This window comes from Calliphora vicina, chromosome 2, assembly GCF_958450345.1.
Source record: "Calliphora vicina chromosome 2, idCalVici1.1, whole genome shotgun sequence".
Lineage (NCBI taxonomy): Eukaryota > Metazoa > Arthropoda > Insecta > Diptera > Calliphoridae > Calliphora > Calliphora vicina.
In genome coordinates this window covers 90,956,939-91,014,840 of record NC_088781.1, presented here as the reverse complement: position 1 = coordinate 91,014,840, position 57,902 = coordinate 90,956,939, and the positions used below count along the sequence as shown (strand labels likewise).

General features: G+C 32.3%; 2 protein-coding genes across 2 annotated transcripts; both read left to right on the top strand.

The window, feature by feature from the left end:
• The first annotated feature begins 5,712 nt into the window (after positions 1 to 5,712).
• Positions 5,713 to 8,367, top strand: LOC135950683 (uncharacterized). The gene has a single exon (XM_065500214.1). It carries the CDS (start codon positions 5,713 to 5,715, stop codon positions 8,365 to 8,367), a length of 2,655 nt encoding a protein of 884 aa, XP_065356286.1.
• A 13,973-nt stretch (positions 8,368 to 22,340) lies between these two features.
• Positions 22,341 to 31,711, top strand: LOC135950682 (uncharacterized). Its single transcript, XM_065500213.1, has 4 exons — positions 22,341 to 22,997; positions 23,063 to 23,640; positions 23,754 to 24,243; positions 28,298 to 31,711. Exons 1-4 carry the CDS (start codon positions 22,341 to 22,343, stop codon positions 31,709 to 31,711), a joined length of 5,139 nt encoding a protein of 1,712 aa, XP_065356285.1.
• Positions 31,712 to 57,902: the final 26,191 nt, after the last annotated feature.

Below are 57,902 nucleotides of genomic sequence, written 5' to 3'. Positions count from 1 at the left end.
TGTTTTATTGAAGGACCGGATTCTTTTCCAATCGAAGGGAGATTAAAAAGAGTTTTTAATTGAGCATTAACTAGAACTCGTTTATTCTCATAGCGGTCTACAAGATTTTGCCAAGCCATATCAAAACCTTCATTCGTTATCGGACAAGTACGAATTATATCACGGGCTTCACCTTCAGTTTTTTTCAACAAATAATACATCTGAATATTCCCTACCTGTGGGTTATTCTTATACAAGGCCGAAAACATATCTCTAAATGTAGGCCAAGTCGAATAGTCGCCAGAAAATGTTTCGGTATCACAAGGGGGAAGATGTATTGGGATAGTGGTAGATAAAGCCGCGCCTTTGTCTATTATTTTGTCAACAATACCTTCGATATATGATATACATTGGAAATATGTTGTATATCCTGACATATTTCCGGTCCTGACATATCCTGTCTAGGGCAAATTTAAAAAACCGGTTTCCGGTTTTACCGAAAAAGTGTGTTTTTGAAAAAACCGGTTTTGATTTTAATCTTTTAAAAAAACCGATTATCCGGTTTCGGTTTTTGTCTTCAAAAAAACCGGTTAACCGGTTTATATTAAATTTTTATTCAATATGAAAAATACGCCAATTTAAAATTTTGGAATTCTTAATGCAATTGTCTTATATATTTTTCGAAATATTTCAAAATGCTACAATTTTCTATAAAATGAATCAATATTTTTAAAAATGGTATCAAAGTTTTTCAAAAATATGTTGAAATGAGCTTTTGAAAATATATTTCATTAAAACCGGTTAACCGTCTTACAAAACCGGTTTTTCAAAAAACCGGAATGTTAAAGAAAACCGAAACCGGTCGAGTTCACAAAATTGAAAAAACCGGTTGACCGGTTTTCGGTTTTGGATACTCTAACTGGCATTGTTAATAGAAATATCCATCATCGCGTAGAACAAAGTTTCTATCATTTTCTTAAGGCAAATGGACAAAACAGATGGAAACATTTGTGTACATGTGATTTTTCATCTCCCTTGCACTTATGAATTCTATCGACTTTAAAACATATATTTGAGCTGCTCACTCTTTTGTTGTTTACTAGTCAGCGTTGATATAAATATTAGTCACTGTTGACCAGTAAAGCTTGATGGATATATCGGTCAAAATTGGCTAATCAAACTTGATGGATATACCGGTCACAGTTGACTCATCAAACTTGATGGATATACCGGTCACTGTTGACTAATCAAACTTGATGGATATACCGGTCACTGTTGACGGACATATCAGTTGAAATAAAACACGATTTATTTCAATTCAGGTATTTATATTAAATAATAAATAAAAAATTAAATAAATAAAAAAGGTGTTTCTATTAAAAAATTAAATAAATAAAAAGGTGTTTCTCTTATTTGAGGGCCTTATTTTCCCTCAAATATTTGCTTCACCCTATGGTGGGCGCGTTCCACCGCCTTCTTTACGCTTTTTTCAAACTCAAAAGCCCCTTGCTGTTGAAAAACTGTCGTGTGCACCCTGTAGATGTTGGAGAAGAGGTTGGCAACGCGACACATGATGATAGGTGTCAGAGTTGGTTTGACATAAGGAAAAAAGGAAACAGACTAGAAAGGAGTAAATAAAAATAAACAAACAAACAAAATACAGGCGCCAGGCAAAGTAGATTGCTGACAATCTATTTTGCCTGGAAAAGATGAAAGGATACCGAGGTGACGTATAAGATGTATGCCCTGGTATGAATCTCTTTGGCTGTGAATTGAATTGGTAAGTGGTTGATTGGCGCACCGTTGGAAATAAAAGAATGATGAAAAAGTTTGTGTAAATGTTTTATTAATAAAATACCAAAAAAAAAAAAAATTATTAATTGAAAGAAAAGAAAGTAATAAAAATATAAAAATTTAGGTATATAACTTAAATATAAAATTTGAAATTTAAATATAAAAAAAAAAAACTTAAAATTAAATGAAATTTCATAAATTAAACCTGAAACTAAATAAAAACTTTAAATTAAACATAAATAAACCAAAAAAAAAACTGAATCAAAAACCTAAATAAGAATAAAACTAAAGCTAATATAAAAAGTAAAAACTAAAGCTAAAACATAAAAAGCAAAAGCTAAAATATAAAAACTAAATTTAAATATAAAACCAAAATATAAAAACTAAATCTAAATAAATATTTAAACACAAAATCTAAAAATTAACTGAAATTAAAAGACTAAAATAAAATATATATACATATAAAGCTAAATAAATCAAAAACTAAATTAAAACAAAATTAAATCTACAACTAAATTAAAACAAAATTAAATCTACAACTAAATTAAAACAAAATTAAATCTAAAACTAAATTAAACAAAACTAAATCTAAAGCTAATTAAAGTTAAATATACAGAACTGATAAAAAAACTGAAAATAGAAAAATACCTGAAAAAGAAAAACAATATAAAACAAAAACCGCCATTTTCGCCAACCACATCTGCCATTTTCTCCATCCATCAACTTTATCATCCGTCATCATCCATCTATACTCACCAACTGCATATTCATCCATCATCCGACAGTCATCACCAAAACATCCACATAACTCCATCCACCAAATCCTCAATAGTAGCATCCGTCATCCACTGTCCATATCAGCAATAGCATCCTTCCAGCCTGGTTTTCCTCCTTCTAGTCTGGTCATCCTACATCATATCTGATTGTCATCACCATCATCATTAGCAGCGTTGTCAGCATCCTTCATCACCATCCAACAGGGCACATTCGGCACAGCACCATCATAGCATTTTCATCATTCACCATCATCAACATAAAGAAAAAATATAACCAGGTACTCTGTAAATATAAAGAAAATAAATTAAGTAAACATATATTTTATAAATATATATATATATACTTTTCTACCTTTTTGATAAAACGGTAAGATTAGATTTAACCTTTTTGATTTATGTAATTATTAATCCCTAAAAAGTATTTGCGAGGGACACATAGGGCCATAAAAAGTGAGCTCAGTTTTTAGGGTCCTTTAGTTTGTTTATGCCACAAATTGTGCGCAATAAATTAGAAAGAAAAAGAGTTAGATTCTAAAGAAAAAACCTGAAAAGAAAAGAAAGAAAAGGAAATATACATATATTAGAAATAATTTTTTTTTACATAAATAAATACTTACTTGAAATTATTACCTGTCTTAAACCTACTGAAAAGAAAATTAAACTTATATATATAATTTATTGAATTCATTATACCTTTTTTTATATTAGATTTAACGCAACTAAATAATTGAATTGAATTTAAATTAAATATTAGATTAAGATTAAAAATTGTCCATAAAGAAAATATATTTTATAATGTTTAAATGAAAAAAAATTATCAAGCTTTATCATTTAATATGATTGGCTAAGTTCAATATAAAGCGGCGATAAGTAGGGGAAATTTATAACCGGTAGGGAGATGCAGCCAAGACTTCGAGCCCCTAACAATTAAAAAAATACATACATAGCTGGTATGAATTTTGTGTTAGTGTGTGTCTATGGTCCAGGTTGCCGGCAAGAACCACCCCCATCCGGCGAGCTTCAGCCGAGCATACGCGGGCATACCAGCGCCGCTGGCAATCTGGCCACTCTTTGTTTTGTTTTCTCCTTATGTTTGTATTTCGTACAAACAAATTGACCAACAAAACATCTGAAATTTGAAGACAAGATTTATTAATATATATGTATAAATATATAAATTAATAATAATTATATTAAAAATATATACATACCACGAATAGTTTTGCTGATCAACGTCAGGATGTACTCGGTAGGATTGACTGGTTTTCTAAATAGTTAAATTCATTAAGATTTACATATGTAAATATTTGTACATTGTTTTTTACTTACCAATCATTTCTTGGGTATTGTTACGGAACCTCTGACTGCAATGTTCCTCATGAACAGCGGTTGATTTGTTTATCGTCAATTTTATTTGTTAACAGTTTTCTGTGAATGACTGTTTTTTGACACTTGTTTTGTAAGCCGCTCTTTTGTCCTCTTCTTTGAACATATTCTTACTTGTCTATTGCAAGAATTCGAACGCTCATAATTTTCTTATATTTTGTCGAAGAAGGAGGTACAAAACTGCGGTAAGTGTTTTTTATTATTTTATATGTATTCCTTTTAATTTATTTACTTTTTATAGAAATAAACGTTATTACAAACATAACTAAATTGTGTTTGTATTTGTTCAACGCAAACCTCCTGTCTTCAGTTGCAGTCAGCGACATTTTTATTTCGCATTTTTTTTGTTGCGAGCCAAGTGTGTGTGTGTGCTTTTTGTTTTTTTATATGTGCAATTAATATAAAACCGCCAGCCTGCAGCCACTGTGTAAATTAAGGTTAGGTTTTTTTAAAATTTTAAATTAAAAAGATGGCACCACCTGTACGCCGGAGCCCACTTAACCTAAGAAGCACAGCCAGTGCCGACACTGTTACATCTGATCCGCCTGATCATGAACAAAATGTCACAAGTGGCCACAGTGGAAGCACAGCAAACACACCTACAGCCACAAATCAACAAGTGATGCAGCCAGCATCAAACACAAATACAAGTGCTAATGCCGCCAGCACAGAAACGCCTAGAGGAAGCCTCATAGATAAAAATAAGTCATCTGCAAAAAAAGTCCTCACTGGGACTGTCACCAAGACATCAGACGCCACATGTAAGTCAGCTTCAACAAACATGCAGCCATCGACATCGAAGGACGACACCATCCTACAAGAGATGCAAAAGCAAATGGCTTACTTGAAACGCCAGCTCCATGAGACACAAACACAACTTCAGGAGAGCAGACGCCAATGCCAACAAATGGAAGTTGACTCATCACAAACGGTAAGTGACCATAACCTCAATTCCTCTGAAATGCCATATAGTTCCGCCATTGACTTTACTACAACAACAATCGAGTCCCGCTATATACCAGCTTCATATACATCGACAACATCAACCGCCATGACACCTAAGCAGCCGCTGCTTACTTCTGTCGCCCGCCGTCGACGCAAGCAGCGACTACTTCGTTTAATACATATGTACCGCTTGTTACAAATAATTTTACGCCGACATCTTTTAATAATATATACACCAGCCAACAACAACAACCTGTACTCAGCCATTTAAGTCCATACGGAACGCAGTATGTGATGCCGCGCAAATTACAAGATTTGCCAGAGTTTAGTGGTGAACCCGAAGATTGGCCATTGTTTTATACAGCCTATATCCAGTCAACAACTACATATGGATATACAAATTTTGAAAACAACCAGCGATTACAAAAATGTTTGAAAGGTGAAGCCATGGATATAGTCAAGTCGTTACTTATCCACCCTGATAACGTCAGTGCTGTTGTAGATCAACTGAAATTTCGTTTTGGAAGACCAGAACAGCTTATACATAGCCAATTGAGAAAGGTAAAAGAGCTGCCGTTCATAAATGAAAACAATCTAGTTAAATTAGTGCCGTTTTCAACAAAAGTGAAAAATTTATCAGTGTTTCTCAAATCTGTTAATGGCCAACAACATATAGCAAACCCTACACTTCTAGAAGAATTGATTTTAAAGCTCCCCATGAGTAAAAGGTTAGAGTGGGCCAAAATAGCAATAAATATTATTCCGTATCCTACGATTGAACATTTTAGTGATTGGTTAAGCGAAGTGGCAAATTTAATATGCTTGATACAAGATGTTAACAACAATGAACCAAAGCGGAGAGTGCTACATGCAACAGAGAGAGTCCAACAGTGCCCTGTATGTAAAGAAAATCACAAAATATATGATTGTCATTAAATTCCTAAATTTTAAAGTGGATGAACGTTGGGCTATGGTGAAAAAGCTTCACGCTTGTTTTTCGTGTTTAAATATAGGACATTCAACTCGAGAGTGCCGTAACAAGAAAATATGTTCTGTAGAAGGATGCCAACGTAAACATAATAAATTGTTGCATAAGCGCACACCTATTGCACCTGTTCCCGTACAACCGAACACTAGTAATACGAGTGAACCTAATCATAATGTCCTAAACTGCTCCAACGATAATAAAAAGTTGCTTTTTCGTGTACTACCAGTTACATTATATGGTGAAAAATGCAGCATTGATATTTATGCTTTATTTGACGATGGGTCCTCTATAACTATGTTAGATAAAGAAATTGCCGACTGCGTTGGTGTACGTGGAAAAAGTAATGATTTGAACATTCAGTGGTTTGGTGGTAGATCAGCACGAGAGCCGTCAATGACCTTCAATCTGAAGGTAAGTGGTGCTGGGAAGAATAAGAGTCACCTTCTTAAAAACGTGTATGCAGTTTCAAATTTGAATTTACCAATGCAAAGCCTGAGTGAGGATGAAATTAAAGTGAGTCTAAAACATTTATCGAATAATTCTATAAAGCCATATACAAACGTAGTGCCAAAGCTGTTAATTGGTCTTGACCATGCCCACCTAGTGTTGCCATCGAGCATAAAAATAGACAATTTATCTGGACCATTTGCGTGCAACACAGAATTAGGTTGGGTCGTATTTGGGCCATGTAAATCACTGTCGCCTGCACCACATTCGTGTCTTTTTGTACATGCTGAAAAAGAGCAAGAGATCTACAAGATGGTTGAAAATTATTTCAATATTGAAAACATAGGCGTACGAGCTGCTCCTCCAATTGAAAGCGATGATGATGTCAGAGCAAAAAGAATTCTTCATGAATCAACAAAGCGTATTGGTAATCGTTTTCAAACAGGCCTATTATGGAAAAATGATAAAATAGAGTTGCCAGATAGTTACCAATTAGCACTTAGCCGTCTTGAAGGTATTGAAAAGAAAATGCGACGTGATTTAAACTTTTCTGCAGCCTACAGTGAAGTAATAAATGGATACATAGAAAAAGGTTATGTTCGTAAAGTGCCGCCTGAAGATATCTGCCTGATATCAGAAAAGAAGTGGTATTTACCACATTTTGGAGTAATAAACCTTAATAAAGAAAACAAAAAAATAAGATTGGTTTTTGATGCTGCAGCAAAAGTAAATGGAACGTGTTTAAACGATAATTTGCTAAAAGGTCCTCAATATATTTCGTCATTGACCGCCATTTTATATAATTTTCGAAGCGGAAAAGTTGCCGTCTGTGCAGATATTCGTGAAATGTTTCACCAAGTCATCATACAGCCGAGTGATCGAATATCTCAACGTTTCCTATGGAGAAATGGTGATCAAAGCAAAAAACCAAATGAATATGAAATGTTGGTTATGATTTTTGGAGCCGCATGCTCACCTTGTTCGGCCATACACGTAATGAAGACTAACGCTAAAGAACACAATGATTGTAATCCCAGAGCAATAGAAGCCATATTAGAGCATCACTACATGGATGATTTTGTAGATAGTTTTGACTCAATCGAAGAGGCCATCGAAATTTCGAAGCAAGTTCGAGAAATTCATAAAAATGGAGGTTTCGAACTCAGAGGCTTTATTTCAAACTCGAACAGGGTCTCCCTGGCCCTAGATGGAGCTTCAGCATCCAAAACTATTCCATCCATTAACAACACGGAAAAGGTATTGGGCCTTTACTGGGATCCAGTCTTAGATGCATTTATGTTTAACTTGAAATTTAATAAAGTCGATCAAGATGTCATATCTGGAAAGAAAAAGCCTACAAAACGTCAAGTATTAAGCGTTATTATGTCAACGTTTGATCCTCTAGGATTTTTAGGCTATTTTATTGTCGGGGGAAAATTGGTACTACGCAGCATATGGAAACGTGATGTCAGGTGGGATGAGCCGATACCTGACGATATCAACATTGCCTGGGAACGATGGAGGTCACAACTGAAAAATATCTCTAATTTTCGTTTGCCACGATTTTATTACCCCCCTGGTAAGATTAAACAAATCCAATTACACATATTCGTGGATTCTAGTGAAGAAGCATTTGCCGCTGTAGCTTATTGGAGATTTGTTGCCATGGATGGAACTATTGAAGTAAGTTTTATCTGCTCGAAGACCAAATGCGCGCCCTTAAAAAAGATTTCGATTCCCCGCCTAGAATTACAAGCCGCAGTTCTTGGAACAAGAATAAAACAAAATGTGATTAATGAGCATAAAATTGTACCAGAAACGACAGTATTATGGAGTGATTCGACAACAGTATTGAAATGGATATCGAGTAGCCATAGAAATTATAAGTCGTATGTAGCCCATAGAATAGCAGAAATACTAGCGTCAACTAATATTGATAACTGGAAATGGGTCGCCACTAGAGACAACGTAGCCGATGATGCCACTAGAAGTTATAATAATATAATAATCATCCCGATGGAAAAACGGTCCAAAGTTCCTGGCACAAAATGAAAACGAATGGCCATGTTATACCATCGAATTGCCTCCCCCTGAGGAACAAGACGAAGAAGAAATTCGTCCCAAAATTGCACTTTTAGTCATAAAAGATAATTTTATAAATTTCGACAGATTTTCATCATTTACCCGACTGAAGAGGTCGACGGCGTAGATTCTTCGATTTGTAAACCGGTGTCGAAAAAATTGTAATGATTTACAGGATTATGGGCTCACCTCACGTGAACTAGAATCAGCTGAAAAGGTGTTATGTATACAAGTCCAACGACAATCATTTCCAGTTGAATTTGATTATATCAAAAATGGACAGCCAGTCCAAAAAACAAGTAGTTTGGCACATTTAACGCCTTATGCCGACGATGATGGTATTTTAAGAGTGTATGGACGAATCGATGCAGCTAGTTTTTTGCCTTACAGTTCTCGGAGGCCTATTATATTGCCTAAGGACCACAAGTTTACAAGACTCGTGATTTTATATCACCACTGTCTCATGAAACACCAAAATCACGAGGCCACTATCTGTCAAATACGTAACAAGTACTGGATTCCTCAATTAAGGACACTGCTTCGGTCAGTTGTTTCCAGCTGCCAGATTTGTAGAACAAAAAATGCAAATTCGGTTGCACCGCTTATGGGGCAACTGCCACTCGATCGTCTTGAGCCACATGCTGAGCCCTTTAAGTACACAGGATTGGACTACTTCGGGCCGATAAACGTATCGATAGGTAGGAGGACAGAGAAGAGGTGGGTGGCACTATTTACTTGCCTCACTATAAGGGCCATCCATTTGGAATTAGCTCACGACTTATCAACAGACTCCTGTATAATTGCAATGCGCAATTTTATGAATCGTCGAGGTGTTCCAGCACGAATCCGTTCTGACAATGGGAAGAATTTCGTTGGCGCTGATGAAGAAGCAAAGCGGTTTAGAGAAGTGTTTGATGTGAAACAGATTCAGAACGAGTTGTCTACAAAAGGTGTTGAATGGATATTTAATTGTCCAGCTAATCCCTAAGAAGGTGGTATTTGGGAGAGGATGGTACAATGTGTCAAGAAAGTATTACGCCATACTATGAAAGATGTATCTATGAAAGAACACGTCCTACAATCTCTCCTGATTGAGGCCGAGAACATAGTTAATTCACGACCATTGACGCACCTGCCTATAAGTCCTCATGAGGAGGAACCACTTACTCCTAATCATTTTATAATTGGAAGAGGAAATGTTGCGGCGACACCTTCTGTAAATGAACCTGATGTGAAATTCTTCTCCCTGAAGAAACAGTGGCGAGTTGCCAGAAGTTTGCGGGATCGATTTTGGAAGCGGTGGATTGCTGAATATTTGCCTACGTTGACTAGAAGAGTCAAATGGTGTGAGCGTACTGCTCCCATTAATGTTGGTGACGTTGTGTTTATCTGCGACCCTAATATCCCACGAAGTCAATGGCGGAGAGGTTTGGTCACTTGCATTCATCTCGGTGCTGACGGTATTATAAGAAGAGCTGATGTAAAGACTGCATCAGGAAGCCTACAACGGCCTGTATCCAAGCTAGCCGTGCTGGACGTAGATGATGGTGAAGCTGATCGCTCCACGGGGGTGGGGGTGTTACGGAACCTCTGACTGCAATGTTCCTCATGAACAGCGGTTGATTTGTTTATCGTCAATTTTATTTGTTAACAGTTTTCTGTGAATGACTGTTTTTTGACACTTGTTTTGTAAGCCGCTCTTTTGTCCTCTTCTTTGAACATATTCTTACTTGTCTATTGCAAGAATTCGAACGCTCATAATTTTCTTATATTTTGTCGAAGAAGGAGGTACAAAACTGCGGTAAGTGTTTTTTATTATTTTATATGTGTTCCTTTTAATTTATTTACTTTTTATAGAAATAAACGTTATTACAAACATAACTAAATTGTGTTTGTATTTGTTCAACGCAAACCTCCTGTCTTCAGTTGCAGTCAGCGACAGGTATATTCTTCCCCAAAACCCTCAAATATATTTTGGGAATCCATGTAATTATAAAAAATGGGTACATTATTATTTATTTTAGTTGAAGTTTTATTAAAATAATGCCAGTGAATAAATATGTGCCGAAACAATTAGTGAGAAAATTCGTGAAAAAGGTGGTGAAGAAGGGAATAAGAAGAAACTTACTATCGTAGGGTATGCAAAAATATTTAAAATCTATATCTTCCCTTTTAATTACAAAAGTTTCAGTACTTAAATTACTACCAACGACTATCCCTAGATCACTGAATGACTTAAACGGTTCATCGAATACAAATTCGCCTACATTTACAATATTAACTAATTTAATTGGTCCTAATTATTTGCTAAAACAAAAACTATCTTCCTCCTTCTTATGGTTAATATTAAAACTTCATAATTTTGAAACCAAGTTCGAATCCGAATTAAGACCCTGCCTTTCTTCTAGCCTAAGGAATATCAGCTGCAAAATTCTGTTTGGTTTCTTAACAAGACCTTTAATATACTGCATGTAATTTTCGAATTTGTATGCTGAAAAAGAATCTAAGGGTCCGAATTGTTTAACACAATCTGCTAAATGTAGTAAACCATGAATGTTGAAACTAACTAATTCATCACCATATAATCTACCGAAAAAATTTACGAAATCTTCTAATACACTTTGGGAATTATCTGCCTCTCTAACATGCGACATATCACTAGACAGAAGCCTTATATGTAATAATAGAAAATGATAATACTGATCACTACTAACACAATCTTTCAAAATATAAATACCTGTGTATAGTAAAAACTGCCTAAATTCAGTGGATTTCCAATTACTAATTTCATCTAAACTCCTAGGTGTACGGCAAAATTCTGATGGAACATACTGACCTATAAAACCAATCTTCTCATTCATACCTATTGCATTCCTCTTATTGACTAAAAGCTTAAGCAATTTCTTCGTGACTCCTAAATCTACTAAATGCATACCGTCTAACGGAAATTGAGAAACCATTTCAAACCCTGATTCTTCTAATATACTTCGTTTTTCCCTAAACTCTTCTGTATGGTGAAAAGGACTAAATCTAAATTCAAATGTCATATCTGTTCTTGGAATGCCAACTTCTTTCGAAAAACAAACTCTTCTCTCCTTATATAACCCTTCCTGACAACATTTGGAGCAACCATTTTTGCTATTGTGGGACATTACACCTGTAACAAAAGCCCTAGCTGGAGAATCACAAATAAACAAGCGAACATCAAATCTAAACAACTTTTCGCTATGGCCTACCTTTAAACCTTGTTCTCTAAGCAACTTTACTTCTGTACAGAAATCTGCCATAAAGCTATCCAAATTCTGTGGCTTCTTAAAACCTGAAAAACAACCAATCATGAAAGGATTAACGCTATCAAAGCCTACAATTTTTCCTAAAATGGGCCACAAAACTCTATTTGAACTCTTGAAAAGTTTAAGACCGTCAACGCCTACATCAATCAAAACTTCATCTTTACCACATAAAGAAAGAAAAAATTTCTGAATACCTAAATATAAAAATTCACCATTTGCTATAGTTGAATATGAATATTTTCCCTACTTGTACTAAAAAGAGTTTTTGCCGACAATGGCAAATCTTCCACTCCTACCCTATTTAGCGTATGCAATAAATCCTCCACAGCAGTCTGAGAAATTTTATTCCTAACAGCCCACGATTTAATCTCCTCACACTTGCCTTTAATATCCGAATTCCCCTGAAAATTAGAATTGTTTCCTATAATTTCAGATGGCTCTGGCTCTGAATCTACGTTATCAATCCCTACAAATTCCGTCTCAGAATCTTCACTATCAATTTCTCCTACAATAGCGGATAAACTACAACCTGGCTCAGAATCTACATTACCAATTTCTTCTACAATTGCGGATACACTACAACCTGGCTTAGAATCTAAACTATCTATTCCTACAAAATCATCACAAACAATTATTTCACGAATTTTCTTCACTTGTTCAATTTTTTTTTTTTCACTTTTCACTGAGTTATTTGCATTATTTTGAATGAAAATTTTATATTTCTTACATTGGACTCAAATGTCCTTTTTTCAATGCTAAGGCGTTTTTGCAATTGCCTTTTTTCCATAACTAAATTTGTTTAAAAAAAAATTATTTTATCTTTATTTTTTCTTAATTTTTTTGAGTGTGTTTTCTTTCAGGTTTTAATTGTGTTTTCTTTCAGGTTTTTTTAAGTTTTCTTCTTGTTATACCCTTCAGCTTCGTGAGAAGGGTATATATAAGTTTGTCATTCCGTTTGTAATTTCTACATTTTTCATTTCCGACCCTATAAAGTATATATATTCTGGATCCTTATAGATAGCGGAGTCGATTAAGCCATGTCCGTCTGTCTGTCTGTCTGTCTGTCCGTCTGTCTGTCTGTCTGTTGAAATCAATTTTCTGAAGGCCCCAGATATCTCCGGGATCCAAATCTTCAACAATTCTGTCAGACATACTTTCGAGAATTTTGCTATTTAAAATCAGCAAAATCCGTCCATAAATAACGGAGATATCCGAGACAACCTCTGAAAATTTCATCAAAAAACACAATGTATTGCATGCTTTGACAAAAAAACAACAAAACGTATGGTTGGATGGGCAAGCTTAGCGTATTTTGTTTTTTTTTTGTGTTTTGTTTCTTTTGGCGTTGTTGTTGTTTTTTATACAACTAAACTTTTGTTTGGTTGTGTGTTGGTTTTTTTGACAAAAAATCAACAAATCGTCTGTTTGAATGTGCATGCTTTGCGTATTTTGTTTCTTTTGGCGTTGTTGTTGTTTTTTATACAATTAAACGTATGTTTGGATGTGTGTTGGTTTCATTGCCTTGCGTATTTTGTTTTTTCTTTTGGTGTTTTGTTTCGTTTGGCGTTGTTGTTGTTTTTTGTGTTCTTGATAAATTTAGGATGCTGTACGCTGAAAGTGGGCAATGTACATACATACCTATATACTAATTATAAATAATAATAATGCATCCACAACAAAGGTGAAGGGTATATAAGATTCGGCATAGCCGAATATAGCACTCTTACTTGTTTTTAAGTTCTTTTATTGTTCTTTCAAGTCTATTTCTGGTTTTTTATTACTTTAAATTAATTTTTAACATTAAACTTTCAATTTTTGTTTAGTTTTAAAATTTTGACTTTCGTCTTTTCACTTTTGCAGAAATAATTATTTTGTAACGACAGAAAATACAACACTGTAACACAAACTACAACAGTGACAGTCATATGTCTGTCATTTGTGATGGAAACAACCATTTTACAATGGCAACAACAATAATTTTTAACGGCAGAAAATGCAACTCTCTACACAACAGTGACGGTCATTTTACCAGTCATTTGACTGCCATTATTGATGAAAACATTCATAACATTTTTTTTTCAAACAATTCTATAAAAAAAAATGCAAATGTGTTAGTAATAATAATTGTTCATGTGTTAGTTTCAGTCATTCACGCTTAAGCGTTTTAAATTTGCTTGAAAAACAACAACAACATGTTTATGCACATCTAAATACACGTGTATTTGTCTTCTTCTTCGAAATTGACGTTCATACTAGGGTTCTATAGCTGAAAGAAAAAGTCGACTTTTCGACCTTTCGACTTTTCCGTTTTTTAAAAAGTCGACTTTTCGAACTTTCGACTTTTGGTAGTTTATGAAAAGTCGACTTTTCGAACTTTCGACTTTTTAGTTAATCGACTTGTTTCGACTATTTTCGACTTTCCGACTATTTTCGACTTTTTTCAACTTTTTACCATTTCTTGTAAAAACTACATGGTTTCTACATTTATTGATGCGCCTTTTGTAATGTTTAGCAATAAAAATGAAATTTATGAAGGCGATAATAGTTAGAATAATGTTGTAAGAATTTTGTGTAGAAAAAAGCTTTATTTTATAAACATTTATTAGCATACACTACAAAAAATGCAAGTGCAATATTTTTTTTAACAATCTAAAAAGTCGACTTTTATCGACTATTCGACTTTTTTCGACATTTATCGACTATTTTCGACTTTTATCGACTATTCGACTTATGAGATAACATAATCGATTGTACGACTTTTTTCCGACCAAAAAGTCGATTTCGACTTTTTTCAGGAAATAGTCGATTGTTCGAACAATCGACTTATAGAACCCTAGTTCATACAGAACGACAACGGTGATGTCAAATGGTAAAAAACCGCCATAAACCGATTCTTTATTGCGGAATTTGGTCCATTCCAAAAACGATGGTTTCAGTATGAAACAATGTTGTTAATATAACAAAACAGTGTTAGTAATATTATGAACCAAGTTATAACGAATATACTAATTAATTAGTATGAGTTAAAATAAATTCAAACAAACATAGAAATTACAGAAAACATTTATTATTGTTATGTAAAACCAGGGATAGAAAACAATTATTATTATTGAAATTTAAAACAAAAAAATCATATACAACAAACTAGACCATCATAGATTTGAGTATACCAATTTCATTCTCAGCAGATGTACTATCAGAAAACGTTATGATTTTTATTTCTTAAGTTTTATTTAAAAAACTTAAATTTAATAATTATTTTTTAAGTTTTATTTATTACTCAACGAATAATCATTATATTTTCATTATTATTTTTTGTTCAAATTATAATGGTTATTTTTCAGTTTTACTTTTAAAATTCAAAATAAAACTTATTTCATGAGTTTCACTTTTTTGATTAGAAAATTAAAATTATTCCTGAGTTTTATAAATTTTCTTCAATCATAAAACTTAATATGAAAATTTGTGCTTATAAAATTACAAAAAAATTGATTTAGAAAATTGAAAATGTACCATTTTTAATAAAGCTATTGTCATATTGCAATTCTAAAGATACAATATCTACATAATTTAGCAACATTTTATTTTAATATCTTAATAAAATTTCACAAAATCAGAACTAAGGTGTTTTTTAGTTTGATTAGAGCAATACATTTTGGTGGAATACTATTTTTGCACTTCAATGTTTTTTGAAATGGGCTTTTATTGTTTTTGAAGTTTACATCATTAACTCTGAAACGTTATAAAATTTATTATTTTTAAGTAGCTCCTCAATTTAAATTGTTTTGTTATATCATATATCACATATGATATGTGTAATATTTAGTTATTGAATTCGTAAAATATCGGTCTTATTAACTATTTATTAAAAAATTGGTCGCAAACGTGATATATTATATCGAAATTTGTTTAATTTTTATGAAGAAAGCAATTTATCAGAGTGGAAAATATGCAAACAAAGATTTAATGGAAATTATGTTTCAAATATAAAACGCCATTTGCTAGAGAAACATCAAGATATAATGATATACTGGGATGAAAAAAAAATGTCTTTATCCCAATTTATATGAATTGGCAATTGTTGTACATAGCGTACCAGCAACGCAAGTTAGTGTAGAAAATGATGGATATACCGGTCACTGTTGACGGACATATCAGTTGAAATAAAACACGATTTATTTCAATTCAGGTATTTATATTAAATAATAAATAAAAAATTAAATAAATAAAAAAGGTGTTTCTATTAAAAAATTAAATAAATAAAAAAGGTGTTTCTCTTATTTGAGGGCCTTATTTTCCCTCAAATATTTGCTTCACCCTATGGTGGGCGCGTTCCACCGCCTTCTTTACGCTTTTTTCAAACTCAAAAGCCCCTTGCTGTTGAAAAACATCTGAAATTTGAAGACAAGATTTATTAATATATATGTATAAATACATACCACGCATAGTTTTGCTGATCAACGTCAGGATGTACTCGGTAGGATTGACTGGTTTTCTAAATAGTTAAATTCATTAAGATTTACATATGTAAATATTTGTACATTGTTTTTTACTTACCAATCATTTCTTGGGTATATTCTTCCCCAAAACCCTCGAATATATTTTGGGAATCCATGTAATTATAAAAAATGGGTACATTATTATTTATTTTAGTTGAAGTTTTATTAAAATAATGCCAGTGAATAAATATGTGCCGAAACAATTAGTGAGAAAATTCGTGAAAAAGGTGGTGAAGAAGGGAATAAGAAGAAACTTACTATCGTAGGGTATGCAAAAATATTTAAAATCTATATCATCCCTTTTAATTACAAAAGTTTCAGTACTTAAATTACTACCAACGACTATCCCTAGATCACTGAATGACTTAAACGGTTCATCGAATACAAATTCGTCTACATTTACAATATTAACTACTTTAATTGGTCCTAATTCTTTGCTAAAACAAAAACTATCTTCCTCCTTCTTATGGTTAATATTAAAACTTCATAATTTTGAAACCAAGTTCGAATCCGAATTAAGACCCTGCCTTTCTTCTAGCCTAACAAGACCTTTAATATACTGCATGTAATTTTCGAATTTGTATGCTGAAAAAGAATCTAAGGGTCCGAATTGTTTAACACAATCTGCTAAATGTAGTAAGCCATGAATGTTGAAACTAACTAATTCATCACCATATAATCTACCGAAAAAATTTACGAAATCTTCTAATACACTTTGGGAATTATCTGCCTCTCTAACATGCGACATATCACTAGACAGAAGCCTTATATGTAATAATAGAAAATGATAATACTGATCACTACTAACACAATCTTTTAAAATATAAATACCTGTGTATAGTAAAAACTGCCTAAATTCAGTGGATTTCCAATTACTAATTTCATCTAAACTCCTAGGTGTACGGCAAAATTCTGATGGAACATACTGACCTATAAAACCAATCTTCTCATTCATACCTATTGCATTCCTCTTATTGACTAAAAGCTTAAGCAATTTCTTCGTGACTCCTAAATCTACTAAATGCATACCGTCTAACGGAAATTGAGAAACCATTTCAAACCCTGATTCTTCTAATATACTTCGTTTTTCCCTAAACTCTTCTGTATGGTGAAAAGGACTAAATCTAAATTCAAATGTCATATCTGTTCTTGGAATGCCAACTTCTTTCGAAAAACAAACTCTTCTCTCCTTATATAACCCTTCCTGACAACATTTGGAGCAACCATTTTTGCTATTGTGGGACATTACACCTGTAACAAAAGCCCTAGCTGGAGAATCACAAATAAACAAGCGAACATCAAATCTAAACAACTTTTCGCTATGGCCTACCTTTAAACCTTGTTCTCTAAGCAACTTTACTTCTGTACAGAAATCTGCCATAAAGCTATCCAAATTCTGTGGCTTCTTAAAACCTGAAAAACAACCAATCATGAAAGGATTAACGCTATCAAAGCCTACAATTTTTCCTAAAATGGGCCACAAAACTCTATTTGAACTCTTGAAAAGTTTAAGACCGTCAACGCCTACATCAATCAAAACTTCATCTTTACCACATAAAGAAAGAAAAAATTTCTGAATACCTAAATATAAAAATTCACCATTTGCTATAGTTGAATATGAATATTTTCCCTACTTGTACTAAAAAGAGTTTTTGCCGACAATGGCAAATCTTCCACTCCTACCCTATTTAGCGTATGCAATAAATCCTCCACAGCAGTCTGAGAAATTTTATTCCTAACAGCCCACGATTTAATCTCCTCACACTTGCCTTTAATATCCGAATTTCCCTGAAAATTAGAATTGTTTCCTATAATTTCAGATGGCTCTGGCTCTGAATCTACGTTATCAATCCCTACAAATTCCGTCTCAGAATCTTCACTATCAATTTCTCCTACAATAGCGGATAAACTACAACCTGGCTCAGAATCTACATTACCAATTTCTTCTACAATTGCGGATACACTACAACCTGGCTTAGAATCTAAACTATCTATTCCTACAAAATCATCACAAACAATTATTTCACGAATTTTCTTCACTTGTTCAATTTTTATTTTTTCACTTTTCACTGAGTTATTTGCATTATTTTGAATGAAAATTTTATATTTCTTACATTGGACTCAAATGTCCTTTTTTCAATGCTAAGGCGTTTTTGCAATTGCCTTTTTTCCATAACTAAATTTGTTTAAAAAAAAATTATTTTATCTTTATTTTTTCTTAATTTTTTTGAGTGTGTTTTCTTTCAGGTTTTAATTGTGTTTTCTTTCAGGTTTTTTTAAGTTTTCTTCTTGTTTTTAAGTTCTTTTATTGTTCTTTCAAGTCTATTTCTGGTTTTTTATTACTTTAAATTAATTTTTAACATTAAACTTTCAATTTTTGTTTAGTTTTAAAATTTTGACTTTCGTCTTTTCACTTTTGCAGAAATAATTATTTTGTAACGACAGAAAATACAACACTGTAACACAAACTACAACAGTGACAGTCATATGTCTGTCATTTGTGATGGAAACAACCATTTTAATAAAATATTAATCAAAATGTAGTTGTTTCACTCTTGTATATGCACTCTTTACCAGTTTACAAATTTTTCTAACAATGGCAACAACAATAATTTTTAACGGCAGAAAATGCAACTCTCTACACAACAGTGACGGTCATTTTACCAGTCATTTGACTGCCATTATTGATGAAAACATTCATAACATTTTTTTTTCAAACAATTCTGTAAAAAAAAAATGCAAATGTGTTAGTAATAATAATTGTTCATGTGTTAGTTTCAGTCATTCACGCTTAAGCGTTTTAAATTTGCTTGAAAAACAACAACAACATGTTTATGCACATCTAAATACACGTGTATTTGTCTTCGTCTTCGAAATTGACGTTCATACTAGGGTTCTATAGCTGAAAGAAAAAGTCGACTTTTCGACCTTTCGACTTTTCCGTTTTTTAAAAAGTCGACTTTTCGAACTTTCGACTTTTTGTAGTTTATGAAAAGTCGACTTTTCGAACTTTCGACTTTTTAGTTAATCGACTTTTTTCGACTATTTTCGACTTTTTTCAGGAAATAGTCGATTGTTCGAACAATCGACTTATAGAACCCTAGTTCATACAGAACGACAACGGTGATGTCAAATGGTAAAAAACCGCCATAAACGCTGGATTCTTTATTGCGGAATTTGGTCCATTCCAAAAACGATGGTTTCAGTATGAAACAATGTTGTTAATATAACAAAACAGTGTTAGTAATATTATGAACCAAGTTATAACGAATATACTAATTAATTAGTATGAGTTAAAATAAATTCAAACAAACATAGAAATTACAGAAAACATTTATTATTGTTATGTAAAACCAGGGATAGAAAACAATTATTATTATTGAAATTTAAAACAAAAAAATCATATACAACAAACTAGACCATCATAGATTTGAGTATACCAATTTCATTCTCAGCAGATGTACTATCAGAAAACGTTATGATTTTTATTTCTTAAGTTTTATTTAAAAAACTTAAATTTAATAATTATTTTTTAAGTTTTATTTATTACTCAACGAATAATCATTATATTTTCATTATTATTTTTTGTTCAAATTATAATGGTTATTTTTCAGTTTTACTTTTAAAATTCAAAATAAAACTTATTTCATGAGTTTCACTTTTTTGATTAGAAAATTAAAATTATTCCTGAGTTTTATAAATTTTCTTCAATCATAAAACTTAATATGAAAATTTGTGCTTATAAAATTACAAAAAAATTGATTTAGAAAATTGAAAATGTACCATTTTTAATAAAGCTATTGTCATATTGCAATTCTAAAGATACAATATCTACATAATTTAGCAACATTTTATTTTAATATCTTAATAAAATTTCACAAAATCAGAACTAAGGTGTTTTTTAGTTTGATTAGAGCAATACATTTTGGTGGAATACTATTTTTGCACTTCAATGTTTTTTGAAATGGGCTTTTATTGTTTTTGAAGTTTACATCATTAACTCTGAAACGTTATAAAATTTATTATTTTTAAGTAGCTCCTCAATTTAAATTGTTTTGTTATGTCATATATGATATGTGTAATATTTAGTTATTGAATTCGTAAAATATCGGTCTTATTAACTATTTATTAAAAAATTGGTCGCAAACGTGATATATTATATCGAAATTTGTTTTATTTTTATGAAGAAAGCAATTTATCAGAGTGGAAAATATGCAAACAAAGATTTAATGGAAATTATGTTTCAAATATAAAACGCCATTTGCTAGAGAAACATCAAGATATAATGATATACTGGGATGAAAAAAAATGTCTTTATCCCAATTTATATGAATTGGCAATTGTTGTACATAGCGTACCAGCAACGCAAGTTAGTGTAGAAATGTCATTTTTAATTCTAACTGTTCTAAGATGTAATGTTATTGTATTTTACTTTTTTTCCTGAAGATGCTACACATTAAAGTAGCGAAAAAATAAAATATATTCATCTTTAGAAATAAGTTTTATTATTGAACAATAAAATAAAACTTATAAAATAATCATTATTTTTTGAATAATAGATAAAACTCTGTAAATAATTTTTATTTTTTGAACAAAAATAAAGCTCAAGAAATAACTTTTATTTTTTGAACAAAAAATAAAACTCAAACAATAAGTTTTATTTTATAAGGAAAATATAAAACTCAACAATAATTTTTATTTTCTGAGGAAAATAAATTTCCTTGAAAAATAATTATTAAAACATAAGTTTTATAATAAAACTTATAATCATTACGGTCTCTGTGTAAAACTGTATATTTTCCTTATTCTAGTATATAATAAAAGTAAATTAATAAAAGACAATACCAAAGATGAAAATTGCGACCAGCTCAAAAATATGTACATATAAAAGGTTATACATAAAACATAAATAAGACAATACAAACTAACGTATCACAGACATGTTTATTAAGGTGGACCCCCAATGTATGAAAAAATTTAAAACTCATCTGTTTCAAAAACGAAGGGCATTTGTGTGAGGTTAGGATAAAAAAAAATCTGAAAAAAATTTCAGCTCGATCAGTTAAAAATTGGCGTGCCGCACTGGGGTCAAAGTTCGTGAGAACGAAATTGGTGGTAAATGGATAGAAAAAGGTGCATAACTACTCAGGAGTCACCCCTAGGTAGGTAAAATGTATGAGCAACCCCCATTATTTTCGTATCCCCAATATTTTTCTAGAACAAACATACCCCCTATCTCCAACCGTTCAGGGGGTCCCCATACAAAAAAACTGAATTCTCCAAATTAAAAATTAATGGAATTCCACAAGTATAAATATGTTCTAAACTTCATTTCGTGAATTACTCTTCACATTTTACTAACATTAATTAAACACCCATTTCTATTGTCAAAGAACGCAAAAAAGTGAATAGACCAATTGGCTTGTTCATTGAGTTTTATTTTATTTAGCAATGTAATCATAAAATGCCCCTTTAATAATGAGCGGTTGTAGACAGGTAATATTTAAAATTTTTAAAAACATTACATTTTTAATTCCATGAAAATTATTTTTGTTTTATGGCTTATATTCCACGTATTCATTTTTAAGTAATAATATAACAGGTAATATTACTAAATATTGTCAAATTTTCCAAACAACATTGAAAAACCCATTGATGTACTTTCGTGTTTTTTATTTCGACCTGATATATAAATCTAAATTTCAGTTATATTTTTATTGGGTTTTTACGAAGATTATATAGGTAAAAATATATTCAATGAATTTTAAAAACTTACCTAAATTCATTGAGAAACATTTGCATAACATTTTTTAAAATATACACCTTATAAATTTATGAGCTGTGAAAGTGAATAATTCTCCATTTAAATTAAAACTAACAGTAGTTCTGGAAAAAGTGAGTACAAAGAAATAAAACAATTAAAACTAAAACCTAAAAACTAAATTTTTCAATAGAACAGGTTCGCATTTGAATTGCAATGGCATCATCAACGACAAAAATTAATTTGAGATCGCAACAGCATAACATTTATTTGATTGAATATGTTATTCCGCAGCTGTTGTGATCAAAATTGCCGTCTAAAAAAGAAGTTCTTGGTGTATTTTTTTTTCACACTCGTACACTAAAATTGGAAGTGCGAAAAAGTACAACAATGGCTGCAAACGAAGTGCTCCTTTTCTGGAATAAAGCACGAATTCCGACCCGAGACAAGTCTTCGGTCATAAAGCAAATTCAGAAGCTGTACCAGAAATGGAGGAAATTGAACAACAGCTCAACAGGAGGAGGAACGTCGCATAAAGTAAAAGAGGATAAGTTTGACGAAGAATTAGACGATCTCTTCGATATTGCTCATGTTAATGCACTCACCACGATTAAAATAGAGGAGGATAAAAAGTTTTTGCTTGCACAGAGGAAAAAAGGCCGCCCAGGCAGCATGATTGGCATTGACATGGCTCTTGTAGGCATTGAAAAACGAAAATTGGAACGAGAAGAGGCAGATGAACGGCGATTACGAGCAACTACTAAAATTAATACCTTAGCAATGGGTACAGTGCAATTCACATCATCTACCGAATCGTCAGACAATGTTGGCGCTGGTGGAATGGAATTGGAAGTGGTCGCTCTACCGATCGTTTCTGCTTTGGATAAATGCATGATATCTGACCGAAATGCAGTGCATTTAATGGCTGCAGTAGCTGAAGGACTTGGTCACAACGTATCAAATTTGGTATTAAATCGCTCGCCAATTCGAAGATACCGTACTGCAAATCGACAAAAAATCGCTGATTTTGTAAAGGAGAACTTATATGTAAGGTTACTTTTCTTATACCAATTTAATTTCAATACTAATATAAATATTTTATTCCATTACAGTTGAAGGCAACAGCATTTCTTGTAGTGCACTGGGATGGCAAAATACTGGAAGACATTACAGGAATGAATAAGATTGATCGCCTTCCGGTTATTGTAACTAATGGCGAAATCGAACAAATATTAGGCGTTCCAAAACTAGATTGTGGAAAAGGCAAAAATATTGCAGCTGCCGTTTATCAACTACTGGTAGAATGGAACCTTTCGAAACGAGTTCAAGCCATGTCTTTTGACACGACATCATCAAACACCGGTGAATTTGCAGGAGCTGCAGTTTTACTTGAACAGTTATTAGAGAGAGATTTGATGCATCTTCCATGTAGACATCACATATATGAATTGGTGCTAAGAGCAGTGTTCGAAGAAAAAATTGGAAAAACTTTTGCTCCAGATGTTTCTCTGTTTCGCCGTTTCCAGCAGAATTGGGAAAAAATCAATCAGAATGCATTAGGAACTGGAGTGAGCGATGAGATCGTTTCTTCGAAATTAATTACTGCTCCAGATGACATCATTACTTTTAGCATGGTCCAACTACAGAAAAGACAACGTCGTAACGACTATAAGAACTATTGGAACTGGTTGTTTTATTCCTTGGAGGCGATTTTGGCGAATATAAGTTTAAAGAACTCATACCTATTCACCACGCACGATGGATGTCTAAAGCAATTTATTCACTGAAAATATTTATGTTCAGAGACAAATTTAAACTGGCAAAGTCACAATTGGATGGAATTCGAGATGTCTGTGTGTTTATTGTTCGTCTGTACGTGAAAGTCTGGTATCGCTGTACTGAAGCTGTCAAAGCGCCCAATCAGGACTTCAACTTTTTGAAAGCACTTCACTCATATGCAGACTTGGATAAGAATTTGTCAAAAGTAATGGTAACAAAGTTTATCAGACATTTGTGGTATCTCGCGGAGGAGGCTATAGCTCTCGCCTACTTTGATTCAGATGTTTCGTGTGACATAAAACGAAAAATGTTGGCAATTATGTGCATATATGATGGAAAAGAAATCCTTGAAGAAAAAGACAAGGAAGTTCAACTTGAAAAAGATGAAGAAACTAGAGAAGAAGATGATGATTGGGATGAAGATGATGAAGGACCTATCCGAAGCATGAAAAAAATTGCGGTTAATTTTGCAGAAGTAACTGAGCAATTTTTGTCGAATGAATTGAGCGCTTTCGTAACTGTGAAAACTATAAACTTTTTTCTACGCTTCAACTTGCCGCATGAATTTATACGATATCCGCCGGAAACGTGGCCAGTAGTATAAATATGGGGTTTCTGGCGTGATTTAGAGGAATTTTTTTCCTCTAAACTGGCAGTGAAGAGGAATATTGAAAAATTGTTATGAGGAATTTTTGGCAGAGAAGAGGAATATTGAAAATTTGATGACGAGGAATTGTTGGCAGAGAAAAAGGCAGCGAAAATTTGATGACGAGGAATTGTTGGCAGAGAAAAAGGCAGCGACAATTTGTAAATTTTTGTTTTCTTGCTTCAGGTAATTTGAGTAATGTATAAAAATGCTTTGTGTGTTGTATTGTGTGGAATTGATTTTGTTTTTTTATTTCATTAGTTTTGTTGTACTATTGTGTAGAGGCTTTTAATGCAGTTTTAATAGGAGTGTTTATTTTCTTTTAATTAGTCTGCATTAGGGTATACAATTTTTAATGGGATAATTTTTTTGTTTTTATTCACATTTAACATATTCATATCTAGAATACTTTTAAAATTAGTATATGGCTCAATATTTACACAACGAAAATATAACCACAAAAATTAAAAATCTCCTCAGTATAACATAAAATCTAAACAATTTTCATAGAAGCAAATATAACCACGAAAAATCTCTTTATTCAAATAAAAATTTAAATAACTATAACAGTGCTCACTAAGCCTTTAATTCACAAGTCTCCACTAAATATAACTTTAAAACGAAAATAAAATGTTAATAAAAGTCTTTACTCTAACCAAATTTTAAGAAAAAAATATGAATTACCTACTTAAAACAATATAAAATAAATCCCTACACCAGTTTTACAAATTTCAAACATTTTAATTTCAGAACAAGGTCTGAGATATAAAAATAAATTCACAAAATAAATATTTTAATCCAAATTTCATCCAAAATTTAAGAAACAATTACCAATTATTTAACTGCTACAAATCAATAATAAATTATATTCAAACTTAGTTTTCAGTCTTTATTTGGGAATTGAACTTTCAACCTCCTAATTGATAGATTAGCTCATTACCAAATAGCCTGTCGAGTCATCTCAACTATATAATAATAACTTAATAAAATTCTGGTTATTGAAATTACTTTTTAAATCCTAAACAACAATACTAGATGTATAACAAGGTCTCATTAAAAATAATTACATGTCTCCACTTATTATAACTCCACTAAAACATAATTTTAACAATCAATGAAATCCCCTATAAAGTAAATAAAATTATCAATTAATGAAATGAAGAATAATAAAAATAGATTAATAATTTTTAATTCAAAATCAAATAAAGATTTCAAAATACAAAAATATAAATTTTAATATTAAACTACCTCAAGAGCATTAATGATCGAAATAATAATAAGGATTCAAAAAGAATTTTCCAGAATTTTCAACACAACATCTATTATAAAATTCTCCACTCAAACCTAACTTTGTCAAACAAATTTTAATCTCACATTTCTAACACAATATTTTAGATTCAAAAAGCTAATTAAGCAGATAATAAAATTTATCATTTTTAAAACATAAAATTAAATCAACAACAACTTTAAGCACAACTTCAAAAATCCAATATTTTCAAAGTTTACATCAAGTCTACAAAAATAATATAGTCTACAAAATATTTCAAACTATAAATATTAAAAATTTCTACAATTGCATAACAACTAATGAATAATATATTCAATTCAAGTTTAAAAATTTTCTACTTTTTTACATTTCTAATTTTATAATTTTTTACTTATCTACTTTTTACTTTTTTACATTTTTACTTTTATAATTTTTTACATTTCTACTTTTATAATTTTTTGCTTTTCTACTTTTTACTTTTTTACATTTCTACTTTTATAATTTTTTACTTTTTACATTTTTACTTTTATAATTTTTTACATTTCTACTTTAATAATTTTTTGCTTTTCTACTTTTATAATTTTTACTTTTTTCTTTTCTACTTTTCTATTTTTTACATTTCTACTTTTTTTACTTTTTAACTTTTCTACTTTTATAATTTTTACTTTTCTACTTTTTACTTTTATAATTTTTTGCTTTTCTACTTTTTTTACATTTCTACTTTTATAATTTTTAGTTTTCTACTTTTTACTTTTATAATTTTTTACATTTCTACTTTTATAATTTTTTGCTTTTCTACTTTTATAATTTTTTACTTTTCTACTTTTTTTTTACATTTCTACTTTTATAATTTTTTGCTTCTCTACTTTTTTTACTTTTTACTTTTTTACATTTCTACTTTTATAATTTTTTGCTTCTCTACTTTTTTATTTTTCTACTTTTTACTTTTTTACATTTCTACTTTTATAATTTTTTGCTTTTTTCTACTTTTATAATTTTTACTTTTATAATTTTTTACATTTCTACTTTTATAATTTTTTTCTTTTCTACTTTTTACTTTTTTACATTTCTACTTTCACAATTTTTTGCTTTTCTACTTCTACTTTTATAATTTTTACTTTTATAATTTTTTACTTTTCTACTTTTTTTTACTTTTATAATTTTTTACATTTCTACTTTTATAATTTTTTGCTTTTCTACTTTTATAATTTTTTACTTTTCTACTTTTATAATTTTTTGCTTTTCTACTTTTTTTACATTTCTACTTTTCTAATTTTTACTTTTTTACATTTCTACTTTTATAATTTTTTGCTTTTCTACTTCTACTTTTATAATTTTTACTTTTTTACATTTTTACTTTTATAATTTCTACTTTTATAATTTTTTGCTTTTCTACTTTTTTTTACTTTTCTACTTTTATAATTTTTACTTTTCTACTTTTATAATTTTTTACATTTCTACTTTTATAATTTTTTACTTTTCTACCTTTTTACTATTCTACTTTTTTACATTTCTACTTTCATAATTTTTTGCTTTTCTACTTTTTTACTTTTATAATTTTTTACTTTTCTAGTTTTATAATTTTTAGTTTTTTCTTTTATACTTTTCTACTTTTTTACATTTCTACTTTCATAATTTTTTGCTTTTCTACTTTTTACTTTTTTTACATTTCTACTTTTATAATTTTTTACTTTTCTACTTTTTTACATTTATTTAATCATAATGAAATAATCCAGACACTTCGATTACATGAAAAATTAGGTTTTACATATAAAAACATGGGTTTTTATAATACATATTCCTTAACAATTTCTATATTACATATGTATGTACTTATTTGAATTGAAATAATTTTTTTATTTTAGAAAACTCGGTCAAGCCCGACCATATAATACCCTATACTAAGTAAATGACCAAAAAAATTGGTAAAATAATGGACCGATTTCAGCCAGTTTCAATAGGATTCGTCATTGGGTGAAAAAAATGCATTTACCAAATTTTATAGAAATATCTTCAAAATTGCGACCTGTACTTTGCGCACAAGGTTTACATGGATAGCCAGCCAGCCATGAAAACTGAATTCAATAAATGAATCAACAACACAAAGAGGGTCAACAACCCAACTCTGTAAAAATGCATTGAAAATTCGTTATCAGATACTATGTTCAAGGTTAAATTCGAAGAAATTTTTATTTTATTTTAAATATTAATGTGTTTTAAATTACAACTTAATACCGGCACGCGACAAACAAAAAAACTATGCATTCTATGGGAAAATACATTTTGCTTACGCCACAATTTAACATTTTTATAAATTCATTTATTTTTTTGTTTTTAAATAATTTGGGATTGCAAAAAAATTATGAAATGAAAACTGAATCACATAAGTGAAGTAACAACACAATGCGGGTCAATAACCAACATGGTGGAAATGCATTAAAGATTCATATTTGAAAATATGTTCAAGGTTAAATTCAACGGAAATGAAAAAATTTGTAAAAAAAAAACATAATTTTGCTTTCAAGAAGGCAAAACCAACAACAAAAACCAGTACATTCCCACGACAGCCGGTTCTACGCACCGGAATGACCCGAGCTTACTCGGCCAAGGGCTGTCAACCCAGCAACAACAACTTTACAATTTTTAATCACGGAGCTGCACCTTCCGGCATTGCTGCTCCGCATCCTACTGGTCCGTGCCGGAATTGAAGTAAATCCCGGACCATGGTTCTGCACGGTTTGCCAGAACCGACTGCACCACATGTCAACACAATTAAGGTGCAACTCTTGTTTGGGCTGGTGTCACCTTAGGAATTGTTCCGGACTAAATCATGAAAGGGAGTGGTCGGAGAATTACGTTGCCCCATGCTGCCAGCGACGTAGTTCATCGGCGTCTTCGGCATCATCCTACGCCACACCTCCACCCTCCCCACCGCAATCACAACAACAGCAGCAGCAACAACCATCGCCGCTCACACCATCGATTGCAGTCCGTAGACCTGGGTTGATATCCATATTGCAGTTCAACTGCAATGGCCTCCAAGGGAAAATATCTGAGATAACCAGATTTATGCGCCAACACAACATCGTGGTCGCTGCGGTCCAGGAGACAAAACTTACGAGTAATTCCAGTCTGCAAAGTTGCAACGGATACAACGTTCTCCGAAAAGACCGCACCAGAGGCAACGGTGGAGGCATCGCGTTTATTATACACAATACCGTGCAGTATAGGGCTCTTTCTCTCGATCTGAATTCTAGAGACCAATATCTTGAAGTTCAGGGTATTGCGGTCAGATCGGGATATACGGAGTTGGAGCTCTATAATGTCTACATTCCGCCAGTAGCCAGTTGTCCAACAGGCTACCATCCCGACATTAGGACCTTACTAGATGGTGATACTCGTTTGGTCCTAGGGGATTTTAACGCTCACCATCAGCTCTGGCACTCAAGTCTTGGGGAAGACCAGAGAGGAGCGTCACTGGCGGAACAGATTGACGAATCCACCTTCTGCACACTAAATGATGATGCCCCCACACGGATTATGGGTAATTGCGCAAGTTCGCCAGACATCACCATAGCGAGTCCTGGTCTGATTAACTGCACAACCTGGCGTGCAGTTATTTCTCTAGGATCAGACCATTTACCCATAATCGTTTGTCTGGATAGACCCAACGATTTCATCGTCTCTGAATGCCGAACTTACATCAACCAAAAGAAAGCAGACTGGCACGGCTTCAGAGAATTTACCGACCGCATCTTCAATGGTCTACCGATTCCCTCCAACGTACACAAAGCAGAGAGGAAGTTTCGCGAAACCATCACAGCAGCAGCCGCTCGCTTCATTCCCGCTGGTAGAATATCCGTAGTGCGACCGCACTTCCCAGCAGAAGCAGCGGGACTCGCAGATGAGCGTGATGACATCCGAAGTACCAACCCTGACGACCCTAGGATCGCCCAGCTGAACCGCGATATCAGCAGGTTGGTAAATGAGGACAAGCGAAACAAATGGTTGGATCATTTGAAGAACTGCAACTTAAGTTCTGGAGTTGGCAAGTTGTGGTCCACAGTTCGGTCTCTCTCCAATCCGACTAAGAAGGATGATAGGGTCGCGATTAAGTTTGCAGATACCACCATATCCGACCCTAAACGGTGCGCGCGAGCTTTTTGCCGACAATTCATTGAGCACCCCGAGAGAGACAAGGCGAAAAGAAGTATTGTCCGCAAACTACACGATCTTCCAGTCTCGGACACACCACAACTTTACACGCCAACTGAAGTTGCAGAAGCCATCAACACAGCTAAGCCTTCAAAGGCAATAGGACCTGATGGGATATCCATGCTGATGCTAAAACACCTAGGCGAGCGGGGAGTCGAGTACCTGACAATGGTTTTTAATTTGTCAGTGAGGAGCTTAACAATACCCGATGTCTGGAAAATGGGTCGAGTGATCCCATTGCTAAAACCTGGGAAAATCGCGAGTGAGGGACAATCGTACAGGCCGATTTCCCTCCTGTCACCTGTAGCGAAGACACTCGAAGCTCTTCTCCTCCCCCAGCTGACCCGTCAACTACCAGCTGCTCGTCACCAGCATGGATTCCGTAAAATGCACAGTACCACCACAGCATTATCCGCCATAGTCACTCAGATCTCACAGGGCTTAAACCAGCAGAGGCCTTGTGAACGAACTATCCTAGTGGCACTTGACCTGTCGAAAGCCTTCGACACTGTCAGTCACGCCACACTCTTCCAGGACATCCTGCAGTCCACAATGCCCAACAACACGAAGAGATGGATAGTGAACTATCTGAGTGGCAGGCAGTCGTTCGTGGAGTTTAGAGACAAATGCTCAAAACCCCGTAGAGTTAAACAAGGAGTCCCTCAGGGCGGGGTCCTGTCGCCGCTCCTGTTTAACTTCTACCTCTCTAAACTCCCAGTGCCCCCACAGGGCGTAGAGATAATCTCGTATGCGGACGACTGTACTATATTGGCAACAGGTCACAACGTTGATGAGCTTTGCGGTATGGTAAATGGTTATCTCAATGAAATCCACAATTTCTTCACTGCACGTAACCTGCAGTTATCACCAACGAAGTCATCAGCAACACTCTTCACCACCTGGACGAAGGAGGTAAAACTGAATTTAGGCATCATGGTCGACGGCGTACAAATTCCGACAGTGAACCACCCGAAAATCTTGGGTGTCACTTTTGATAGCCTTTTTACCTCCTCAGCACACGCCACTGCAATCACGCATAAACTGCGAAATAGGAACAAGGTCCTCAAAGCACTAGCCGGCAGTACTTGGGGTATGGACAAAGAAACCTTGCTTGCTACCTACAAAACGATTGGCCGGTCAGTGGTCAACTATGCTGCACCAGTGTGGTCGCCTTCGTTGAGTGATACCCAGTGGAGAAATATTCAAAGCTGTCAAAACGCAGCCTTAAGGACCGTCACAGGCTGCCTTCAAATAACCTCCGAACATCACATTCACGAGGAAACCAAGGTTCTACCGGTCAAGGAACACAACGTCATGTTGACGCAACAGTTCCTTCTGGGATGTCATCGGAGGAGTCATCCAAACTTCAACATCACACAGTTGGAATCTCCCCCGAGGCATGTCAGACAGGACCTTCGGAAATACGAGGAGAACATACAGAGGTATGTGCAGGATCCATTTGATCGCCGCTCGTTTATGACAGCTTTGAACGACATTCACAGAGACGCCATCAATTCCGCGGTAGCAGGATACCGTATGAATGTCGTACTTGGAGGTCGCCCACCACCGATAGCAGACGCCGAGAAGGTTCTGCCGCGTGGAACAAGAGTCGTTCTGGCACAACTTAGATCAGGATGGAGCAACAGGCTTAATGCCTTTTGGTCTCGCATAGACCGTGCCGTCCTTAACTTATGCCCAGCATGTGGTCAGGGTCCTCATGACACCCTCCACATATTTAACTGTTCAGCCAACCCTACTTCGCTCAGTCCAATGGATTTATGGACTCATCCTGTTGAAGTAGCTCAATTTCTTGGACTTGAACAACATGCAGAACCACCAGAACATCCAGATTGATTATTGTAAATTGTTCATGCTGCTACAACAACAACAAAAACCAGTAAATTTACCTGATTTTGTTTGAAAACAAGTATGTGAAATCTCATGATAATTACATGATTTGTAGATTATCGAGTCGATTTAAAAAAATCTAGTGTAAAAATAAATTATATTCAAATACACTAGATTTTTTAAAATCGACTCGATAATCTACAAATCATGTAATTATCATATTTCTATAAAATTTGGTAAATGCATTTTTTTCACCCAATGACGAATCCTATTGAAACTGGCTGAAATCGGTCCATTATTTACCTAGCCCCCACACAAATGTCCACCAGAAATTGGACTTTATCGATCATAAATGTTTAATTTTTATAGGTATCTACACAAATTTCTCTGCAAATAAGTTTTATATATACGGAAGTCATGTTACCCAATTTTTTTGGTCATTTACTTAGTGTAGGGTATTATATGGTCGGGCTTGACCGAGTTTTCTAAAATAAAAAAATTATTTCAATTCAAATAAGTACATACATATGTAATATAGAAATTGTTAAGCAATATGTATTATAAAAACCCATGTTTTTATATGTAAATTTATATGTAAAACCTAATTTTTCATGTAATCGAAGTGTCTGGATTATTTCATTATGATTAATGTGTTCTGAAATGTAAAAAAGTAGAAAAGCAAAAAATTATAAAAGTAAAAATGTAAAAAAGTAGAAAAGTAAAAAATTATAAAAGTAGAAATGTAAAAAAAGTAAAAAGTAGAAAAGCAAAAAATTATAAAAGTAGAAAAGCAAAAAATTATGAAAGTAGAAATGTAAAAAAGTAGAAAAGTATAAAAGAAAAAACTAAAAATTATAAAACTAGAAAAGTAAAAAATTATAAAAGTAAAAAAGTAGAAAAGCAAAAAATTATGAAAGTAGAAATGTAAAAAAGTAGAATAGTAAAAAGGTAGAAAAGTAAAAAATTATAAAAGTAGAAATGTAAAAAATTATAAAAGTAAAAAAGTAAAAATTATAAAAGTAGAAATAGAAAAGTAAAAAAAAGTAGAAAAACAAAAAATTATAAAAGTAGAAATGTAAAAAAGTAGAAAAGTAAAAAATTATAAAAGTAGAAATTATAAAAGTAAAAATGTAAAAAGTAGAAAAGTAAAAATTATAAAAGTAGAAAAGCAAAAAATTATAAAAGTAGAAATGTAAAAAAGTAAAAATTAGAAAAGTAGAAATGTAAAAAAGTAGAAAAGCAAAAAATTATAAAAGTAGAAAAGTAAAAAAAAGTAGAAAAGTAAAAAATTATAAAAGTAGAAAAGTAGAAAAGCAAAAAATTATAAAAGTAGAAATGTAAAAAATTATAAAAGTAAAAAAGTAAAAATTATAAAAGTAGAAAAGTAAAAAAAGTAGAAAAGCAAATAATTGTGAAAGTAAAAATGTAAAAAAGTAAAAAGTAGAAAAGAAAAAAAGTAGAAAAGTAAAAAATTATAAAAGTAGAAATGTAAAAAATTATAAAAGTAAAAATTATAAAAGTAGAAAAGTAAAAAAAAGTAGAAAAGCAAAAAATTATAAAAGTAGAAATGTAAAAAAGTAAAAAGTAGAAAAATAAAAAAAAGTAGAGAAGCAAAAAATTATAAAAGTAGAAATGTAAAAAAGTAAAAAGTAGAGAAGCAAAAAATTATAAAAGTAGAAATGTAAAAAAAAAGTAAAAAATTATAAAAGTAAAAAAGTAGAAAAGCAAAAAATTATAAAAGTAGAAATATAAAAAATTATAAAAGTAAAAAGTATAAAACTAAAAATTATAAAAGTAGAAATGTAAAAAAAGTAGAAAAGCAAAAAATTATAAAAGTAAAAAGTAGAAAAGTAAAAATTATAAAAGTAGAAATGGAAAAAAGTAAAAATGTAGAAAAGTAAAAATTATAAAAGTAGAAAAGTAAAAAAGTAAAAAAGTAGAAATGTAAAAAATAGAAAAGTAGAAAAGAAAAAAGTAAAAATTATAAAAGTAAAAAAAGTAGAAAAGCAAAAAATTATTAAAGTAGAAATGTAAAAAATTATAAAAGTAAAAATGTAAAAAGTAAAAAATTATAAAAGTAGAAATGTAAAAAAGTAAAAAGTAGAAAAGCAAAAAATTATAAAAGTAGAAATGTAAAAAATTATAAAAGTAAAAATGTAAAAAAGTAAAAAGTAGATAAGTAAAAAATTATAAAATTAGAAATGTAAAAAAGTAGAAAATTTTTAAACTTGAATTGAATATATTATTCATTAGTTGTTATGCAATTGTAGAAATTTTTAATATTTATAGTTTGAAATATTTTGTAGACCATATTATTTTTGTAGACTTGATGTAAACTTTGAAAATATTGGATTTTTGAAGTTGTGGTTAAAGTTGTTGTTGATTTAATTTTATGTTTTAAAAATGATAAATTTTATTATCTGCTTAATTAGCTTTTTGAATCTAAAATATTGTGTTAGAAATGTGAGATTAAAATTTGTTTGACAAAGTTAGGTTTGAGTGGAGAATTTTATAATAGATGTTGTGTTGAAAATTCTGGAAAATTCTTTTTGAATCCTTATTATTATTTCGATCATTAATGCTCTTGAGGTAGTTTAATATTAAAATTTATATTTTTGTATTTTGAAATCTTTATTTGATTTTGAATTAAAAATTATTAATCTATTTTTATTATTCTTCATTTCATTAATTGATAATTTTATTTACTTTATAGGGGATTTCATTGATTGTTAAAATTATGTTTTAGTGGAGTTATAATAAGTGGAGACTTGTAATTATTTTTAATGAGACCTTGTTATACATCTAGTATTGTTGTTTAGGATTTAAAAAGTAATTTCAATAACCAGAATTTTATTAAGTTATTATTATATAGTTGAGATGACTCGACAGGCTATTTGGTAATGAGCTAATCTATCAATTAGGAGGTTGAAAGTTCAATTCCCAAATAAAGACTGAAAACTAAGTTTGAATATAATTTATTATTGATTTGTAGCAGTTAAATAATTGGTAATTGTTTCTTAAATTTTGGATGAAATTTGGATTAAAATATTTATTTTGTGAATTTATTTTTATATCTCAGACCTTGTTCTGAAATTAAAATGTTTGAAATTTGTAAAACTGGTGTAGGGATTTATTTCATATTGTTTTAAGTAGGTAATTCATATTTTTTTCTTAAAATTTGGTTAGAGTAAAGACTTTTATTAACATTTTATTTTCGTTTTAAAGTTATATTTAGTGGAGACTTGTGAATTAAAGGCTTAGTGAGACCTGTTATAGTTATTTAAATTTTTATTTGAATAAAGAGATTTTTCGTGGTTATATTTGCTTCTATGAAAATTGTTTAGATTTTATGTTATACTGAGGAGATTTTTAATTTTTGTGGTTATATTTGCCATTATGATGTACAATTTAAGTGGCGTATGCTTTAAAATTCTATTTTCATTTTGTAATTTCAAATTGAGAAGAATGTTAATTTACGTTCGTTGTGTAAATATTGAGACATATACTAATTTTAAAAGTATTCTAGATATGAATATGTTAAATGTGAATAAAAACAAAAAAATTATCCCATTAAAAATTGTATACCCTAATGCAGACTAATTAAAAGAAAATAAACACTCCTATTAAAACTGCATTAAAAGCCTCTACACAATAGTACAACAAAACTAATGAAATAAAAAAACAAAATCAATTCCACACAATACAACACACAAAGCATTTTTATACATTACTCAAATTACCTGAAGCAAGAAAACAAAAATTTACAAATTGTCGCTGCCTTTTTCTCTGCCAACAATTCCTCGTCATCAAATTTTCGCTGCCTTTTTCTCTGCCAAAAATTCCTCATAACAATTTTTCAATATTCCTCTTCACTGCCAGTTTAGAGGAAAAAAATTCCTCTAAATCACGCCAGAAACCCCATATTTATACTACTGGCCACGTTTCCGGCGGATATCGTATAAATTCATGCGGCAAGTTGAAGCGTAGAAAAAAGTTTATAGTTTTCACAGTTACGAAAGCGCTCAATTCATTCGACAAAAATTGCTCAGTTACTTCTGCAAAATTAACCGCAATTTTTTTCATGCTTCGGATAGGTCCTTCATCATCTTCATCCCAATCATCATCTTCTTCTCTAGTTTCTTCATCTTTTTCAAGTTGAACTTCCTTGTCTTTTTCTTCAAGGATTTCTTTTCCATCATATATGCACATAATTGACAACATTTTTCGTTTTATGTCACACGAAACATCTGAATCAAAGTAGGCGAGAGCTATAGCCTCCTCCGCGAGATACCACAAATGTCTGATAAACTTTGTTACCATTACTTTTGACAAATTCTTATCCAAGTCTGCATATGAGTGAAGTGCTTTCAAAAAGTTGAAGTCCTGATTGGGCGCTTTGACAGCTTCAGTACAGCGATACCAGACTTTCACGTACAGACGAACAATAAACACACAGACATCTCGAATTCCATCCAATTGTGACTTTGCCAGTTTAAATTTGTCTCTGAACATAAATATTTTCAGTGAATAAATTGCTTTAGACATCCATCGTGCGTGGTGAATAGGTATGAGTTCTTTAAACTTATATTCGCCAAAATCGCCTCCAAGGAATAAAACAACCAGTTCCAATAGTTCCTTATAGTCGTTACGACGTTGTCTTTTCTGTAGTTGGACCATGCTAAAAGTAATGATGTCATCTGGAGTAATTAATTTCGAAGCAACGATCTCATCGCTCACTCCAGTTCCGAATGCATTCTGATTGATTTTTTCCCAGTTCTGCTGGAAACGGCGAAACAGAGAAACATCTGGAGCAAAAGTTTTTCCAATTTTTTTTTCGAACACTGCTCTTAGCACCAATTCATATATGTAATGTCTACATGGAAGATGCATCAAATCTCTCTCTAATAACTGTTCAAGTAAAACTGCAGCTCCTGCAAATTCACCGGTGTTTGATGATGTCGTGTCAAAAGACATGGCTTGAACTCGTTTCGAAAGGTTCCATTCTACCAGTAGTTGATAAACGGCAGCTGCAATATTTTTGCCTTTTCCACAATCTAGTTTTGGAACGCCTAATATTTGTTTTCGCCATTAGTTACAATAACCGGAAGGCGATCAATCTTATTCATTCCTGTAATGTCTTCCAGTATTTTGCCATCCCAGTGCACTTCAAGAAATGCTGTTGCCTTCAACTGTAATGGAATAAAATATTTATATTAGTATTGAAATTAAATTGGTATAAGAAAAGTAACCTTACATATAAGTTCTCCTTTACAAAATCAGCGATTTTTTGTCGATTTGTAGTACGGTATCTTCGAATTGGCGAGCGATTTAATACCAAATTTGATACGTTGTGACCAAGTCCTTCAGCTACTGCAGCCATTAAATGCACTGCATTTCGGTCAGATATCATGCATTTATCCAAAGCAGAAACGATCGGTAGAGCGACCACTTCCAATTCCATTCCACCAGCGCCAACATTTTCTGACGATTCGGTAGATGATGTGAATTGCACTGTACCCATTGCTAAGGTATTAATTTTAGTAGTTGCTCGTAATCGCCGTTCATCTGCCTCTTCTCGTTCCAATTTTCGTTTTTCGATGCCTACAAGAGCCATGTCAATGCCAATCATGCTGCCTGGGCGGCCTTTTTTCCTCTGTGCAAGCAAAAACTTTTTATCCTCCTCTATTTTAATCGTGGTGAGTGCATTAACATGAGCAATATCGAAGAGATCGTCTAATTCTTCGACAAACTTATCCTCTTTTACTTTATGCGACGTTCCTCCTCTTGTTGAGCTCTTGTTCAATTTCCTCCACTTCTGGTACAGCTTCTCAATTTGCTTTATGACCGAAGACTTGTCTCGGGTCGGAATTCGTGCTTTATTCCAGAAAAGGAGCACTTCGTTTGCAGCCATTGTTGTACTTTTTCGCACTTCCAATTTTAGTGTACGAGTGTGAAAAAAAATACACCAAGAACTTCTTTTTTAGACGGCAATTTTGATCCCAACAGCTGCGGAATAACATATTCAATCAAATAAATGTTATGCTGTTGCGATCTCAAATTAATTTTTGTCGTTGATGATGCCATTGCAATTCAAATGCGAACCTGTTCTATTGAAAAATTTAGTTTTTAGGTTTTAGTTTTAATTGTTTTATTTCTTTGTACTCACCTTTTCCAGAACTACTGTTAGTTTTAATTTAAATGAAGAATTATTCACTTTCACAGCTCATAAATTTACTTTAAAATTACAGTTATTTTTTAATTTTTTGTCACAGTTTTGTATGTTTTATTTATAAAAGTCATAGAACAACTAAAAGGTCAATACTTTTATGTACATAAAATAAGGTGTATATTTTAAAAAATGTTATGCAAATGTTTCTCAATGAATTTAGGTAAGTTTTTAAAATTCATTGAATATATTTTTACCTATATAATCTTCGTAAAAAACCAATAAAAATATAACTGAAATTTAGATTTATATATCAGGTCGAAATAAAAAACACGAAAGTACATCAATGGGTTTTTCAATGTTGTTTGGAAAATTTGACAATATTTAGTAATATTACCTGTTATATTATTACTTAAAAATGAATACGTGGAATATAAGCCATAAAACAAAAATAATTTTCATTTAATTAAAAATGTAATGTTTTTAAAAATTTTTTAATATTACCTGTCTTAGGTACAACCGCTCATTATTAAAGGGGCATTTTATGATTACATTGCTAAATAAAATAAAACTCAATGAACAAGCCAATTGGTCTATTCACTTTTTTGCATTCTTTGACAATAGAAATTGGTGTTTAATTAATGTTAGTAAAATGTGAAGAGTAATTCACGAAATGAAGTTTAGAACATATTTATACTTTGTGTAATTCCATTAATTTTTAATTTGGAAAATTCAGTTTTTTTTGTATGGGGACCCCCTGAACGGTTGGAGATAGGGGGTATGTTTGTTCTAGAAAAATATTGGGGATACGAAAATAATGGGGGTTGCTCATACATTTTACCTACCTAGGGGTGACTCCTGAGTAGTTATGCACCTTTTTCTATCCATTTACCACCAATTTCGTTCTCATGAACTTTGACCCCCGTGCGGCACGCCAATTTTTAACCGATCGAGCTGAAATTTTTTTCAGATTTTTTTTTATCCTAACCTCACACAAAACTGCCCTTCGTTTTTGAAACAGATGAGTTTTAAATTTTTTCATACATTGGGGGTCCACCTTAATATACATAGAGAGGACATTGCGTTAAACTTAAATTTTAAAATTAGATTTTTTAAAAAAATTAAAGATTAATGAGAAAATATTGAGATCATTAAGTTTCAATAAATACTTTAAATTAAAGTTAGGAATATTGAGGTTATTCAAATAGTTTTGGCGTGAAGACCGATCACAATCGGGGCAATGAAGCAATAGATGATGTTGAGGTAGCTTGGTGACCGAATTATTTCCTGTTTTGTGTATCATTAATTTGTTGAGGTTGATGGTGGCGCAATTGTGTCTTGTCTAGTTTTGTTTTGTGTATCATTAATTTGTTGAGGTTGATGGTGGCCCAATTGTGTCTTGTCTAGTATTTCCATAAATTTATCATTGATGTCTTTTAATGTTTGTCCATAGGTATTTGCTCATGCTGTATCACAGTTTTGTTTGTTTGCACTATGTTTTTTTTATCAATTTAAACAGAAATTTGTCTAATGAGTTGTTTTCCTTTTGTTTATTTTAATGTTGTTCAATGTTTGTTATGGTTAAAATGTCAGAATGTGGAAACTAAAACATTAACAGGGTGATTCTGATATTATAAGAATTAATACGAAATTAGGGTTACCAGATGAAAATTTATAGAAGGAAGAGAATTATAGTCAATAGATTGGACATTTTTCTCTTAATACAAAAAGGCAACTTTTCAAGGCTACAGCTTGAAGATTTTGTTAGTGCATATGTCAGTTACTTTTCTTGTGGGATTTTAACGAAAAGTAAACATTATTGAAATCATTAGCATAAATTAATGCACAGTTTACAAGGAGTTGTTATTGATACTACGCCAAGTAAGGAGAATAATAAAATTATAAGCATTAAATAATGTGCAGTGAATTAAATATTGAGAAATTAATTATTAAGTTTAAATTACATTCATATAATTAAACAAGAAAACCAGTGAGTATTAAAAGAATAAAGGAAAATTAAAATAGTTCAAGTTCAAGTTTCTAATGAAATAGATCAGTATCACTGGAAGCCACACATATTAGGATTCAGGAGGCCTGCGAATACTTGGAAATATCAACCCACAGGACACATATTCCGCATTTAAGGATAATATTTAAATTTTTTTAAAAATATAACTTGAAGGTAATACTGTGCATATATATGAATTAATTAATATATTGGTAGCCCAGTAAATTTATAATAACATACGCCATCTACTAGGGACTAGAAGCAATTCCACAAATTGGAACCTAAGTATTAACCGAGACCAGAACCCATATTCAAGATTAGAACCTTAAAATCATAAACAGTACAAATCAATAAATTTCAAAAATAAGATAATTTTATAGCAAAAAGGCATTAGGGTAGTACTAGTTAGGGTAGGTTAAGTTACATATTTGTTTAGGATAAGATTAGTGTTTTAGTTCTTAAGAAATTAGTTTATTAATTGTTTTTTTTATGTTGTAAAGGGATCTTACTAAAAGAATAATAAATTAAAAGATCGTAAAGAAGAAAATTTAAAACCAAATAAATATATTAGGCTCTATATATATCTTTCAGGGAGCTCCTTTAGGGATATCAGGCAGAGAAATAGTAAAAATAAAACGAATATTATTTGAGAGTGAATTGAAACTCATTAAAACGTTCTTTTAGTGATCCTTACGTAGGTAGATTGATTTCCTTTGTTGTTATTGTTTAGATTAAGAGGATTTGTTAATTTTAGTTAAGTTTTTATTTCCGTCTGGATTAAGTTTTATTTCCGCTTAGGTTAGTTTATTATTTTTTTTTTATTAATTAACAAGAAAAGTAAAGTTTAAGAAAAGCCTCAATATTATAGTTTCTCGTTAGGTGAAAAACAAATATATATTGTAGGAATTTTTCTGTCATTTGCATTCACTACAAGTGATCAGAGGACAATTAAAAGGAAAACTCCAACAATATTAAAAAAGGAAAAATTTAACAATATTTGATTTCTGGATTACAAGAAAGATTTCAAAAATAAGTTTTTAAAGACCATTCGATTAATTAAAATCGCTATTAGCGAATATCATTTAAAACTAAGAGAGAAATAGACAATATAATGATTTAGAAAATTGACAATAATAATTTTTAATATATGTAATTGATTAAGACCTTTTTGCTAACTAATTGATAAACCAAGAAAACAATAGAATATTTAGTTTTAAGTTATTATTTTTGTTTATTGTTTAATTTAGCATAATAAATGTGATTTTTGAAAATATTATTTGTTAAAACAAAATGTGTTACAGGTACAGTGGGCCGAAGATGTAAGAGTTGATAAATATGGTGAGTTATTGAATATGTGTGTAAAAAAACGAAAGGAGTCATGAATAAACAAAATTGACCAAGGTAGGGTGGGCGACGAGGAAACCGTCATGAACATATTCAACAATACAACATCAACCACCATAAATGCTTTTACATCTACTGCAAAACCACTGTTCCTGTAATTTTATATGTTATATGTGTTTTGTTAAATCGTAAAAATATATGTTTTTGAAAGTGTTGTAACTTTTGTATGTTGTTTTGTTAAATCGAAAAAATATATTGTTACGAAATTGTACTTGAATTCAAATATAACGATTTTAACGGCTGATTTAAAAATAGCATAATGCTTTCAAGTAACATTGCTGTAAAACTGTAACATATCTGTGGGCATTGTTAAATAAAAGCTTTCAGTTGATTTGATTGTAAGTTGGCAACGCTGTATTCGAGTTCGAATAATCAGTTAAAGAACATTGTAGAAAGTACACCACAGATGGCGTATGATCTAGAATATTCGAACTTTGACAGTTAAAGAGCTTTCTAGATGGTAATGCAGTGTTATGAATAGTGGCAGAGGTTGCAGTCGTTAGTGAGTTGATCAGAGATGCTTTTCGAAGAAACATCATCTAAGTGCCTTAAAGTGTGTTGTGTTTTTTTCAAGTAAATTCGTGTACATTATAAATTGTGTCTGTAATTCTGAGAATTTATTGTTGTTGTACATTTTAAAGAAATAAAGAGTTGTTACAATTTTCCAACTACTAAACGGCTTTTATTTGCAATCAAAAGTATCCGGTTTATTTAAAGGAAATAAACCAGCGTTTTGAAAAGGTTAAAACGTAACAATATGTTTTTGAAAGTGTTGTAACTTTTGTATGTTGTTTTGTTTAATCGTAAAAATATATATTTTTGAAAGTGTTATATGTTGTTTGGTAAAACTTTTGAAATTGTGTGTAATTGTGCCTTAAACGTTGTGAAAATATTGTAATTTTTACGTGGTATCTGTAGATTTAGATTTGTGTTTTTTTTTAATATTTTTTTTTTAAACAATTTTGTAAAATTAGTTTAGTGTTATATGTTTATTGTATGTTATTATTGTTAGTATTAATATTTATCTATTGTGTTTAATGTTTGCGTAATAATTACTTAGAAATATTAAGATTTTGAATTCACAATGCCCGTTGAAAGAACTCCGGCGAGATCTGAAAACACGGAAGTAGGAATTATTATTGATATGTCCGAAACAATTAAAACTCCCAATACTTACACAGCAACCCAATCAGAAACTGGTAAAGTGAATTCAGGCCAATCAGCCGGAGCAATTCCAAAGGTAAATAATCCTAGACCACCAGTAAATTATAATATGCCACCGCCACCAATTCCACAATTGCATAACGGAATGTCTGTAGGACATAGTCCAAGAGCATATGCAGGTTTAATCCGCGAACTTATAATCGAGACAAATAAAGAATATAGGGACGAGCTAGAAACCCGATTAGATAGGAGGATTCAGGATAGCTTACAGGAGGGTTTTGCTGAAATGATAAGGGAGATGAAGAAAATAAGTATAAAGGAAAAATCTTCTGAAGGCATAAATTCTTTAGGTAGTGAAGACATTGAACCCTCTATGAATTATCTCACAAGAGCCCCGGAAAAGAAAAATAATGAAAATGTCCATCCTCCTCAAAGAAGATTAGATTTTCCTCAAATGTCTGATGACAGCATTAATGTATGTGGTAATAGCTTGCGGAATCAGGAATTTACAAATGCTATAACAAATGTAAATACTGATCCTGAAAGATATTCCCATAACATATATGCTCGAGTCGACAAATGGGACGTAAGCTTCGATGGGAACACGGACAGACTCAATATTGACGATTTTATATTCCGAATTGAGTATTTGCAAAAATATCATGCTTGTCCATGGAGAGAATTTTGTGGGGAATTCCATAAGTTGTTGAAAGGTGATGCTAAGGATTGGTACTGGTTGCTAGTTCAACAAAAGACCATAGAAAACTGGGATGATCTTAAGAAAGCTTTAAGGGTGCAATATGGCTCGAATCGTAGCGAATACGAGTTCATGCGCGATTTAGAAGAGCGTAAACAAAAGCCTGGGGAGTCTATTGATGCATATTTTCAGGTAATGAGAAAGCTTAGGTCTCGCTTAAGAATACCATTACCTGAATATGAAGTAATCAGGATTATTAAGAGGAACATTAGACAGAATATATCCCAGATAGTTTACCCAATGCAGATTTTTACTGTAGAACATCTCAGGGATGAGTGCAAAGAAATAGAAAAAAAATATGTAAGAAGGGATACAGCAAATGAGATATGGACAGGGAAGACGAGTAGATGAAATAGTTGAAGATAAGCAGGAAGAAATGGTAGAAGAGATATATTCTAGAATCAAACCAAAAATTAACAAAACAGATAACAGCATATGCTGGAATTGCCACTTACCTGGTCACTTATTTAAAGAATGTCCATCCATGCAGCGTAATCCGTTCTGTAATAAGTGTGGTTTAACTGGAGTAGTGACTACCACGTGTCCCAAATGCTCGGAAAACTTTCAGGAGAGCGTGAGGAAACCGGTCGAATCACGCTCGACTCAAACATCAACCGGAGATTCAGTAGTATAGGAATTCAAACTGAAAATACAGAACCAGAAATGAATAAAATTACTATTTTAAAAATAATGAAAGATAATGTAGACAGTAAAAGGAAGAACAATGTTAGTAATACATATGAGGAAAGATTAGAGAATTATATGAAGATAAGGAAGAAGATATTTGAATCCGAACCAGAGATAGGGAAATTGATCAAAGTTAGAAAAACTAGGAATAGATTTAAGAACAAAAAGTATTTATTTATGAATATTAATCAGTCCGTCCGAAAATGTTGTGCTATAAACTGTAATAATAACAATGATCCGAGGGCATTTGCTAAAATACAAATGGGAGAAATTAGTTTAGAAGGATTACTCGATAGTGGAGCATCAATTAGTATATTAGGTAAGAATTGTTTAGAATTTGTTAATAGATTAGATATAAAAGTTATTCCAATTCTATCTGAAGTTAAAACAGCAGGTGGAAAGGAATATAATGTGATTGGAAAAACTTGTTTAAATATAGATTATAAGGACAAATCTGGTAAGGTAGATTTTTATTTAGTTCCAGATTTAACACAGGAAGTATATTTAGGGATACATTTCTGGAAAGAGTTTGAAATAGCACCGGAAATTTTTGAAATAGATGACATTGAACCTGAAGTTTTGGAACGTAATTTTCCTCTGAATATAGACAATGTTGATAAACACGAGCTCACATTGGAACAACAAAACCAATTGGAGGAAGTAAAAACTTCGTTCAGAACATATGAGGAACATGGGTTAGGACGAACTAAGGTGGAAGTCCATAAAATTCAATTGATTGAGGATACTGTACCGATAAAAGGTAGATATTATCCTGTTTCACCTGCAGTACAGGAGCTTATATTCGCTGAAGTAGATGAAATGTTGAGACTAGGGGTAATAGAGATTAGTCAAAGTCCTTGGAGTAGCCGCTCAACGTTAGTATGGAAACCTGAACAGACTGTGCTTAGATGCAAGAAAACTAAATGAAAGAACAATAAAAGATGCATACCCAATCCAAAATATCGAAGGAATACTGAGTAGATTAGACGAGACACATTACATTAGTAGCGTAGACTTAAAATTTGCATTCTGGCAGATGGAGTTAGAGGAAAAGTGCAGAGTGTACACAGCTTTTACAATACCAGGGCGTCCGTTATACCAATATGTAGTAATGCCCTTTGGTTTGTGCAACGCGGCACAAAGGCTGTGAAGACTCATGGACAAAGTGATTCCTCAAGAATTAAAGTCTAATGTATTTGTGTATTTAGATCCCAGCAGTTAAGCAAGTAGTCAATGTATCCCATAAAGACAGTAATTGTCACAAATGTCTTATCACTCATTTTATATATTTTGGTCATTTGACAAGTGTGTGCACTTTGTAGTGCAGAGAGAAGACAATTGGTTACTTTATGCATCCCAAGTAATCTAGCATGAAGACAATTGTCACTTAAGTGTTTCTAAGTAATCGAGAGTGTAGTCACTTTAAAACGTTTGTGAGTAATTCGTACAAACTGGTTTTTTACAAATTGTGTCAATATAATTCTCATACAGTTTATTTTTATTTTTGCTTAAGTATACTGTTATCGCATGTCACATAGCATGAAGTCAATAGTCACTTTAGTGTCTCTTAGTAACCTATGGTGAAGTCACTTCAAACTTTTTTTGTACTGCAGTTTATTTTAGCCACCAGAAGCGTTGACTACCTTCGATCAGCTATCCGATAGTCACATTGTAATCAAAAACGTAGCCGAATGTCTCAAAAAGGCTAATCTTACGATAGGTTTAAAAAAATCAAAGTTCTGCTTTAAGGAAATCCAATACTTAGGATTCATAGTAGGAGAAGGTTGCATGAAAACTGGTCCAATCAAGATTGAGGCAATATGGAATATACCAGTACCAAAATCCGTCAGGGAGATTAGAAGTTTTACAGCCGGATGGTATCGCCGTTTCATCCAAAACTTTTCGACTCTCACAGCTCCTCTAACAAATTTGATTAGGAAAGGGACGAAATTCCATATGACAGAAGAGGCTATAGATAGTTTCAATAAACTTAAACAAGCACTAACAACAGCACCAGTCCTAGCTCACCCAAATTTCAAGAAACGATTTTATATTCAATGAGATGCATCAAATTATGGCATAGGTGCGGTTTTGTTTCAAAGGGACGATGAGAATAACGAAAGACCAATTTCTTTCTTCTCTCAGAAACTAAACCAAGCTCAAATGAACTACAGTGTCACTGAAAAAGAATGTTATGCAGCTGTAATGGCAATAAAACGATTTAGACAGTATGTAGAGCTGATGCCATTTACGGTGATAACTGATCATGCTAGTTTAAAGTGGCTTATGTCATTAAAAGACTTAAGTGGAAGACTAGCAAGATGTATGATTTTGAAATAGAACGTAGAAAAGGTTCTGAGAATGTTGTAGCCGATACTTTATCGAGGTTAGTAGAAGAATTAGTAGTAGAAAAACAGAATATACTCGGATTTGATACGGTAGAATTCGATTCCGAAGAATATCTGGAATTGATAGATTCAATAAGGAAAAATGAAAGTAAACTACCAGATATCAAAATTGTCAATGGAATGGGCTATAAAAGAACAAATATTAGCTCGGAATTAGGAAATTTAGAAGAATTTCAATGGAAATTATGGGTACCTAGTAATCTAACTGATACGTTAATAAGAGATGCACATAATCCAGAAGATAAAGCCCATGTCGGCATTAATAAAACTTTACATCGACTCCGAATAAAGTACTACTGGCCAAATATGATTATACAAGTTAGAAACTATATACAAAACTGCACAATTTGTAAAGAGACTAAGTCTGCAAATGTCAATCTAATGCCTGAAATTGGTTCTGAAGTATTGACAGTAAGACCATTTCAAAAAATATACATTGATTTTCTTGGAAAATATCCACGTTCCAAAAATGGTAATGCGTACATCTTCATAGCTATGGATCATATGACCAAATTCGTATTTTTAAAGGCAATGAAAGATGCAACTACGTCCAATGTGGTTAAATTTCTCACAGGAGAAGTTTTTCATCAATTTGGTCTACCTGAGACTATACACTCAGATAATGGACGGCAATTTACGTCTGAATTGGGACGTAAATTTACCTTCAATAGAACTATCCTTACGCACATCGATCAACACAGCAACAGGCGTTAGTCCGTTCTTTGCATTATTCGGACATAACATGTTTACGTGCGGATCAGAAAGAAACTTTATCCTAAGTGATTTTAAAAACAATATAAACGCCAAATTCTGTCGAAAATTTATGAAATGCAGAATTCGTAGGGTTATTGGTAACAACATGTACGAGTTAGAAAGTCTTTCAGGTACGCCACATGGAGTTTACCATGCCAAGGACATAAAGCAATAAATAATAGGACAACAGTGCAATATAGAATATGTTGAAAATATATTAATATTTAGAATGAATATTACAATCTTGACACATTATTAGAGATTAAAATTAGATTAAGAAGTGTTTTGTCATTCTAATTGTTAATTTTATTTCAAATTATATCTATATAAAAGTGTTGTCCAGTGTATAGAATAGGAAAATTTGGGAAACAGTGCAATAAATGACAAGCTTGAATAAATCTGACTTACGGTTGATAATGTGCAATATTAGTTTAAGGTTTATGTTCTTTTGCTGTCATATATGTTATTGTTTGTCCAATTTTACACCAATTATGTCCATGATATGTGCACCAATTTCAAGAATATGGTGAATATGCTAAAAGAAAAATAAATTAGGGATAGATGCAATATTTAAGACAAGTAAACAAATCGCCTGGGTAACGATCTTAAGCGATGCGAGGGCTTATATACACTCTGTGGTCTAGACCTCCTTTGCGATTGAGCATGTTCTCCTGGCACTTTCGCAAAGGAGGTCGCGACTTCAAAGGAGCGTATTAACTAAAGGTTACTCATCTTGTCAAGATATTGGGGCGATAATGTGTCCCATAGCTGTCGCGTCAATTATTATGACATATATCGTCTCGTGATATCCACGCTTGAGTTCGCCACTTGTATAGTAGAGGCTTTACCTGGGGGGTCACGAAAAATATACACTCTTAAGGTCAAGGTGAGTGGTAGCAGTGCCGAGGACCTAGATGGTTAGTTAGTGTTTAAAGAAACTAACCGCTAACAGCTCCCCTCAGCGTCAGGGTAATACGCTGTTGTAAGTAGTTGCCTAGTCCACGCACGCCGTCACTGCGTGGATGGTCCGTTTTTACGTGCCTACTCGTGGGAACAAAATTGATCCTAAAAATATAAAAACCACAACTACTAAGGAGACTTCCGATTTTAGGGAAACTAAGGAATCGGAAGGGGGGGTTTCGGACAGCACCCTAGAAAGTGAATTAAGCCTGACAGACGTTCATGCTCGGATTCTGGAGCATGAAGGACAGGAGAGTGAACTAGATGTGGATGGTCTTTTGGGACTGTCGAAAGACTCCTTTGGGGAAACTAGTGCCACTCAGAGGTTGGAGGAGTTGGTTCTGTTATCTGATGATGGGCATGAGATCACTATGATTGCTGCTCAGAATCAGATAACGGAAACATCCCCTCCCACTGCTAGTGACAAGGACAACCAAAGGAGCCGTTCGGCAGAAGATGATCCACATGGCGCTAAGGTCGCCAATCTTGTTCGGCAGGTCGCCGTGGAGGAGTTGCCTAATGCCACTCCACGAGACACTGATAAGCCAGGCCGAACGAAAGAGGATAGGGCAAAAAATGGCACTAGGAAATCTCTAGCCTTTCTGGCAAAGATGGGAAAGAGAGATCCTGGGTCATTAACTGCAAAGGAGAAGTACCTTCTCAAGAAACATAGACAGGATGTCGCTAGATTTGAAAGAATCTACGGCCCTGTAAGTGTACTCTTGGGGGAGTCTTCTCCTGTTGAGCAGCAAGTGGTAGCTGATGTCGATCAGGCTGACACCCAAAAGGGTATAAGGTCGACAGCTCCAACCACTAGCAGTGCGGTAAGAACTAAGGAGGGGGGCTCTTCTAACATCCTACAATTCGGTGCTTCGGCTAGAACTGTGGATGGTAACAAGAAGCCTGCCATAAAGGTGTCAGGTGCGAAGGGAGTGAAGAATCCTCCGGCCGATTCTCTTAAGGGTGCCCGTATGGGTAACATTAAGGCAGCTGCTTGAGGCTAGACTCTTGGACGAGATGGCCTTCCATAGTGGTAGCTCTGAAGACGTATCCTTTAAAGGTGCTGACTGGGCTAAGGGAGTCAAGGTTATAAACTGCGGAAATAAAAATTAATTTGAATTCTTAAGGACCGTAGTTGGGAAACTTGGCGACTTTAATCCAGCCTTAAAACTTGAAGTGATACGCGCTTCAGAACTACCATTAAGGTCAATAGTGACAGTATGGATTCCTCCACCCGTAAGACCGGTGGAAACCATACTGGCACTATTGAAAAAACAGAATGTTGATCTCCCTATAGACCAATGAAAGGCGGTATCCTCTATGGTGTGTAAGGAGAACAACGGGAGGGATTTCCGGTTCGCAGTGGATCGTAAATCCCTCGAGATTTTGGACAAGGTGAAAGGGGTTGTCAATTTTGGTTTTGGCACTGTCAGGTTTCGGTACTCGAAACATGACACTACCAAAGAGGCTGCTAGTGGTGCAGATAAACCTGCATCATTGTGAAGCGGCCTCAACAGAATTGGCAAACTTTCTCACCAAATCCCAGACCGACGTGGCCCTGATCCAAGAACCTTGGATTAATCAAAATAAGGTTTGCGGGTTAGGGATAGCGGGATACACGTTATTTATCCCGTCCACTGAGGACAAGGTAAGAACGTGTATCCTGGCAAGGAGAGAACTCAAACTAATAATTTCTCATTCCTTTAGGTGCCGTGACATCACTGTTGTGAATAGGGAAACCAGGGGTGAGCAGACGCTGACTTTGGCTTCGGTGTACATGCCGTATGATGCAGCAGATCCACCAGGCAATGAGGTGTTGGAGCTAACGGCGTACACAAAAAGGAGAGGTGCTATCCTGGTTATGTGATGTGATGCAAATGATCATCACAGCCAATGGGGCAGTGCTGACATCAATAAAAGAGGTGAGTGCGTCTATGATTTCATAACTGTCAATAATCTAGTTATCTGTAACAAGGGCAACATGCCCACGTTTAGGAACAAAGATAGGCAGGCGGTTATAGACATGATCTTGACGAACCAAGATGATAATTTCGTTAGAGATTGGAGGGTATCCACGGACTGTTCCTTTTCGGATCATAGTAGGATCACCTTCACCTTGAACTTCAACTCGTCCTTAAGGGTACCATTTAGGGATCCTAGGCGGACAAATTGGGGAACCTTTTATGACAAGGTACGTACTGGGTTTGAACAGTTTACTTTATGTGAACTGATACCACCCAATTTGGAAATAACGGTGAACAATTTCACCCGTTTATTAAATGAGAGCTATGAGTCATCATGCCCAATGAAATTTCCCGGTAGGCGTAAACAGCCAAAATGGTGGACTAAGGAACTTCAAGTTCAGAGGTCGACGGTTAGGAAATCTTTTAATAGGGCAAAGCTCACTGGATTACAAGGAGACTGGAACAACTACAAGGTGTGCTTCAATAAATACAAGGGAGATCTGAAAAGAGCGAAGCGGATTTCATGGAGGAATTATTGTGAATCCGTTGATAGCGTCAATGAGATGTCAAAATTTCGGAGAATTTTATCCAAAGACCCAAAGGTCATAGGGTATATTCAAAGAGCTGATAACTCATGGACGGAATCTAGCTCGGAAACACTCTCCCTGCTTATGGAAACACACTTTCCTGGTTGTGAAGGTATAAGCACTATGGCTGACGATCAGGGGGCTAACATGCCTGAGGGAACTAGTCATGACTCTAGACAAATTGATGGAATAGTCACTAGGGAAAAACTAGCCTGGGCGGTAAAATCTTTCGACCCGTATAAATCACCGGGTCCGGATGGAGTATTTCCGGCGATGCTGTGTAATATCCCGGATACGGCATTATTCCTTTTGGCGGATATCTTCAAGGCCTGTCTCAGTAGGAGGTATCTGCCGCGTGGGTGGAGAGAGGTCAAGGTTGTTTTCATACCTAAGGCCGGTAAGGCCAGCCACTCGAAACCAAAGGATTTTAGATATATTAGCCTATCGTCTTTTCTTTTGAAGACATTAGAACGACTGATAGATCTACATCTACGGAGCAATATAGATACCCATCTCATTAGCAACGCTCAACATGCCTACCTCAAGGGTAAGTCCGTTGAGAGTGCGCTTCATGAAGTGGTCGGTTGTATAGAGCACAGTCTGAAGCATAGGGAATATACTTTAGCTGCGTTTCTTGATATAGAAGGCGCCTTTAACAACATTAGGACAGAGGCAATTAGGAACTCGTTAGTAGAACTTGGGGTCAACGACTTTCTAGTGAGTTGGATAATCTTAATGCTGGAAAGCAGGATTATCAACTCAACCCTAGGGGATAATGTGATCAGAAGACGGGTTACCAGAGGTACACCACAAGGCGGAGTTCTTTCTCCTCTGCTGTGGTTACTGGCGGTTAATCCTATTCTCAGGTCCTTCGAATCTAAGGGTAGGAAGATAGTCGCCTATGCGGATGACGTGGTGATCCTGATTAAGGGAAAATTTCTCTCAACTATCAGTGACATCATGCAGGAGTCGCTTGGCGATCTCTCGTCCTGGGCAAAGACTAACGGGCTGGGTGTAAACCCATCAAAGACAGAATTGGTGTTGTTTACTAGGAAGTATAAGGTAGAGAATTTCAAATTGTCTTTAGGAACTCAATTGGCAAGAACTGGGGCTTGCGACCTAGTATGGTTAATTGGATCTACACTTCTGTTGTTAGACCTATTATTACTTATGGCTGCACAGTGTGGTGGGAGGCAATGAGGAAACGTAGCTACAGGGCTATACTCAACAAGGCTCAAAGATGTACATGTCTGGGTATCACAGGTGCCTTAGGCAGCACCCCGCAGGCGGCGTTGGATATAATCCTGAACCTACTACCCATTGAGAAATATGTTGAAAGTGTGGCAGCAAGGAACTTACTCAGACTATCGGAGTCTTCCTTGGTGAAACCCTTGCGGATAGGACACACTATGATACTGTATGAAGCAGGTCTTGTTGGTCAGGGCATTATTCCATCTGGAATCTCTGACTATAAGGTCGCGACCTTCAGCTTTGGTGCTTCACCCCCAATAGAATTCCCCACTAGGGATAAGTGGGCTGGAACCGATCAACTGTTTGATGGGTGCGCAGTTTTCACAGACGGTTCCAAAATGGATTCTGGTACAGGGGCCGGGGTTTATTTGGTCGACCAAGACATCAAGCGCTCATATAGACTCTCTAACGAGTGTAGCGTCTACCAGGCAGAGATCTTCTCGATCTGGAAAGCCACAGAGTTGATAGGGACACACATCAATAGGGGGGCTGTAGTGACGATATATGTAGACAGTCAGGCGGCACTGAAGGCCTTGGAATGTCATTTAGTACACTCCAACCTAGTAGAGGACTGTAGGAGGGCTCTGGAGGAGCTATTGGTACACTACTCAGTGAGATTGTGTTGGGTACCAGGGCACTGTGATATACAGGGTAACGAGGTAGCAGATTAACTTGCTAGACATGGTTCTGATCTGGACCATGACACTAGGGAACGGGCTGTTAGACCACCCATTTGTCACTACTACAGGGTAATCTACGAAAGATTCCGGGACTGCACGAATCAATCCTGGTGCAGTAGAACAGATTGCAAAGTGTCCAGGGCCTTATGGCCAAGACTGAATGCGAACGCGACTGGAACACTGTTAGAGTTGGACAGGTACAATCTCAGGATTCTAGTAGGAGTGATAACCGGTCATTGCTCAATTGGAGCCTTTAAGGGTAAATGGGATATTGGCACACAGGACTTCTGTAGAGTATGTGGGGATGCAGAGGAGATAGAGACAGTAGAGCACATTATGTGCAACTGCCCTATGCTACAGGGTCACAGACTTAAATGGCTAGGAAATAGATTTATGGACGAACTTGGTAGTGTTGCTGGCTGCAAACTAAGCAACATACTGGGTTTCATTAAAGGAATAGGGTGGCAATTTAAGGGACGTTCTACGGCAGGTCCAAATCCGTAAAAAGACTTATCTTTCCTTTCTTTCTTCTTCTTTTTAACAGACGGAATTTTGGACTTTTTTGCTCACTCTAATGCTATCATCTTTATCTATCTCTATTGAAGGGAATCACAATGGACCTCAAGGTCTCCGAGTGGAAGTACACTCAATGTACACCCCTTCCTAACCTAACCTAACAAATCGTACTTACACGTACTAAAGTGCAATATTAGTTTAAGGTTTGTGTCCTGTCTTCAATGTTGAATTTATTCTAAAATTTATACACCTTTTGTCTACTCGTACAATGTTCCCAATATGATGAATGGATAGTGCAATATATACCACAAATTTGTTCTAAGATTATGTCATAGATATTTACATGGAGATGTGGAACCATATCCGGAACGCATGAAACTGAAAATATATCAAACAAAGTATCAGTTCTAAGGCATATGCAGATAGTATACTTCCCTAATGCATTTAGTAGTATTGTTGATTGCCCGGCTAACTCTTGTCGTGTAATATTTGGTGGGTGTAGCTTACGTTGGGCGCTGGCGAAACTGAAGAAAAAATTTAAACAAATCTACCTCACACTGTCGTCACTGCGAAGCATCTAGATACGCCATAGTTTTATTGAGGCAGCTTGGTGACCGAATTATTTCCTGTTTTATCATTAATTTGTTGAGGTTGATGGTGGCCCAATTGTGTCTTGTCTAGTATTTCCATAAATTTATCATTGATGTCTTTTAATGTTTGTCCATAGGTATTTGCTCATGCTGTATCACAGTTTTGTTTGTTTGCACTATGTTTTTTTTATCAATTTAAACAGAAATTAATAATAGTAGATTTTGTCTAATGAGTTGTTTTCCTTTTGTTTATTTTAATGTTGTTCAATGTTTGTTATGGTTAAAATGTCAGAATGTGGAAACTAAAACATTAACAGGGTGATTCTGATATTATAAGAATTAATACGAAATTAGGGTTACCAGATGAAAATTTATAGAAGGAAGAGAATTATAGTCAATAGATAGGACATTTTTCTCTTAATACAAAAAGGCAACTTTTCAAGGCTACAGCTAAAAGTACATTGAACCAAACTGTATTGATGTACATTATATTTTTTTTAAATAGATTTTGTTAGTGCATATGTCAGTTACTTTTCTTGTGGGATTTTAACGAAAAGTAAACATTATTGAAATCATTAGCCTAAATTAATGCACAGTTTACAAGGAGTTGTTATTGATACTACGCCAAGTAAGGAGAATAATAAAATTATAAGCATTAATTATTGTGCAGTGAATTAAATATTGAGAAATTATTAAGTTTAAATTACATTCATATAATTAAACAAGAAAACCAGTGAGTATTAAAAGAATAAAGGAAAATTAAAATAGTTCAAGGAGGATAAACAATATTATTGTGTTTCTAATGAAATAGATCAGTATCACTGGAAGCCACACAGATTAGGATTCAGGAGGCCTGCGAATACTTGGAAATATCAACCCACAGGACACATATTCCGCATTTAAGGAAAATATTTAAATTTTTTAATAATATAACTTGAAGGTAATACTGTGCATATATATGAATTAATTAATATATTGGTAGCCCAGTAAATTTATAATAACATACGCCATCTACTAGGGACTAGAAGCAATTCCACAAATTGGAACCTAAGTATTAACCGAGACCAGAACCCATATTCAAGATTAGAACCTTAAAATCATAAACAGTACAAATCAATAAATTTCAAAAATAAGATAATTTTATAGCAAAAAGGCATTAGGGTAGTACTAGTTAGGGTAGGTTAAGTTACATATTTGTTTAGGATAAGATTAGTGTTTTAGTTCTTAAGAAATTAGTTTATTAATTGTTTTTTTTTTATGTTGTAAAGGGATCTTACTAAAAGAATAATAAATTAAAAGATCGTAAAGAAGAAAATTTAAAACCAAATAAATAAATATATTAGGCTCTATATATATCTTTCAGGGAGCTCCTTTAGGGATATCAGGCAGAGAAATAGTAAAAATAAAACGAATATTATTTGAGAGTGAAGTGAAACTCATTAAAAACGTTCTTTTAGTGATCCTTACGTAGGTAGATTGATTTCCTTTGTTGTTATTGTTTAGATTAAGAGGATTTGTTAATTTTAGTTAAGTTTTTATTTCCGTCTGGATTAAGTTTTATTTCCGCTTAGGTTAGTTTATTAATTTTTTTATTAATTAACAAGAAAAGTAAAGTTTATGAAAAGCCTCAATATTATAGTTTCTCGTTAGGTGAAAAACAAATATATATTGTAGGAATTTTTCTGTCATTTGCATTCACTACAAGTGATCAGAGGACAATTAAAAGGAAAACTCCAACAATATTAAATACTTTAATTACCAGAGGAAAAATTTAACAATATTTGATTTCTGGATTACAAGAAAGATTTCAAAGATAAGTTTTTAAAGACCATTCGATTAATTAAAATCGCTATTAGCGAATATCATTTAAAACTAAGAGAGAAATAGACAATATAATGATTTAGAAAATTGACAATAATAATTTTTAATATATGTAATTGATTAAGACCTTTTTGCTAACTTATTGATAAACCAAGAAAACAATAGGATATTTAGTTTTGTGACAAACCGTTGACTGGGAGTGGAACTGGCACGCTGGTCTAAGCACGGCATGAGCTCGTCGGAATTGGGGTGGTTCTTTCCACTGGGTTTGTCAGCATTTAAATGAATTCGTGCCAGGTAAGAAAGTGGTTTACACATAACATTGGACGTAACACATTCGATTGGGATGGAAATTATGACGGACGGACTTGCGACAGTAGAATGTGGTTTCACACGCAATGCTATGAGCATCTGAAGACAGAGTTGATATTGTCTTCTTAGGTTGCCCTCCCCTAGTATAGCATAATTTCAGCTATCCTTGGCTCCTGGTCACCTATCAATAAACTTCTAGGAGCCCCTTTGACAGCACTTACCAAATGACGCGAATCACACCTTTACCTTTGTTTATTTCCTTAGCCTTGCATTTTTAATGAAAACATAAAAGATTTCAAATATAAATGTTAAATATAAACATAGTTTTATTCAAAAAAAATATAAGTCTTTTATCATATAACAAATTAAGAATTACGTATAAACATTTAACAAATAATGTAACAATATTTGGATAAATAAGAAAATTAATAATAATATATATTTAACAAAAATTTTGAAAATAATATAAATTAACAAAAAAAAATAGTTTATAATATCATTAGCTGTATTTGAGTATTAAGAATAATTATAATATTAAGCCTTTTTGTTTATTATATCGTAGTTTAATTTTTATTTTTATGTTTATTAGTTTAATTATTAATTTATGTTAGAATCATTAAGTTAAGTTAATTATTTAAGTCTTTTGGCCTTAATACTTGCTTTAAACTTATTTATTTTTTTTTTAGCTTATTTTATTATTATATTTATTCATTTATTAGTAATTTATTTATTTATAAGTTTATTTACCAATATTTTATTTAGTTAGTTGTTTATTATTTTAATTATCTGTTATTTTAGTTATTTATTAATTTATTTATCCTTTTTTTACATTAGTTTATTTGTTTTATGTTAATTAGTTTAGTAATTTAAGTTATATTGTTTATTTTATTGATTTAATTTATTTTATTTATTTTATTTATTTTATTTATTTTATTTATTTTATTTATTTTATTTATTTTATTTATTTTATTTATTTTATTTATTTTATTTATTTTATTTATTTTATTTATTTTATTTATTTTATTTATTTTATTTATTTTATTTATTTTATTTATTTTATTTATTTTATTTATTTTATTTATTTTATTTATTTTATTTATTTTATTTATTTTATTTATTTTATTTATTTTATTTATTTTATTTATTTTATTTATTTTATTTATTTTATTTATTTTATTTATTTTATTTTATTTATTTTATTTATTTTATTTATTTTATTTATTTTATTTATTTTATTTATTTTATTTATTTTATTTATTTTATTTATTTTATTTATTTTATTTATTTTATTTATTTTATTTATTTTATTTATTTTATTTATTTTATTTATTTTATTTATTTTATTTATTTTATTTATTTTATTTATTTTATTTATTTTATTTATTTTATTTATTTTATTTATTTTATTTATTTTATTTATTTTATTTATTTTATTTATTTTATTTATTTTATTTATTTTATTTATTTTATTTATTTTATTTATTTTATTTATTTTATTTATTTTATTTATTTTATTTATTTTATTTATTTTATTTATTTTATTTATTTTATTTATTTTATTTATTTTATTTATTTTATTTATTTTATTTATTTTATTTATTTTATTTATTTTATTTATTTTATTTATTTTATTTATTTTATTTATTTTATTTATTTTATTTATTTTATTTATTTTATTTATTTTATTTATTTTATTTATTTTATTTATTTTATTTATTTTATTTATTTTATTTATTTTATTTATTTTATTTATTTTATTTATTTTATTTATTTTATTTATTTTATTTATTTTATTTATTTTATTTATTTTATTTATTTTATTTATTTTATTTATTTTATTTATTTTATTTATTTTATTTATTTTATTTATTTTATTTATTTTATTTATTTTATTTATTTTATTTATTTTATTTATTTTATTTATTTTATTTATTTTATTTATTTTATTTATTTTATTTATTTTATTTATTTTATTTATTTTATTTATTTTATTTATTTTATTTATTTTATTTATTTTATTTATTTTATTTATTTTATTTATTTTATTTATTTTATTTATTTTATTTATTTTATTTATTTTATTTATTTTATTTATTTTATTTATTTTATTTATTTTATTTATTTTATTTATTTTATTTATTTTATTTATTTTATTTATTTTATTTATTT

Bases quoted from the DNA above. Each gene is read 5' to 3' on its own strand.
- LOC135950682 (XM_065500213.1), top strand. From the start codon at position 22,341: ATGGCTGCAAACGAAGTGCTCCTTTTCTGGAATAAAGCACGAATTCCG. The intron at 23,641-23,753 runs GTTTTATTCCTT...ATTTATGTTCAG, and splicing joins AAGAACTATTGGAACTGGTT to AGACAAATTTAAACTGGCAA. The intron at 24,244-28,297 runs GTAACTGTGAAA...TTAATCACGGAG, and splicing joins CGAATGAATTGAGCGCTTTC to CTGCACCTTCCGGCATTGCT.
- LOC135950683 (XM_065500214.1), top strand. From the start codon at position 5,713: ATGTTAACAACAATGAACCAAAGCGGAGAGTGCTACATGCAACAGAGA.